The sequence below is a fragment of the Camellia sinensis genome, chromosome 4 (assembly GCF_055761805.1).
Source record: "Camellia sinensis isolate YWXY chromosome 4, ASM5576180v1, whole genome shotgun sequence".
Classification (NCBI taxonomy): Eukaryota; Viridiplantae; Streptophyta; class Magnoliopsida; order Ericales; family Theaceae; genus Camellia; species Camellia sinensis.
Window position 1 is genome coordinate 32345261 of NC_138964.1, and position 72089 is coordinate 32417349.

The 72089-nt window shown below is 36.8% G+C and overlaps 1 protein-coding gene and 1 long non-coding RNA gene across 2 annotated transcripts in view; one reads left to right on the forward strand and one right to left on the reverse strand.

Moving 5' to 3' along the window:
* Positions 1 to 14439: 14439 nt before the first annotated feature.
* Positions 14440 to 32698, forward strand: CER3 (Fatty acid hydroxylase superfamily). Its single transcript, XM_028218088.2, has 11 exons — positions 14440 to 15032; positions 15166 to 15386; positions 15486 to 15721; positions 17372 to 17591; positions 18202 to 18329; positions 19507 to 19763; positions 19877 to 19984; positions 23478 to 23684; positions 24247 to 24357; positions 30739 to 30912; positions 32343 to 32698. Exons 1-11 carry the CDS (start codon positions 14973 to 14975, stop codon positions 32517 to 32519), a joined length of 1899 nt encoding a protein of 632 aa, XP_028073889.2. The 5' UTR covers positions 14440 to 14972; the 3' UTR covers positions 32520 to 32698.
* A 37720-nt stretch (positions 32699 to 70418) lies between these two features.
* LOC114276332 (uncharacterized) overlaps positions 70419 to 72089 on the reverse strand; it is an 8821-nt gene continuing 7150 nt past the window's right edge. The window contains exon 2 of the long non-coding RNA XR_014366302.1: positions 70419 to 70666. This is a non-coding gene — a long non-coding RNA (uncharacterized LOC114276332). The remainder of the gene's footprint in view (positions 70667 to 72089) is intronic.

Here is a 72089-nt window from a genome sequence, read left to right on the forward strand (position 1 = left end):
GCGGAAGCCAATACAGTAAATAAACAATGTCCAATGAGCTATGACAGTCTGTATGCCAAAAAGACTTTTTCATACATATATGCAGTCAGTGACAAAACAGTTTATACATATATACAATCATTCAGTTCAGGAACCTAATCCCTATTAAACAGTACGGTAACAGTCTATACAGTTATACAAAACAGATGCAGAGACAGACAGGGAAATTAAAACACCCCTAAGCCATAACTTGACAGGCTCGAAACCTCGCAGTGAGGCACAGTGGTTGGCTTGACAAAACTGGAGCTTACTCCGACGCTTCTAGCCACGGTCTGGTGCCTGTACACCTACATATATATATGAGCAGTGAGCTAAAGCCCAGTGAATAATGTAATGCGTAAAGAGGTTAAGAATGAATGTCCTTACAGTAATGAAAACAGTTCGTTAATTCAGTATATCAGTCATTCAGTCATATGTGGTACATCCATTAGCATAACAATACAGTGAACAGTAGGTCTTAAAAGACCGAACAGTAAATGATGGCCATCAATCAGTAAACAGTAATGGTTCCAACAAGGGAACCGACAGAGATTTCTGTAACAATAACAGTAAACAATAGTTGCTAAGGATGCCACAGTACAGTTCAGAATATAGGACATACATTCATTCAATTAACAGTATCAGTTCAGAAAGCAATACAGTTCAATTGTTTAGAAGATAATCATTTTGAACATATCTTTACACAGTTGTTACTCACAGAGTTCTGGGCTACAGTAAGCTAGAGCGCATCCCCAGTTGCCAACCCTACACAGTTACAAATTGAACACACACTAAGCTACACAGTTGGAAAAACAATAACTTAATCCCTAATTTGCCTCGGTGTGGTTCTACATCTATATCCTCATTAAGATGCCCTAAACTAGGCCTAATAATGCCTAAGATGAGATGAGGATGCAAAGATGCACTTTAAAGCATTTTCAGAATTTTCAGAAAACAAGGGTCACGCTCGAGCGTAGGTTACTCCGTTCGAGCGGACATGCAGACAAAGGTTTTTGCTCGAGCGTAGACATACCCGCTCGAGCGTTCTGCAAAACAGTCAAAAGTGCTGGATAGGTGAAAATCACGCTCGATTGGGCGCTCGACACCCGCTCGAGCATGAGACACAATGTCCCGCTCGAGCGTCAATTATTCTGCTCGAGCGGAATTCAAAATAGTGCAAAGTACTGGGAGCACAAATTTCATGCTCGAGCGCCAGTTACCCCGCTCGAGCGTGAGTTCAAAATCTGGAATTCCCAGATTTGAACCTTAAGCTCAAATTCAACTTTTAAAACATAAGTTTCGATCCTCTTGGGCCAATTTTCCAGAAAACATCCCAAAACTCATAGTTTAACATGATTCCAAAGCTCAATTGTAAAATCAAAGCCCCAAAGGAAGATCAATTCAACTCAATTTCAAACCAAAACTCAAGAACATAACTTCAATTGAACATGCATGAGTTTAAACCAATTCAAAGCTTCCAATACTTGCTCTAATGAGCCAATTCCTTCAAAACCAAGATGAGTTCATGGTCCAATGCAAAAATATGAACATGCATGTACCAAATTGTATGTATTCAACCTCAAAATGTTAGGATATAAGCATGCATGCATGATTTATGCTACAATTCAACACATTAAGCCAATTCTAGACTCAAATCACTAGAGGCTCAAGGAGCATGCAAGAATCAACTCAAATACACAAATGAGAGGGTGAAACACCAACCTTAAATCTTTAAACTCAAGAATATAAGCTCAATTTTGCAATCCTCTCTTCAATTCTTCCAATTTAAAGCAAGCCACCAATTTGAATTCAATTCTCTCACTCTCTCTCTCTCTCTCTCGGTCGGTTGTGCCTCTCAAAATGGCTGAAGAAGGTGTGTTGTCTAAGTGTGATAAGGCTCCAACCAAGGTTTTGATAGTGGCCCATTATAATGGCAAGGTGACAAATAATGCAACTTGTGGGATTAAGCTTATTTTAATCTAATTAAATCATACCAAATCACATTTTAGATAAATACACCATAAATTCGCATAAATTCTATTGATCATAAAACACTAATCGATTTCAGGTTCGGCCGCCGATAAAGCCTTCAATTTGCAATTTAACCATAAAAACATGAACAGCTAATCGGACAGTCAAACAGATAGATAGTGCATTTAAACGGATACAGTCAATCAATCAGTTTCAGATTTTAGTCAGTCAGTTCAGTATTCCAATCAGTTCAATTACTTTTCATAATCAGCCTTAGTTTAGCAGTAATCGGTCGTTTAACGGTAAACAGTGGTGAGGGTTGTTACAACTACTTTCCTGTCCCGAACACACTGCAGGAAGTACTTGTCATAGAAAATTTCCAAAAATTCCACCCAATCAACATCCTTGTGATTTTCTCGCATTAACATCCACTATCTTCTTGCCTCGTCTTCTAGCACAAAAGTGACTAGAAGCACTTTCTGCGTCTCCAAGCAAGGGAACACTTCAAACAATTTCTCAATACCGAGAACCCATGCCTCGACTTTCAACGGATCTAATCCACCATGGAACTGTGGTGGTTTCATCTTCTTGAATTCTTTGGTGAGAGCTATTATCCGATCATCATTCTGATTATCTGGCACGGGTGGTGCCCGAGGTGGAGGTGGCAGATGTGGTTGCTGCCACTACTGTTGCCACTCCTGTTGCTGCCTCAAAACTTCTATCATTTCCTATATCAGTCTTTCCATTCGGTCTATTCTGGCAGTAGAGGACTCCTCTATCTCATCACCTCTTGTTCTCACCATCTGATTAAACTTGCATTATACTTTATACAAAAGTTCCACAAATATGCATATACTAGAGAGCATATGTAGTCAAATAATTTGCAATGCAAGTAAATCACAACTCATAGCACATAATTGTTCAAATCAAAACACTTAAGCATATTCTTGATGCTTTCAATTTCACACTTATCATATGAATGCATCCTAGATCTTTTCTAGACGCTTGTTGCTCTTTCGGACAAGTGTGTGAGTTATTAACTCGTGCTCTGATACCACTCTGTCATGACCCGAACCTGCCCCCAAGGGTTAAGGACATAACCGGCCAACAATCATGAGATTACCTACGGCCTCAAACCAAACCAGGCATAACTCATCAGAGTAAGGGGGCCGAACGGAAGCAAAATTTAAAACTTTGTCTATAGAGCTGTGCTTACATGGCACATCATAACAAACCATACATATGCATATTAATAACTCACAACCAAAATATGTACTACACAAGGTTCTGTATATACAGGATCACATAAGTCTAAGTCAACCCATGAAAACTATATACAACATATTCAAAGACTTCGCCCACATGACAAAATAAAACAGAATGGCAAAAGGCGAAGACGGGTCTCGTGCGTGAGACGCAAGGGCTGACTCTTCAAAACCTTTGTTGTTCCACACAGACATCACTGGGGCTGGGTCTGGGCCTCTCTTGGCTCACCTACAAACACATGAATGAGCGCGAGCAATAGCCCAGTGAATAATATCAATTAAAGAAGCTATACAGACGATATATTGAACAACATGCTTCAAACGGCCTTAGGCCTAATTCATATTTCTATTTAACATACATACACAATTTAGGTCAAGTGGCTGCAGTTCCAAACAAACTGGCCTTTGGCCCATTTAAACTTTCATTTGTGTCAAAACGGCCTTTGGCCCATTCAGATGATAAAATGGCCTTTGGCCCATTTATTTGTTCATGTCGAAACGGCCTCTGGCCCATTCATTCATGTCAAAACGGCCTCTGGCTCATTCATTCATGTCAAAACGGCCTCCGGCCCATCCATTCATGTCAAAACGGTCTCTGGCCCATCCATTCATGCCAAAACGGCCTCTGGCCCATTCATTCATGTCAAAACGGCCCATAGCCCATCCATTCATGTCAAAACGCCCTCTGGCCCATTCATTCTATTATTCAGATCAGACTGGCCTCTGGCCCACTCATTTGGTATAGCAAACATTGTCCACCAATCGAATCAATGAACTTATAAAACTTACATAGAAGTAAGCAATTGTACAATAACATATTTCAGATATCTCTGTTAAGATATTACTCACAGTGATCGGTTGGGTGCTTTGCCCTGGAGCTCGACCTACACATTCCATGAACACAAAAGGGTCACAAACAATTCGATCCATTCTAAATTCACATTTTCCTCTTTAGGCTTCATTCTTATCTCTTTAACTCAATTACAATGCTCAATGCATGCCTAAGAGTACTTAGAAGTGAAAGAGAACAGAAAATGAAACACAGAATGTCTTTCCAAAATTTCAGAAAACGGGGTCCCCGCTCGAGCGTGGACTTTCCCGCTTGAGTGGACCCGTGAGGCCTGCAAAAATACTGGATATGTCAAATTTACACTCGATCGCGAACTCTAGCGCTCAAGTGGAAGGCCCCTCTACATGGCTTCCCGCTCGAGCGTGAACTTCCCCGCTCGAGTGGACACCATGTCTGCAGAAAATACTGGGAACACGAATTTCACGCTCGAGTGGCGATTTCCCCGCTCGAACGGGAATCAAAATTCTGGAAAATCCAGAACATGTTCTTGAGCTTCAATTCGACATTCAAAGGTTCTAGATGCATGCTTTTGGCTCAAACATCACATATACATGTACTAACATGGTATAAACACCAAATCACAACATTATGAAGCTCAATTTCACAAATTAATCACATGCATGTCCCAATTTACACCAAATTCATTACCAACATAATAATTTCATGCATTCAACACTTACACCCTTGTGAATTGTACATGCATGTGGCAAATTACTCTCATTCTCAACTTAGATGATGAAGAGAAGGTCAAAATAAGAGCGTTAATCAAAATCTCCCATGGATTATATATTTTGTGCTCAAACATGCAATTTCAAAACAATTCTTCACATGCATGTGCATATAGACTACCAAATCAACAAAACCAACTGAAATCATGTTAACTCTTACTCTTGATCACCTAACTAGCTTGAATCCACAAAATCACAAGTTCAAACTTATGAACTAAGGGGTGATTACTCACCTAGGAGCTTAATCCTTACAATTTATGGTAAATTCTTGAGTGTGCCTTCAAGATCACCAAGCTTTGAGGCCAAAACTCCAATTTCCTTCACCCTCTCCTTGTCCTTAGAGTTTATAATCAGCCAAGTCAAGCTAAAGAAGAGAAATTGAGTGTGTAGTGCTCATATAAAAGCCCCTCTTGTTATATTATTTTAATATATAATAATAGAGCACTAATTCACTAATTAAATCAATTTAATCTGATCCGAATCAATTTCCAATTAAATTTCACTGTAGGCTCTAAAAATTACGCTAATCATAATGGCGTAATCAATTTTGGTTTCGGTGGCCGATAGGGCCTTCAATTTAATTCCCAAAGCAAATAATCAAATAGATATTCCTACAGTGAACAGATAGAAATTCAAAACCACATATTTTCACATAATGGCACACAAAATCATGTTAAACACATAACCATACCCATATTAAGGACCAATTAACATATTGCGGAACAGGGATATCACATTTGGGCTACAAAAGCACTGGTTGCTTGCAAATTACGCTCGAGTGATACTTTTGACGCTCGAGCGAGGAGTCTTGTAAAACAGGATGCGCTCAAGCGGGACTCTACACGCTCGAGCGGACAGGTCGAATTCTGGGTTTTTCCAGATTATGTTTGAGCTTCAAACTTGGTTCCAACCAATGTAATCAATATCATAAGACATGTATATAACTTTCAACACGACTATAAGGGCTAATTTTACAAGATTTGAATTTCAAATTTACATAAATCCATCTCATAAACTTGAATCATATCAAACTCACTTCATAACTTCAAAGCCCATGCAAATTAATTTTCAACTTAAATATAGGCTTGATTTTCAACTTAATTAGTACAATTGATTATCAACTTCATGAAATTCAACATTATCATGCTTGCATGTGCCAAATAGCCTTTAATTCGTTATGAAATGCATATTTGTACTCAAATATGCAAACTCTTAAATAATCAAGAAAATATGATCCATTTTAAATCATTTACATCAAAACTTCTTTAATTTATAAATTAAGCTCATTGTTCATAAACTCATAAATTTCCAAAGCTTAATTCTTATTTCATCAAAACATGAAATCCATTATTAGAAATCTATGATGCATGTACAACTAAAATATTAAAACTTGTAGAACTTGTCCATGCATGTAGAAATTAGACTCAATTCATGCATGATATTCCAAAACCAAACCCAAAGTAATTAATTTCTCATTTAACTTCATAAACTTGATCTTAGCTCTAATTTTTCATTTTCTTGTCAATTCTCCTAGCAAACATTGCATATATGTCATTCCAATAAAACTAACTAATTTAATATATTCAATAACATGTTTAAATTAAATAAAACTCTTAAATTACATTACATGCATGGATTAGAGATTAAAATCAACCCAATTTCCTTCCATAATTTTGAATCCAATTCGATTTCTTCATCATTTTAGTAATTCCTCTTAAATCATGAAATTGAAATTATAAACTCTTTTAAAGAAATATTTGCATATATGAAATTAGGATCAAAACTATTGATTTTATATTTTTTCCAAGCAAATCATAATTTAATTCTTGAATTGCTCTAATTTAGATTTTTATTAATTTTCTTCATATCTAACCCAAATTTAAACTCATAATTTTTTATTTTTTTTTACACATGAATTAAATCTAAAACTTTGAAATTCTAATATGCATGTACAGAAGAGCCTCAAACTTATGAAGAATAATAAAATCAAACTCAAACTAATTAATTTTTCCAAATTTATTTCCTTAAATCATAGATGTTCCAAAATATGTTTAATTTGAATCAAACTCTTAAATTACATTACATGCATGGGTTAATAATCAAAGTCAAAACCCATATTTATTCTTTAATTCCTCCAAATTACATGCATGTAGAAATAAGACCCAAATTCATATAAGATATTCAATATCAAACAAAAAATAATCAATTTCCATATTCATTTCCATAACCATGAGCCTAGCTTTAAATTCTTACTCAAAACCCAATTTCTTACAATTTACAAGAAATTGATCTCATAGTCTCCTTAATCTCAAGTATTATGTATAGATTCTACATGATTTGAGTATGAATTCCTTACCTTAAACTTTGATTTCAGAATTTATGGTTGATTTTCTCTTGGATCTTCAAGCTTCTTCACTTTCTTGCAAGGGATCTTGCCCAAGTCTTAGAAGAATGGAGAGTATTAGGGGTCCAAAACCTAGGGTTTTCGGACTAAGGGTGAGAGGAATGATGAGAGGAGATGGAAATGTGAAGAATGGTTTAGAAAAGTGCCTTTAAGCTTGCTGAATTCGGGCGGTCTGCTCGATTGTCTCTTTTCCCGCTCGAGCGTACCTACTTCCAGCACAGATTCCAAAACTTCAAACGGGTATAACTCTCTCATCCGGACTCCGTTCTAGGTCGTTCTTGTGTCCAAATCGAAGCCCCGAAAATAAGCTTTCCAATAGTTCTAACCTCACACCCAAATTCAAAGTGTGGAAAAAGAAAAGGGAAAAATAGTGACGGCTGTTCGTAGGAAAAATTATCCAAATTAAATTCTTGGTTCACTCCTACTTTACCATTATGTTACCACTTCGATCAATGCCCCAAAATAAAACCAAGAGGTTCCAAATATTAAATTAATCTTATTATCATCATCAATTTTTGTTTCGTAAATCACCAAGGCCCTCAATTTCAAATCAAATTCAAAATCCTTGTCAATAAATTTCATATTTAAATTGGATATCTCGTAAATAGATTTAATTCATAATAATCATAATTTCTCAAACCTTTTAACATAATTAAACATACAAATTCATATCGAACACATAATCGCATGCGTAATTAAGTATATTACAGGTTGGGTTATTACACTGATCTAGCCTAAGTTGCTAGTTATATGTTGTATGTCTTTTTTTGCAAGGACTTAGAATTTTCAGGCATTGACGTGCCATAACGTTGTTGATTAGGAGCTTTGTATGTGAGGAGTTTTTTTTTCTTCGTGTCCGAGTGCTTGTATACTTGGTGGTGATTTCGGTGTTGTGGGTGATTCAGGCATAGTTGATATTTTTGAATTCGAGTGGTTGTTGTTGAGGTAATAGTTGTTCTTATCTCATAGACCACAGCGAGTTATGTCGGTCGAAGGGGCAACCGTGAGTTTTTCTTAGTGTTTTGGGTATCGGGTGTCTTTGGGACCTTGAGGTGTTGAACTAGGATCCGGGAACTTATCCCAAGTTTGGGTCGAGCTTTGAGTTGGTGGTTGTGCTTTTGGTTGTAATTGAGTTGCCCAATTTCGACCTTATCTTAAATTTCAAGGACGAAATTCCTTAAAAGGAGGGGTTATAACGATTCTAGTTTAGACACAACCCGTTGATATTTTGGATATAGGTTTCATTGTCTTATATGGTTGTTCAAGTCTAGTTTCTCCTTATACCTCATTAAGTTTGGTTATTGGAGTGTCTTGGTTGCATTTGAAATAGATTGGTAGCTTGTTTTTCAAAACCATTGTTGCTCAGAATTTTGCCTCTTCGCTCGAGCAACACTTCCAGCACTCGAGTAGTCTTTGTGAACTTCCAGTACTTTTGCAGGTGTGCAAAGATATTGGGAGTCGGCGTTCTTCACTTGAGCGGCGCTTTTTGTGCTCGAGCGGTTGTCTTCTATCTGCAAAACTTCTAAGAGTTTGTATTCTACACTCAAGCGGTCACTTCCCGCGCTCTAGCGGTCACATTTTTGTGTTTGGACGCTCGAGCGACACATTTTGGCTCGAGCAGTCTGTGCGTATATCAAATCGCAAAGTCATCTTTTTTAGTCACTTTTTTATTTCTCTCTCTCTAAACATTCTAAAAACCCTAGATCTAGAGCTTCCCTCTCTAAAACTTGCATTCTTTCTACAAATATACCTAAATCCATTGATTTATTACCCCTAGTCACTTTGACAAAAAGGTAGAGCACATCAAGAGCTTTCTTTTGATCGGAGCAAAGCTGGTTTTCGACATCCTTAAGGTTTCTCCATTCTCTCTCTCTCTCTCTCTCTCTCTCTCTCTCTCTCTCTCTCTTGTCTCCTCTTGGCTTCAAGATGTAGGGTCTATTTCCTAAACTCAATATGAGTTGGGTAGCATATTTGTGATGTATCTTGTTATTTATATGTTGTAGTTAATTGGTTAATCTTGAAATGTTATTGTGGGATTGGGGGTTGTTTGGTTATGATTTTGCTATTAAATCTATTTTTGGTAAACAAACTTGCATTTTATTTTCTAAAAGAGAAAAACCCCAATTTGTAGAAAAACTCTAAATGATATTGTTATGGGAGTTGGAGTTGGATTGATTTTGGTAAATGATTTGGTTGGGAACATATGAGAAGGAAATGGTTGTGGAAATTTGAAAATGGGTGTTGTTAAACTTTTGGAAAATATATCTATATTGATATCTTTTAATTATTGCATCAGAAATAACTGTTTTGGTTATTGGTGGAGGCTAGTATTACCGTGTGTTAGAAATTGCATGTGGATTAGGCAAATTAAAATCATTCATATTATGGAGCATGTAATGGATTTTGGAAATTGAAATTGTATATTTTGAAAAGAGGTTTTGAAAATTCTCATATTATGTTTTGGAACATTTGCATTGTTTTGGAAAAACAATATTTGGAGATACATGTATTGTACTATTGAGAAATGGGAAAATAAAATAGTGAATCTAGGAAGTAAGTGTTGTCTTGTTGAAATAAGATGGCCTGAGTGTCCATGGTGAAAGTCCTAAAAACCGCGCGTATACATGAGAGCCGATCCCACGAACGAAATATCCGTAAAATAGCAATAGTACCGTTTGTATAGCCTACATTTACATGGGTATCAGTTTACGGTTTCCTGCGGATGAAATTTTCATAAAATGTTGTATTTGTTTTGGAGATTTACCCATTTTATTTACTATTATGTTGGTTTGGAACATGATGTTTGGAAAAATGGTTTTAACAATGTTTTTGCTGTTGTCTAGCGATGTATTCGCATTTGATTTAGCAATATATTTGCTGGTTGGTATTGAGGTACCCGGATTGGTTTTTGAAAAGAAATTTTATATCAATCTGATGATTTGAACTTGGAAAACGTTTTAATTAAACGTAAGGTTGTAGTAATTGAAAAGAAAGGATTTCGTTAAGAAATTAAATGGTTTGAAAATGCATTTGGGCATATTATATATACGCATTGCATCATGATCATTTATTTTGGTAGAGCATGTTTAGTTTTTAAAATATTCTTTGTTGAGCTTTATGCTCACCCTACGTGGCTGAAATGTTTTTTAGGTGTACATATGTGGATGTGGACTGTGACATGAAGTTGTGTTCGGAACTGTGTAGGGTGATTCAGTTGTTTGTAGGCCATGGGTCATTTATGTGATTTACTGGCCGTGTGTCATTCTTGTAAGGGTTACACCGTTGTGTATGATGTAAGCCTCAAGGCGTTCAATTTAATTTATAACATCTATGTATATTTTTAGTTACAAAACATCCATTTGACTTAGATGTTATATCTAAGAATATATAAAATCGGATAAACACATGTATTAATTATGTGACTATATTATATTCATTTGCATGAGAGTTGTTATATTTTGTTCATCGTTGGGTGGTTTATTCACAAGAGCTGGACCGTGTAAATCCGTGGCATGACAAAGTAAGTTAGAAGGCTTTTCTGACTTCAAAAATCTTTGCTTAGCTGGGCTTTAGCTCGGCGTTGGAGGCTTTTTCTGACTTTGAAAATCTTTGTCAAATAGGTTTTGCTCGACGAAGTAAGTTTGAGTGTTTTTCCAACTTCGAAAATATTTGCCTAGCGTACTTTGCTCGGCGAAGTAAGTTGGACGGAAAATATTTGCCGAGCGGGTTTTGCTCAACGAAGTAAGTTGGATGGTTTTTCCAACTTCAAAAATCTTTATCGAGCTAGGTTTTAGCTTGACGAAGTAAGTTGGAGGGTTTTTCCAATTTCGAAAATCTTTGACGAGCTGGTTTTGCTCGACAAAGTAAGTTGGAGGGTTTTTCCAAATTTGAAAATCTTTGCAGAGTTGGTTTTTGCTCGATGAAATAAGTTGGTGGTTTGTGCAATTTTGGCATTACCTGCAGAACGGGTTTTGCTTGACAAGTAGTAAGTTGGTGATTTTTCCAACTTTAGGATTTCTTGCTGAGCAGATTTTGTTCGCCAAGAAGGTAGTTGATGGTTTGTCCAACTCTAGGATTTCTTATTGAGCGGATTTTGCTATCCAACTTGGGAATTCTCTGCCGAGAGGATTTTGGTCACCATGAAATAAGTTAGTGTTTTTTGGTAGCTCCAGGCTTGGTTAGTCATTTTTGGAATAAGTCCTAGCATGATTAGACATTCTTGGAAGAAAAATGATCCGGACCCCCACAGGGGTTCACCCCCACGACCCCCTTTTGCCTGTGATTGGCCATTTTTTTTTTTTTCTTCTCCTCCTCCTCCTCCTCCAATCACCATCCCCCACGTGTGTGTGGAGGTGGTTGGGTTAGGGGGGGAGGGGGTCTCAATCACTTCCATTCTTGGAATAAGTCCTAACGAGGTTAGGCATTCTTGGAATAGTACTCGACAATATTAGGCATTATTGGAATAAGTCCTAACGCCCTTGTATCGTTCTAGCTAGGCAACATTACAGGGCTATCTTTATCAGAACAATAGAAAACTTCCACTCTTTTACTGTGCTCAAATAAAATGAAAGTTTGGAGGCATTTGAGAGGGAATAAAAATAACTACAAGAATTATGTGTGTTTAGACACTGCCACGTGACATAGTTATGGGTTATCACATATATGGTAGTTGTCAAATCTTCATCAAATACTAGATTAATGTTTTATGTTATGCAAACCTCAATAGGAAATGAAATCTTATTAATATAGGAGTCCTAAATAGCTGGAGATTGTTTGGGATAAGACTTCAGAAACATTCAAACTACTTCCTAGGCAAGTCATCGACTATTATTAATAGACCACACCCCTGTGAGTTAAGGTACGCAATTTCTCTCTATAAGTTAGTCTATACAATATTTTTATAATATTGAAGGACTAACTTGGACATTGAAGGGTCCTCGGACTTGGACATTGAAGGGTCCTCGGTTGTTCAAAGGCTAGAGGAGCTTTATCTTGCAGATGGTGATCACAGGGTGGCTCTAATCATCTTCTTTGCTAGATTCTTTAACAACAAATATGGTTTTTCTATGTCCGTACACATACAAACAAATGCAAAATTATTTACCAAATCAAATTAAATTAAATACCCACAATCATATTAACAAAATCTGAATTCTTTTATAAAAATTGTTACTAATATAATTTGAAATCAATCATTCAACCCAAAAAAAATAAACAGTTGTTAAGAGATGATTTAATTACACACAAAGTCAACAATTTCATTGAATCCCAAGAGCTGAAGAGAATGTTATAGACAATAAATAATTTAATTTATTTAAAATTACAAGAAAAAATGATTCAAAACAAAACCCTAAAAAATATGAATAATAAATTCTTTATAATACCTTGTAAGTTGTAACTTATAATGGAGAGATGCGAATTGACAACGGTATAAATAGACTATGCAGTTTTAGAATTCAATTTATTTAAAATTATAAGAAAAAATGATTCAAACCAAAACCCTAAAAAAATATGAATAATAAACTCTTTATAATACCTTGCAAGTTGTAACTTGTAATGGAGAGATGAGAATTGACAACGGTATAAATACATTATGCAGTTTGTATAATCGTTGAATCTGAATGGATTTTCTAAATAGTCGGCGAAAAGGATGGAACAACACTCTGCATATGCTTTTTGACTTCAAAATCTAAAAGACTAAATTAAAAACAAAATGGTGGGGTACTTTTGCAATTTGTGTACGTTACAAAGAGATTCGGTGAGTTTTTGTTACTAGTTTGAAAGTTAGTTGGGCTCCACTTTGACATATGTTTGTTAAGTGGTGTTACATTTTTTTAATATATCACTATCATTTTTATTTCTACTCAGGTAAAAGAGAGAGAATATATGTGAATCCTCCCCTTCATAAGATTTATTCTGTTATGGATCGGGAGTGTTTAATTAAAATTTTCAAATATTTTTCTATCTGTATTTTCATAAGGATATGCGTATTTAAATTCTTTTTTTAATGAATGGGAGTGGCCCACTTTGACTCTTTTCAGAAAAATGTATGTGTATAATTTTTTTAAGAAAAAAGGGAAGGGAGGAAGGGATGCATGGCCATGGCCAGTCTCTATACACCTCTCTCACTGCCCTCCACAATCCACTCCCTATTGTTGGCAGTGGTGAGAAAGAACGGATTGGCTGTTGGTTGAGGTAGAACCAAAGGCGGAAAAGGACTAGGGTAGGCAAGGGGGTAAAATTGAAATTAATTGGAGTGTTCAAATAAAACTAACAAAATTTAAATTTTGGGATGAAGTGTTGAAAGAAATGAAGTATCCAACAATCTTTTAGGTACATTTATAGACCCAATATGAAATTAGTTTAAGTTGTAACTAGAGGTGTATCTAATTACATAGTATGGAATATGTGAATCACGATAAGTCTTTGTCAGTGAAACCTTTCAAGGGATTGAAACTTGAAAGAAAACATGAAATCGATGAGTTTTTTTTTTTTAGGGGGGGGGGGGGAAACGATAGGATGGTAGTTGGTTAGTAAATTATTTTAAAACAAAATGTTTACAGTCGTACCATCTACTCAAATTCTGAATCTTTGATATTTTTTTAAAAAGCACGGACACTTCTAAGAATGTGATGTATCCGTGTCGTGTCCGTGTCGGACACCGACACTCTTTGGACACTCTTAGGACACGTGTCCGATACTCTTCAAAACGTGTCTTATTTTTTAAATATTTTTAAAGACCCGGACACTCTTTGGACACTTGGAGGACAAGTGTCAATTGTTTAAACACATATGTCTATTGATTATAGATATGTAAAACTAATTATAAGTTTGAACAAAACAACTTAAGATACAATAATAAAACAAAAACCATATAAATTTATAGGAAATAGTGCTATATTGCATTTTTTATTATCTTTGAATGATATATTCATATATATAAAATATAATAAATATATAAAATTATATATTTCATGCGTTTCCTTCACGTGTCGTGTCCTGCATTTTTTTAAAATTAACGTGTCGGGGTGTCCGTGTCGTATTCGTGTCGTGTCACGTGTCTGTGTCCATGCTTCTTAGATATTTTTATTGTTCCAAAAAATAATTACATAGACCATTGGGTCAATTGTCATATTCATTAATAAGGTCTTTCAATACAGTATATTCATACTTTGTATGTTTCCATCAATAAAGATTTATTTTGCCAATCAAAAAAAAAAAAAAATACAGTATATTTGAGGAGAAACCCTACGAATTATCTCATATTCATTGCGATGAAGTTTGCAGGTGAAAAGTTCAGATAATACATAATCATTCTAATGGTTGAAGTTAACCGTCCGATCTATATCATTGACCGGATAATTGACTGGAGACACTAGTTTGTGTCTCAAATTACCCTTTTACTACACCATGAATGAATTTCATGGAGCTTGATTACATAAAGAGTTTGGGGCAGATGAGCGGGCCTAGATATAGAAAGAGGGTCAAGATCTTTATTTGCAATTGAAGGCAAGTGCCACATTGTTTCCCACCTATAAGTAGGTGATTGGAGAAATGAGAATAATAGTTGCCTTGCAAAGATAGAAACTAAGAGAGAGAGAGAGAGAGGGAAGACAAGTGCTTCAATACCCATCTCTCTTCTCTCTTTCTCTGGGATATTACTTTTCTATCTGAATATCGTAACATATTGTATTCTCCTCAACTTGAAATTTTTTGCTTGTAGAAAGAGAGATTGTATGAGTAACATGGTTGCAACCTTGTCAGCTTGGCCTTGGGAGAACTTAGGCCCCTTCAAGGTTTATAATCCATGACCTATCTTTCGCTTCATGCCTGTTATGCACTAACCCAATATTTTTTTCCTTCTCAATGACACGGGGTTGCGCTCTTTTTATTTTTTTATTATTTTATTTTTTATTTTTTTTGATGCAGTATCTGCTATATGGACCTCTTATTGCAAAAGTCTTTTATTCAAGAACTCAAGAGGGAACCATGAAGGAAACATGGTGTCTCCATATTCTAATTTTATGTCTACTTAGATCTATCATGTATCAGCTATGGACTTCTTTCAGTAACATGCTTTTCCTCACTCGAAATCGCCGAATTCTACAACAAGGTGTGGATTTCAAACAGATTGACAAAGAATGGGACTGGTAACCTCTTTTTCTTTTCTTTTCTTTTCTTACCCAAATTTTTTTTTTCAAATGATTCATAAAATGGGGTTTTCTTTTTTTTTTTTTTGAATTTTACAGGGACAATTTCATAATTCTACAAGCTCTCATAGCTTCCATGGTCTACTTAATCCACCCAGTAGTCCTCACAAGTGTTCCATTGTTGGACTCAAGAGGCTTTATTACTGTTATGGTACTCCACATGGGAGTTTCAGAGCCTGTATACTATTGGGTACATAAATGTTTCCATGGAAAATATCTTTTCACCCAATACCATTCACTCCACCATTCATCACCTCTACCCCAGCCTTATACAGGTAAAGCCATTTAATTCAAAACCTTATCTACCAATATTTACTCTATTATAACTCTAGATAGAAAACAAACACAAATAACCAAAAATTTAATGTTCTAATCATTCTGTAGAAAAAAATATATATATATTCAGAATGATTTGATCTTTTTGTGATTCTTTTATTTCAAAATAAAAAAATAAAAATAAAAAAACTCATCGCTGTATTTTATAATTATAGGAAAAAAAAATGTTTAAAAAAGCTCTTAGGAAGGTATACAAAAATGGACTGAGTTCTCTCAAGTCCATGATCGGATTGGAATTTATTGTAAAGTCCGTGGGGGTTTATTACGGGTCCCATTCGACAATCTGAACCGTTAATATATAGAACTCGTCAAGTACTTTATCCTTGTAAGAAATTATGTTGATTATATATCGATAGCTACTTGATCGGATTAGATTTCTATCAACGGTAATTAAAATTTTCAAAATAAATTATTAACAAAAATCTGATCCGATCAAGTAACTATCGATATCCGATCAATGTGATTTCTTAAAGGAATAAAGTAATTGACAAGTTCTATATATTGAAACGGTTCACATTATCGAAACAAGACTCGTGGTGGACTTCACAAGCCCAAGTAAACTAGAGACAAGCTATCCGTATAAAAATATGTAAAGGTGTTTAGAATATGTGAAATATGTGTCGGTATTATAAATATTTTGACATTACGTAACAAACCTTTATAAGAATAGTGGTATGACATAATTCTGAATGAGTTCTATGCATAAACAATAATGATTTAGACCATTAATTTTGGTATTTTAATAAAGCATTAATGACATAGTAATGAATAAAAAAAATAAAATAAAAATATATTAAGACCAAAATATCACATCACTATAGGTGAAATCTACTGACAACTCATTAGAACTATTTTTAGAGCTCAAAAATTAAAGTTCCATCCATAAAAGTTATGTTTGTAAATTACTTTTGAACCAATCTATGGTATGCACCTTTCCTAAGAGTGCACATGATGCTGACCGCTTTCGTTATAATAACAACCACATCTAATCATAATTCTGAGTAACAACTCAATAAGTTATTAAAATTACAATATATTTGGTTTGATTTTTCAAAACATATTTTTGTAATTTTGTTGTTTTTTTTTTTGGATAATTAGTTAATTCTTTTTTCTTTTCTTTTTTTACTCTTTAAGATGCACCTAATTTAAATACATCTAGAAAGTAAAAAAAATTGACTACAAGTTAGGTGCGGAAATTACTAAAGGCAAAAATAAACCAAACAAAATAACAAAAGACTCACATTTCCATGTTTTTGTGTGTTTATTAATTTTTTTTTTCAAATTTTCTTCAGATATATTTTTCTTTTTAATTACATTTAGATTAAAAATATATATAAAAAATTCATTAAAGACAAGAAAAACAAATAAATCTAAAAACAAATTTTGAGAACCTACTCAAACTAAACAATTCCAATGTGGTTGGACCATAACTATAATCACATCCTACCATAACCGAAAACCTTTTACTTTTCGCAGGTCCCAATACTTGAATCCATTCAATTGATTTGTCATATGATTCATCTGTGTATCATTAAATACTCACACCAAGCAACTTCTGTTTTTATTTATGAACCGTTATTGCATTGCAGCTGGACATGCCGCAGTTTTGGAACATCTTATATTAACAGCAGTTATTGGGATACCAGTACTTGGGACTTGTCTTTTTGGACAAGGATCAATTAGCCTCATCTATGGCTATGTATTGATCTTTGATTTTCTCAGATGTTTGGGACATTCCAATGTTGAAATTGTCCCCCATAAGTTGTTTCAGACTTTTCCATTCATGAAATACTTTCTCTATACCCCAACGTAAGTAATTTATCATCAACTGTAATGTTTTAATAATCATATTTATATAATTATTATTATTATTATTTTATTTGGATTCCACCAATTGGAGAAATACTATTAGTCTTGGTGGGGCTTACGTCAGAACCTATTTTGGTGATGCAAGCCGTTCCATATTTAAGGCCCGTTACGTTAGGTATTTGTGTCAAAAATCAGATGATTTGATATTGTTAACCACATGATGATCTGATCTCATTTGTATAAATATGGTACATAAATATACATTTTAATTACTTTTTGGAATATCATTCTTAAGACATGTACTTATATATGTGACAAATGCCAGTGCTCATTCCGTTTATGATGTTCAGGAAATTTAAGGTTTTACTATGAACAATACTTTTTATGGTCTTTTAAAGATTTTTAAATATAAAATACCATTGATTGACTGATAAGCTTCTAAAAAAATTGTTATCTTTGGCCCAACAAGTACAGATTTTACTGTTTATCTTAAATTTTATTAAATTTTAAAACTAACAAGTTGTTGGGTTTATGTTGTATTCCCAGAATATTTTGTTTAAAATTATTCTAGTAATTTTATTTATTTATTTTTGGTGGGATGATTTTTTAGATACCACAGTCTTCACCACACAGAGATGGGGACCAATTATTGCCTTTTTATGCCCCTCTATGATGCATTGGGCAATACCCTCAACAGCAAGTCATGGGAGCAACATAAAAAAATATGCTTAAATTCAGGTATGTCCAAAGATTATATTGAACTGTTGTGCCTTGTGTTGCTGAGTTATGTTTTGCAGCTCAAGCTGTGGCTCAACCTTTGCTCTGTTTTTCTTATTCTTGATCAGTAATTTGTGACTTAAGCTGCCATTTATGCTGCAACACAGCCTTTGGCTTGGATGCTTGATGATATCTTATCATCTATCCGAATTTTTTTTATTAATCATATATCACCATCATACAATTGGGTGGTGTAGATTTCACATGCAACTATTGAGATTGTATTTGAATCATAAATTTAAAAAAGAAAAGAGAAAACATAGATGAAACATAATTGCATTTCAACTATTTTTCACACTTTTTTTTTTTTTCATTTTTTCCTTTTTAAATCCGTACTCAAATTTACGATTTAAACACAAAATAAATGTATGTGTTATTCGAATTGAAGTTCTCAACTATCCTATCCCAATTTATTTATTTTTAAATAATATTAAATGGGACCATATCTTAATTATAAAATTTTGTGCGGTGCATGCTTAGAAGCAAGCTTGTATTTTAAGTGGAATATTGACCCATAAATTTTATTTGGGCTTCAATAGCTATGCCTCACCACCTCCACTTGGAGTAAATATTAGTATGGATAATAACAGGTCCAATTTTTTCAAATTTTGCTTGCGAATTCTTGACTTCAACTTAACTATTTTAATAATACGATTTCATATTTTATCCTAACCTTAATAGTTTTGGCCTACATATCTATATACTTTACCCTACTTAATCAATACTCTCCTCGACATTTTTTTATTAAAATCGGGTTGAGACCAATATAATTGGACCGGGTAATTTTGTCATCCCTAAATATTAGGTATATTAGGATGATATATTTATATTGCAATGATGAGACTACATGGTTGGATTAATAGGAAATAAATATGTTCATCGAATTTCATTTGTTTTATTGATCAGTAACACATAGAATCGTATCATAATTGTATTCAATATTTATTTACGGCCCTAATATCTCGTAGCAAATTTTCTTTCAACTATGCTAGCTACACACGAGAATTTTATAGAACCTAACATAGAAGGCAGGCGAAGAATGTGTCCGGTTCTGTGAATCTATTTAACCAAAAGCAATGAAATAAATAATTATGAAATTCAATTTTTGGAAATGACTGTAAATTGAATGTGAATGCAGGTAAAAATGGTAGGGTCCCTGATTTTGTTTTCTTGGCTCATGTGGTGGATATAACATCCTCCTTGCACAGCCCCTTCGTATTCCGATCATTTGCGTCGACGCCATTTCGAGCAAGGCTCTTTTTGGTGCCACTTTGGCCCTTCACTTTTGTGGTAATGCTAGTGATGTGGGCTAAGTCTAAAACCTTCTTGTTCTCTTTCTACAACCTCAGAGGCTACTTGCAACAGACATGGGTCGTACCTCGCTTTGGTTTTCAGGTTTTTTATTTTTTAACTTTTTTTCAACCCTAGAATGTTTGTTTCAATCAATGTTAAATGTAGTTAGCAGTAATCCAAATATAAAACATTGGACTTTAACCCTTCATGTGTAGTATTTCTTGCCATTTGCTAAAGAAGGCATCAACAACCACATAGAGGAGGCAATTCTTAGGGCTGATAAATTGGGTGTCAAAGTTCTCAGCCTTGCTGCATTGAACAAGGTCTCTCTCTCTCTCTCTCTCTCTCTCTCTCACACACACACACATTTATTGGGAAAAAGCTATCATAACAATCTCTCTCACACATTTATTGGGAAAAAGTTATCATAACAATCCATTTGGATAGAAAGGTTTGGTGAGAAAATAAAAGAAGTTGTGAAAATAGGAAATCCGTTCATTTGTTTGCATAGTTAAATAAGTGAGAAATGATGATAGATTGTAAAAAAATGATTCTTACCAAATCTATATTTTATTTCTCGCCAAAATAGTGAGATTTTATAATAAATGAATTAGGTTTAATGAAAATTTTCTAAAATATCAAAATTAAACTTATGAAAAAATATAGCTTATTAATAAGGTAAATTACTAATACACCTCTTAAAATTTGATTAAAATACGAATCATCTCTTGTGGTTTTGAAAATTACATTCTATCCCATGATGTTTCTAATTTCATAACAAATCGTTCCTTTTATTAATAAATCATCAAGTCAATTAACAGTTTTTAATGGTATTATAAATATGTTTCAATTAATAATTTAGGTAATTTTATTATTGTATAGGAGAATAATTACGAATTTCATTTTTTTTTTAGTTAATTTTGTTAAATAAAAAATTCTAACAATGAGGTATTTGTAATTTTTCAAACCACATGAGGCAATCTGTACTTTAAGTAAACCGGGAAGATATTTGTAATTTACCACTTATTAATATGGAAGGTTATTTTGATAAAATGAAATACAATACTTTCTTTTATTATCTTTTATTTACTCTATCTAAATAAAATAAATGAGAAATCAAATACTCATCTCTTTTATTCATCCAAATATAATTGTGAGAAATTATAATCATTCCTTTTCATTTGTTACTTAAGTGAGAAATTACAATAATTTCTTTTTCTAATCTCACCTCACCTCACGATCGAAATAAAATGTATGGGTCCTCATTTTAATTTGTAGCCCCTACTGTCCCAGCAGCAACGGTTGCGAGTTCACCTACTTCAATTACTTAGAAACTTCCCTTTGGCGTACTCTTAAGAGTAAGCTAGTTATAAATTATCCTATCTGTTCTCATTTGTAGATTTACAGGTAGATTAATGTGGCGATAATTAATGCCGATCAAAAAAAAATGTTATCATAATTAAATTTTAATATTAAATTTATTTATCATAATGTGTGTCAATTTATACGTCATTCATGTATGGATATAATATATTTTTTGTAAGTTTTATTACATCAATACAATGACAATTAAATTTGATAAAATATATATATATATATATTCAAACTCTATTTAGTTTTAAGTTTTCAAATATAAAATTGGAATTATTATTATTATTATTATTCATATTTTGATGTCTAGAGTAAACTTTTTTTTCATATTTTTTTAGATGCACCTAATCTATATATTTTAAAAATAAAATATTTATGGAAAAAAAATTTAAAAATTGAATAAATGTAAAAGATCTGAAAATATACTTTTATTATTATTATTATTATTATTATTATTATTATTATTATCATTATTATTATTTAGTGAATGTTGAAAAGATTTTTTTACAAATATTTTATATTTTTAAGTGTATTTAGATTAAATAAATCTAAAACATGCAAATATATATATATATAATTAAAATATTTATAAAAAAAATTACCAAACACCAATATATGAACATGGGCCATCAATGGCATATCACCATTTAATATGTATTGCAAAATGACAAATGTGGTGTAGTTAGCTTTATGTCATTATCATGACATAAACTTAACCACAGAGACAATGTAATGTAATGACATAATGTAATGTTATTACATCTCCTTCATGAAAAAAAAGAAAAAGCTTTATGTCATTGGAGGATGATACATTTGTGTAGTTAGTTCTATGTCATTTTATTTGAGGCTGGTAATGTTTTGAGTAATACTATAAATTTATCATTATTTATTCTAAATTTATTTAAAATTATTATTTTATGATTCAGATTTATTTTACATATAAATCTTATGTCACATAAATTTTATCATAATTACACTATTTTATTCGAGATAAACTCGAAATACATAACAGTGAGTATCTATAATTATTTTAATATTTTAGGTAGGGATCAAAAGCAAATGCAACACTTAAATAACACAATGGGGTAGTTGTACTTGTAAGCTTCGAGCATTAATTTTTCGTAGGGTATAGGGTGGGCTTACGGGTTTGGTACAGTGTATGGCCAGTTGCATGCCCATCTTAGCAGATCAGATCAACCACAATCCATTAAAAGTCCAATTTAAAGTCAACCACGTACATTAAAGTAATTGTTGGGTTATGGGCCCTTCATCTGTAATGCAATGATGATCAAAAGTTACACGATCACGTGATTTTAAAGGTTGGGGCCGGCTTCCCTCCACGTTAAAAGGGTTGTGTTTTTGATATTTTAAATCGTTTAATATTTAAAATTTATTAGGTATTATATAATTGTAAAATATCATGTTGATTGAATATTAATAGTTACGTAATTAAACTAATTTTATATAAAAAAAAATGAATAGTAAAAAAATAAACAGTTGACAAAAATCTAATTCGATAAAATAGCTATCGAAATCTGATTAATGTAATTTTTTTACAGATATATAGTATTCAACGAGTTTTACACATTAAACAATTAACATTATCAAAACGGAACCCATAATAAGCCTTCTTGACCCTAACAATACCCTCTAATTTGATCATGGACTGGAAAAAAAGCCAACCCTTAAAGGTTTTACATGATTGTGTCATTCTAATTTCAAAAATAGAGTATAAATTTTGACATTGGTTTTAAGGATCAATTGATCAAGCATGGTGATTTTGTATTAGGCTAAGGTCATTATTAAGCAATATGTGATGTCATCGTGGTGCTTTCAGTCAATGAAAGAACTGAAAATTTTTCAAGAGAGGCCACGTGGATCTATTATTGTTAGGAAGTTAAATCAGAAGAATAACTTACAGGGAAAATGATTTGCAAAATAAAATTTCATAATTTTTCTTTTCACAAGAATATGATTATGATATTTTAAAAATTATAAGTTACTTTAATGAATTTTTTGGTTGAAATGAATAGACACGTATGCTACTTTATTTGTATGAATTTTCTATATGTTTATATATATATATATATATATATCAACACTGTGCTTGGTTGCTTTTATGCATTTGGTTACTTTGAAAAACACAAAGAAAAAGGAATTTCCCAATTTACCAAAGTGAAAAAATATTTTACCCCTGACTGACTTTACCACAATCGGCTAGTAAAATATATAAGGAAAGTTATATATAATTTTACTTTTTAGACTTAATGATGTGTCAAAAAGATGATTAGTAGATAATATAATTCCAATGTTCAATTTTCCAATGTACTTCAAAAAATTATTGCTTGAAATACCCACCAACCTTCTCTATCTATACATAATTACACTTGTTTTTCATTAGATATCAATTTAAGTTGTTAATTCTGAAATCTTTTTTGAACTTAGAATGAGGCTCTCAATGGCGGTGGAACGCTCTTTGTGAACAAACATCCGAACCTTAGGGTTCGAGTTGTCCATGGCAATACCTTAACTGCAGCGGTAATCCTTAATGAGATCTCTGAGGATGTTAAGGAGGTGTTTTTAACAGGAGCAACTTCAAAACTTGGGAGAGCAATTGCGCTTTACCTTTGCAGAAGGAGAGTACGAGTCCTCGTAAGTTATGATTAATTTAGCCATATCAGCTTGTTTGGTTTTGGTTTTCAGAAAACACTTTTTAAAAAAAAAATCATATATTTTTTGTTTTCAATGATTTTTTTTAATATTTTAAGTAATTTTTTTTTAAGTTTTAGATACACCTAATATAAATACACTTAAAAAGTATAATATTTGTGAAAAAAAATCTTTAAAAAATTCACTAAATACCAAAAAAAAAATTTAATACATTTTTCATATTTTTGTGTATTTATTAATTTTTTTTAAATATTTTTTCGCAAATATTTTACCATTTAGATACATCTAAGTAAGGTGCATCTAAAAAAAAAATTGCTTAAAATTTTAAAAATATTTACTAAAAATAAAAGGCACAAAAAATAAAAAACTTTAATTTTCAAAAAACTGAATTCAGAAAACTAAAACCAAACATACTATTCACAAGTATTTTTTTTAAATAAAAAATTTGCTAATTACAATCAAACATTTTCTTTTGCAAGTTATGATTATTAAAATTAAGTGTTCTGTTATTTATAAATGTCAATTGTGTTGAGACACATTGCAGATGTTAACTTTGTCAACTGAAAGATTTCAAAACATACAAAAGGAAGCTCCAGCAGAAGTTCAAAAGTACCTTGTCCAAGTGACTAAGTATCAAGCTGCCCAAAAGTGTAAGGTACACAATTTTTCACATGATCTCTACAACAATTTTAGATAGGGTAACGTGAGAATTAAAAAATATATATATAATTTTTTTCATAAAATAAACATAGTTATATTGACATCTCTTCAAATAAGATTAAAGTGACAGAAATTAATACAAATAACTTGTAAATACAAGGACAAACAAGGGTCAAATATACATATCAATGTAAAAGTCATGACAATTTTACTTTTTTATCCCTACGATTAACAAATTACTGATAAAAAAAGATTAAGTGATATGTGAACTAAAATCTTAAGAGAGTCTAATACACCTATTACAATATCTAAGAGAGAGAGAGAGAGAATATTATATTATGTGTATATTCAATATTGTGTCACTTACAATCCAATGAAGATGCCTATATATAGGCCAGGTAAGAGTGTGTAATAAGAAAGCTATGAAAATAACATCTAATAGATATGGTGAATATAATATATATACATATATATCGTATTCACTAGCAGCTCCTCTCAAACTCAAGATGGTTGCAAAGTGACTAACTGGCATTTGTAAATAGAAACTAGATAAATAAAATAAAAATAATAATGCTCGAAGATAGTTTATGGTATTGCCGGACCATTGTAGGAGCAGTTGGGGCTAATGTCGAAAGATAATTTTTGGTGAGATCGTGTCTGATCGTTGAAGAAGAAGCTGAGACCAAAAGTCTCAACCAAAAAGGAACCATGTGTACTAGGAAGCGGTTTGGAAAGGAACTATGTGCGCTAGGGGGCTACTTGGATGATACGCCAAAGGACGACTTATGTGATGGTGACTTAGGTGATGCGCTAAGGGGTCAACTTAGGTAGTGGTCGGCCAAGGGGCGGTTTAAGAAGTGTGCCAAGGAAGGTGGGTTAAGTGGTACACCAAGGGACGGCTGAAGTGATAGTGCGCCAGAGGGCTGATTGGGTGGTGGGCCAATGGGCAACTTAGGTGCTGATTGGGTGGTGGGCCAATGGGCAACTTAGGTGGTTTGCTTGATGTATTACCATACTCACTATGATATATGTATAATATCCCTCTCTTCCCAAACTTAATTAAGTTTGAAGATAGGAATCTATTTGAGGTTAAAAGAGAAGAAAAGATAGAGTGGAGTGGAATGGAAATGAGAGATGATGTTTGCAAAAATAAATAAATAAATTAGAAAATAATTTTTTTTTTTTTTTTTAAATGAAGAGTTACTGAAGATTGGAAACAAACCATGTGAGCAGATTATAAAAAGTAAATAAATAAAATTGTGTTTTTTTTTTTTTTTTTTTTTTTTTTTGGGTGTTTGTGGGTGATGGTGGGATGGAATAAGAATAAGATAAAATAATAGAATATAAAATGGGTGAAGAGAGAGAACGCAAGAGTAGCTTTAGAAAAAGAGAGATAGTTGGGTTTGAAAAATCATAGGGGTTAGGGACCTTGTTGAAGACAACGGAGAAACAGAGAAGTCAGAGAGAAAACAAAGCATCTTCGGCGAGAGGTGAGGCACCGACAAGTTTGTCGGTAATGGCGGCCGAGGATGGAGTTTGGTGGTGTTGAAAAGGTAGGAGCCGCAGAAGAACTTTGGGAAACTTTGGCTGATTAAAGAACATATAGAAACCAACGGATAGATGGGAAGATCACTGCGAAACGATATTGAAAAAAAAATATATGACAACAAAATGGGTTCAGATTCGATGGGCGGCCAAGGAAAGGATGTTACAAGTCGGTGAAGCGAAATTGCTAGATGCATAACATAACTCTGATGCTATATTACAATATCTATAAGAGAGAGATAAATCGAATATTATATTATGTATATATTCAATACTAGCGTAAAGCCTGTACTATGCACCGTTTTAGACAATGATTCAAAATTTAATTTTAAAATTAATTAGAAATAATTTGAAAAAACTATAAATGGATAAGATTAAGTTTCAGCCATTACTCAAGCATTCTATTAGTATTATGCAATATAATCAAATACATGTATCGTAATTCAATTAGTAAAAATAAAAACAAATAAATTTGCATAAATTACAAAAACTACTTTCTGTTAAGCATAATTATATTTTGTCTATAAAATAATTATAAATTGTCATATCAAAGTTTGTTAAATGAAATAACAACACCCTGTTTGGTTTTGAGTTTTCAAAACTAGTTTTTTGAGTTTTTCATTTGTATTTTTAATGATTTTTAAAAAAATATTGTAATCAATTTTTTTAAATTTTTAGATCCACTTAATTTTAATATACATAAAAAGTAAAAAAATTGTACAAAAATCTTTTAAAAAAATCATTGAATACAACAAAATATGCCATTGCATTAAATTTTCATTTTTTTTATATTTTTTATCTGGTGAATTTTTTAAGTTTTTTTCACAAATATTATATCTTTTTAGCGTATTTAGTTTAAATGTATCTTCACACAAAAAAAAAAAAGGCATAAAATATTAAAATAATCACTTAAAAAAAAGTATGAAATTTTTTTAAAAAAAAATAACTTAATTTTCTGGAAACAAAGTTGGTGAATACTATTTTTTTAGTATTTCTAGCTCTCTCTTCCATCTGCCCTCTATTTGTCTTTATTTTTTATATTTTATTAAAAAGACTTTAATTTTTATATGTAGTTTTGATTGTTGTGGTGAATTTTAGTTGTAGAAAGAACTTGTGAGGGTGATAATAGTGAGCTTTCATGGCTGAAGGTATGCTAAAAAAAGAAATAAAGTAAAATTTTATATTTATTTCAATAACTATATTAGAAACATTGCTCGAGTTACTATGAGACATGTTGCGATTTAGAAAAACAATTAATTGATATGGTAGGATAAGTTTAAGTTGATCTTAAAGAGTAAGAGTATTTTTGAGATTTGTAAAATTCACTACAACAAAAAACACTATTGGCGACTAAAATGGGAATTTTCGTCGCTGAAAGTCATGGAATTGGCGACTAAAATGGAATTAGTCGCCAAAATTGGTCACTTTTGCCGACTAAAAGACTTTAGTCGCCGAATGTAATGGTTTTAGCGACTAAAAGGCAGTTTAGTCGCCAAATATAGGGGTTTTAGCGACAAAAATATTTTTAGTAGCCAAAGGTTAGGGTTTTTGGCGACTAAAACCATTTGGTAGCCAAACGTTAAGGTTTTGGCGACTAAAAACCACTTTGGTCGCTGAAGGTCAAGCTTTTTGGCTACTAAAAAAAAATTAGTAGCTAAAAACAGGTTTATGGCGACTAAAATTCACTTTAGTAGCCAAAGGGGAGGTTTTTGGCGACCAAAAACAAGTTTAGTCGCCAAAAGGGTAGGTTTTTAGGCGGAATGGTTTTCTTTAGCGACGGAAAATTAATTAGTAGCCCAAAAATAATACAATTGGCGACTAAATAATTTTTTTAGTCGCCAAAAGTGATCTAAAATTTTTTTAATAAAATAATTTATTTTTTACATAAATTATATTTTGAATATATATAATTACATTTATATATATAGTTGTGTATTAATACTGATGAAAGTAATATATAAATAATATAAGTTGCAATTATAGTCATGAGATGGCTCAGTGGCATAGTGGGGTGGAGTGTATGGTTAAGGTTTGGAACTTGGAGGTCCTAGGTTCGAACCGTGGGAGCTTCTGAGGCACAAAGGAAAATTTTTTTTTTTTTCAAAAATGTTTTTGGCGACTAAAAAAAAATAGTCGCCAAATGTATAAATAATAAAAATAATAATTCACTATTAGCGACTAATAGTTTAGTCGCCAAAGGTATAATTTCCAAAAATGGAATTGACTATTGGCGACTAAAACCTTAGTCGCTGAATACCTGTGTATTGCCGACTAAAAGTTTTTTTTGTCGCCAAAGGTATTGCCGACCGTCTATTTGCGACAAACCCGGCGACTAAAAGATTTTGTCGGGGAAAGTGGAAATTTGACATTTGGCGACTAAAAAGGGACTTTTGGCGACTAAAAATTTAGTCGCCAAAGGTGTATTTTCTTGTAGTGATTCTATAGGATAATTGAACTGTCATGAACCATGTTAGGATTAAGTTAACCAATACAAATTGAAGAGTTACTTGACCAACTTATTTATGTAAATATATTTTAAATTGGGAAATACATACATCAAATAATTTGTCATGATGAAAATAACAAATATGTACATATTTATGCATGTTTGTTAAAAAAAATTAAACTTGGGTAAAATTTTATTTGTTAATATTTAAATTTATTAAATTAAATTTAGATATAATTATGTACGAAAAAAAAAAATCCAAAACCAAACTTGAGTTAGATACACCGTGAGTCATGTTATAATCATATGCCCAGATCTAGCTAAGAAGATTTATCTATCAATGACCAAACATTCGGTAAATGATTAGTTAAAATTATATAATAATTTTGTAGGTTGTAATGAGCATGTGTTAGTTTAGGAATATTACAATTGGATTAGGCACTAAACATAGCCTGAAAAGCAATTTTTGGTTGACTTTTATACCATTATTGTCCTAAATTCAGTTATTGGAGAATTGTTACCAGATGGTCAATCTATGAGTTACTTGTAAGAAATATGTATATAAATTTTTTTTTTTTGCATATTTATTAATATTTTAAAATTTTAACTATGAAATTTATATATTTATTCGTAAAATATAACTAGTGTCTATCCTATTAATATTAAAGTATATTTACGTTTAAAAATATTATCTAATATTAGACCAGGCATATGTTGTGTTTTTGACTGACTTGCTTAAGAAAAGCAAAGTGTTAATTATTAATTTAGACTTTATATTTAAAATTTGAAGTTTTAATTTCATATTTTCTTAATAGGATTAGGACATATATATACTTGAATTTTATAACTTTTATAAATTATTATTAAAATTTCATTTCGATTTTTGTTCTAAATTTTAAATCAGTTGTAGGGTTAAGTGTGATTAAATTTTTGTTTTAAATTTTATTTGCATTTTTGTTTTAAAATCCGGCTCGATACGCCAATAGTTTTATGCCACACATATTTTATGCCACATTTATATTTTATTTTTAATAAAAAATATAAATATGTTCAAATTTTATAAGGATAAAATTCCATTTGAAATACTATTTTAAATTTTTTTTCATTTCAAATTAAATATGACTTAAATTTTGATAAAAGATATGGTTAAAATTCATTTTTTAACTTTCCATGTAAGTAATTTTGAAATTTAAATTATAGAAATAGAATATAGATATAGATAGTAATGACAGTAGATACCATAAATAAATAATTTATAGATTAATAAATTTAAAAGATTTTCCATATTAATCAAGGATTTAATTAAAATATTAAAATAGAAGAACCAATGATAATGTGCCATGTGTATTTTTATAATTTTTTAATTCAATAATTTGAGAAAATTACATTGAGACTTTAAGACTCAAAAACCCAACAATGTTTTTGCTTGTATTATATAATTGTGTCACTTACAATACAATGAAGAGGCCTATATATAGGTAATGTAAGAGTAGGCAATAAGAAAGTTATGGAAATATCATAATATGGTAAGACCTAATTATAATATCTAATATATATATATATATATACACATCACATTTACTAACAATAATTATGTCAATTTTGTGAAATCTGACATATTTTTCTCTAATAAATGACTCATTTTGACAAGTACTCATGAATTTGTACTCATATCCTACTCTCAAAAATAAATAAATAAATAAATAAATAAAAATTAAATAAATAAATTTATAATACATACCCGCTAATTGTAAAAGGATGTAGCCAAGTTACAAATTAATGTTAATGAAGTCACCGGCTACATTGTGTAATAACTATGGAATTAGGGATGCTACTGCGTAACCCGTGCAACAGTAACTGGTATACGGCAAAATGGGCCCAGTTCGAGGCCCATTTTGATAATCCGAACAGTTTATATTTTAGAATACATCAAGTAAAACATGCCTGCAAAAAATCAAGTTAATCGAATATAATTTACCCATTCATCCACTCACATTTGTATCTACAAAAATAAATAATAATTGTGATTTAAAGTATTAAACTGAATACAAATGTGACTGTATGAATGGGTAAACGATATTCGATTAACTTAATTTTTTGCAAACATGTTCTACTTGATGTATTCTAAAATATGAACAGTTCGGATTATTAAAATAGACCCTAAAATAGATCCATTTCGCTGCACAGCAGCTTTTGCTGTGCGGACTACAGCAGCATCCCCAATTCCAGTGGCCTATGGGGTATGAAAAATGGAAAGGAATAAAAGAATATGTAAGGCAAAGAAAAGGGGAGAATTACATGAAAAATGTATTTGAATTCTTGATTATGTTTTAACTTTTAAATGGAAAATAATAATTGCTTTTTGTTGTGTGTTTTGAATGTTAGGCATGGATAGTTGGAAAGTGGATAACACCAAGAGAGCAAAGTTGGGCACCATCAGGCGCACACTTTCACCAATTTGTGGTTCCACCAATTTTGGCCTTCAGAAGAGACTGCACTTATGGTGACCTTGCTGCCATGAAGTTACCTCATGACGTGGAAGGCCTTGGTTCTTGTGAGGTATTATATAAATATATATACTTGCACCAATATTAATTTTTTCATAATAATGCATATAATAAGTAATTAGGGCTAGCTACTGGGAAATTGTCATTCAGTTATAATTTCAAAAAGTTATTATAAATTTATTTAAAAAAAAAAAAGATTATAACTTTAATTATTAATATTTGCAAAATTTATCTTTAATCTGAATTTTTTTATTTTCTTTTAGAACTTATGTTGAATTAAAATTTCTCCCTAACTATATGTCTATGGTCTTGTAGACACCGATGCATATTTTATGCACTTCTTTTTCACTAATTTAAAAATTACCCAACATTATTTTGAGGGTAGTCCTAAGACTATTCTAAATCATAATAAAAATCACAATTTTCAAGCCGAATAAGCATCATTTTGTATTTATAATATCAAGAAAAATGGTAAGAACCTCAAATGTTTTATCTAATGTTTTATCAAATATCTTACATGGGTGTGGGACCCACACCAAGTAAAAAGCCCTTGTTGCCCTCTTCGAATTGGTGTAAAAAGTCCTCCCAATTTCTTAAAGATTTGAGCTAAACCTTAAAGAGAAATTTGGATTTTAATGTGCTTGTAGAAAGAAAGGAGAGAAAAGATGAGTAGAGAAAGAGAGAGAGAGAGAGAGAGAGAGAGAGAGAAGTGAAAATATATACAAAACACGTTTTGGCATTAGTTTTGAGGAAAAGAACACGAAATTTGAGATAGATGCACCAAAATAAGCACGAGCTGTTTGAATTCTGCACGAGCGGATTTTTTTGCCTCCACAGGCAGTTTGCTCTAGAGAGGAACCTAGAAAATTCACCAAAATTCGCTCGAGTAGGACCCAAAATCTACTTGAGTGGTTTTTTGCCTAGAAAACTCTAAAAAACCCTGGAAGGATCCGCTCAAGCGGTTGCCAAATCCGCATGAGCGGTTTTGCTTAGAAACTCAGAATTTGATTTTGCAACCCAAGACAAGTTTCAATGCCCAAAACTCAAAATTTTCAACACAGAAAGTTACAAAAGGTTAAATAAGAATAGAAAAGAAATATCAATGACCCAATACAATAAATAAAATGCTGCAAGTAATGTACACTATCCTACTACACCATACTATTCGAGTCCAAGACCCGAGACATCACATTGATATTGCTTTTAGTTTGTTTTAACAATTTTAATGTGATAGAAATTATTATAGATATTATTGTGGTACGAATTTCAGGATTTAAATTCTATCGAATATGTAATACACATTTCTGAATGGAGAAACTTTATTAAACTTTGACTAATTGTTAAAAAAAGAAAAATAGTAGTTAATTTTAATTTTACTAATTGCAACCCCCAAATAAGTTCTAAGTATTGCAAATTAAACAAGTTATTTAAACTTAATATAATACCTTGTTTGTTTTGTTTTCTATGACATCTTGTGAACAGTACACAATGGAGAGAGGAGTAGTCCATGCATGCCATGCAGGTGGTGTGATTCATCTCCTGGAAGGTTGGACTCACCATGAAGTTGGCGCAATCGATGTGGATCGAATTGATTTAGTGTGGAGAGCTGCACTAAAACATGGTTTAAAGCCAGTGTCCAGTCTCAAAAAAGCATTATGAAAATTGTAAACGATCATCGGCTATTTAAAATGGCAAAATGATTTGGTTGTAACAACCTCTTGTTACTTCATTTCCTCGCTCTCCTTTTTTTTTTTTTTTTCTTTTTTGATTTTTTATATAGATATTTGAACAAAAAACAAAAATTCGGGTTTTATTGCAATTGACCAAATCTTCCTTAATTGCACTTTTTTCAAATATTGGTTCATTAATTGCGATTCACATGCATTTTTACATTAATTGTATTAGATTGATAGCGCTTTCTGTTTTCCTTATTATAGTTCATAGCTGTGTTTAATTTGTATTCATTAAGTTAAGAGTAGTGCTACACAAATATAAAGTTCGTATAAAATTATTATACAGAATTACGTGGTTTATTGGGATTTACTCATTCAACAACATAATTTATTAGCCTTAATATAAAAAATAAAAATAAAAAAACATAATTTACTAGTGTGCAAATTTCGTATGGGACTGGCTTCTCTCCAATCCTAAATAGTGGAGAGGTGATGTCTACCTAATAGGCCCACTTTTGGATCCTATTTCGATAATCTGAACTATTCATATTTTAAGATTCATTGAGTATATTATCCCTGTAAAAAATTAAGTCGATCGAATAATGGCAACCACGTGTTCAGATCAGTTTTGTATAAAAAAAAAAATGGACAGTGAGAAAATAAATGATTCGTACAAAATTAATCTAAACACATGATTTTTTTTATCTGATCGACTTGAGTTTTCACAGGGATGATGAACTTGACAAATTTTAAGATGTAAATACTTCAGATTATTGAAATAGAGACTAAAAGTGGGCTTAATGGGCTAGACTAGACTGTCCAGGCCGATTTTGGACCGGAGACAATCCAGGTACATTTTAAGGAAAATGTTATTTCAGGCCTGTATTTCAGTTTGAAACTGAGTCTAATCTTTCAGGCTATGTAGCACTACTCAAAATTTATATAGTTTATGAAACATTTTTGAATTCTTTATATAATCTCATTCAGTTGAATAAATGATATGTAAAATAAGATTTTGGAGGCAACATAATCTTTTTGTTTCCCATTTAAAAAATCTGATCTTTTTGTTTGATAAAAATATATATATATTTTTTTTTTTATTGTGAAATGGAATTAAGTTGAAATTATATGTTTTTTTATGAAAAAATTTCATTCATAAAGATTGTTTTATTGATATTTTTAGAAATTTGGAACTACTACACAAAATTTAAACATATTGAACTAGTTTTTTTTCGTTTCATTTTATTTATTTATTTATTTATTTATTTTTGAGAATATGAAAGCAGGTATATTAAAATAAACCAACAAGATACAACAAAAGAAAAATAACAAGATCTTAAAAGGCTAAACAAACAACTAGACAATAAACTATAAACAACTAAACAACAAAGAGCAAACAACGAAAAACAAGGAATCCATAAATAAAATAAAAAACCATAGTGTGTTTGGTTTGAGTGCTTTGGATTAAATTTTTTGAAAAGTGAGCTTTTTGATTTTTTGTGTTTTTTTGTTTTTAGTGAATTTTTTTAAAATTTTAAACATTTTTTTTAGCTTTTTAGTTTTACCTTACTTAGATGTATTTAAAAAGTAAAAAAATTGTGAAAAAGTATTTTAAAAAATTATGAAATACATAAAAATATTAAAAAAAATGTACTGAATTCTCGTATTTTTTTGTATTTTTGGTATTTAGTAATTTTTTAAAAGGTTTTTTTCACAATTTTTTTACTTTTTAGGTATATTTATGTTAGGTATAGCTAAAAAGTTTAAAAAAAAATTGCTTAAAATATTTAAAAAATTCAGTAAAAAAAAAATATGAAAAACAAGAAACTAGAATTTTCTGAAAAGTATTTTTGAAAAAATGGAACCAAGCAACAATTTAGGAGAAACCACCGATCTTCTCATAAATATGATTTGAAAAGTTAGAATTGCATCAAATATAAGAGATGCATTAAATATTTATTTATTTGTTATTGTATAGATTTTAGAGTAAATTATCGACAGGTCTTAATTGTTGGACTTTAATTCCCATTAAATCCTATCAATTCGTCGTTGAAAGTTGGTACTAAAATCATCCCTAAAAATTTATAATTAGTGATGTTTCTGTGGCATTTTTCTAAATATGTCCTTAAAACTGATAATTAGTGACGTTTTTCTAAATCTGTCGCCAAAAACAAACAATTAGTGATGGTTTTTTGTGACGAATTTTTTAAGCCATCACTAAAAACTAACAATTAGTGACCTTTTTTTTTATTGTTTATAAAAACACCACTAATTATCATAAAACCTATTGGAGAATAAGTTCACCTATTGAGACCTGTACACAAGTCTTCTTATATTTTATTATATTTCTAATAAATCAACTAACTGGTTGTATTACAACCATGAAAAGGATCCAAATCTTAGGGTAATGATAGGGATATCAAATTTTCTACCAAATAAATAATCAAATGTCTCACATGAGTGTGAGGTCCACATTTAGTCATTTATTTGGTAGAAAATTTTGGATCAATAGCATTTTTCCAAATCTTGGTTTTTTGATTTTTCAATTTGTATTTTTTTAAAAAAATATTTTAGTCTTTTTTTTTTTAACTTTTTAGATATACCAAATCTAAATGTACTTACAAAATAATATATTTGTGAAAAATCATTTAAAAATTCAATGAATACAAAAAAAATTTACAAAATGTACTGAAATTTTTTGTTTTGTTTTGTATATTAAAAGATTTTCTTCACAAATTTTGTACTTTAAGTGTACCTAGATTTAGTAGATCTAAATATATGTATATATATTAAAAATGGACTAAAAAAATCATTAAAATAATATATATATATATATATATATGAATTGAAAATTTCAAAAACTATTTTTAAAACTCAAAATAAAAAAATGTTGCTTTCTAAATTGGCTCCAAATTAATAAACCAAAAAAAAATTCAAGCTATTTCGAATAGAAAACAAAAGGATTATAATTCCTTCAAAATCTTATTTTACCTATTTTTTAATCAACTAAATGAAATTACATGAAATAATTGAAACATATCATAGCATCTCTCAAGTAAAATAACATCAATTTGTGGTTGTAGAAAAGGGAGAATGGAAGGAGGATGGAAGCCAGTGTTGCAAAAGCATGGAAATCAAGGATAGAGGAACAAAGGAATGGACAATGATATTCACACAATTTTTGTGGATAATCCGCCAAAATCTATACATTCAAAAGGGTTGTATAAAGTATTTACCAACATTGGGATTGTAAAGGATGTGTTCATCCCAAACAAAAGAAGGAAGATGACGCGATCAAGATTTGGTTTTGTATGTTATGCCTAGCCAGTGGCAACAAAGATGGCAGTCTAGAAAGCACATGGACTCTGGTGTGACAACAAAGCATTGAAAGTAAAAGCAACAGATTTTGTCAAACATAAGGAAGAAAAACAGAGGCCACTAAAAGCACCAATTGTAAGGAGAGAGATTGGTAACCCTAGTAAAGCTCCAATTATGGTACAAAAGGGGAAGCCATACGAACAAGCTGTAAGTGGAAAATGGATAGTGACCAATACAAGCATTACTGTAAATGCTTTTGAGGAATGCAATGGTTGGCTATACAATAGTGCGATTGTTAGACTCAAGCCATTAAGCTGTGAGGCCAAGTTTAAAGAGGAGCTGCAGATTAGAGGTATGGGAGACATTCAGGCTAGAGATAGAGGAAGTTGAGATATAGTGTTGACTTTTGAATCAATAAAAAGCATGAAAGAGAAATTAAAACTAATGGAGGCATGGATTCATGAGTGAAGTGAGTCAATCAAGGAATGGAAACAGGGGATGGCTATTGAACAGGAAAGGCTTGTTTGGCTTACATGTTACGATGTGCCACTAAATCTCTGGAGTAGTAATACTTTCAGTAATATTGGGAAGTTGTATGGGGTAAGTCATAGGCATGGATGATAATACATTCAGAATGCACTCACTATGTAATAACCATGTCCCTTATTATGCTAATTGGTCCTTAATACAAATGTGATTATGTGTTTTGAAATGATTTTGTGTGCCATTATGTGAAAATATGTGGTTTTGAATTTCTATCTGTTCACCGTAGGAATATCTGTTTGATTATTTGCTTTGGAATTTAAATTGAAGGCCCTATCGGCTACCGAAACCGAAATTGATTACGCTATTGTGATTGGCATAATTTTTAGAACCTACGGTGAAATTTAATTAGAAATTGATTCGGGTCAGATTAAACTGATTTAATTAGCGAATTAGTATCCCGTTATTTGATATTAAAATAATGTGACCAAAGGGGCTTTTAATAAAGGCACTATACACTCAATATCTCCCTTTTATCTTCATTTTGGATGATTATAAACTCTAAGGAAGGGAGAGGGTCGGCTAGAGAAGGAGCAAGGGGGAAAATTATGTGTTTGGCTCAACTTTGAAAAATTGGAAGGTTGAACTCAAGAATTAAGCATACATTGGGGAGATTGAGCTTCTAGGTGAGTAATCAACCCTTAGACTCATGAGTTTGATTTGCAATTTTTGGGGATCGAAGATTAATTAGTGAGTTAGACTATGGATTGAGTTGTGTTTGTTGAATTTAAAGTCCATAGATGCATGCATGTAGGAAATCGCTATGAATTTCCATAATTGAGCACAAAGTGTGTAATCCATGATGAATCTTATTTGAAATCCATGTATTTGATCATTTCTTCATCAATTTAGTTGAGAATAATGAATATCTCTCACATGCAAGTGAAGATCACGGAGGTGAAAGCTTTGCATGTTTGAATTTGATGTGTTGGTGATGAGTTTGGGTTAATTTGGGACATGCATGTGGTTAAATTGTGAAATTGAGCTTCATAATTATGTAATTTAGTGTTTATACCATGCTAGTATATATATATATATATATATATATGTGAAGTTTGAGCCAAAATCATGCATTTGGAACCTTTGAACATCAAGTTGAAGCTCAAGAATGTGTTCTGGAAAACCCAAAATTTTTTATGTCTACTCGAGCAGGGGAATAGACGCTCGAGCAGGAAATTCGTGCTCCCAGTATTTTTGCAGACATGGATGTCCGCTCGAGTGGGGAAGTTCACGCTCGAGCAGGGAGCCATGTAGAGAGGCATTCCGCTCGAGCACTAGAGTGCACGATTGAGCGTAAATTCGACATACCCAGTACTTTTGCGGGCCTCATAGGTCCGCTCGAGCGGGGAAGTCCACGCTCGAGCGGAGACCCTGTTTTCTGAAATTTTGAAAAGGGCATTCTGAGTTCCATTTTCCGTTCTCTTTTACTTCTAAGTACTCGTAGGCATGCATTGAGCATTGTAATTGAGTTAAAGAGATAAAAATGAGGCCTAAAGAGGAAAAATGTGAATTTAGAACGGATTGAATTGTTAGTGACCCTTTTGTGTTCATGGTATGTGTAGGGTCGAGCTCCAGGGCAGATCAATCGGCCGATCACTGTGAGTAATATCTTAACAAGATATTTGAAATATGTTGTTGTCCAATTGTTTACTTCTATGTAAGTTTTGTAAGTTCATTGACATAAATGATTGGGCCGAAGGCTGATTGACATGAACGATGGGGCCGAAGGCTGATTGACATGAATGATTGGGCCGAAGGGCGATTAACATGAACGATTGGGCCGAAGGCCAATTGACATGAACGATTGGACCGAAGGCCGATTGACATGAATGAATGGGTCAGAGGCCAGTTTGACATGAATGAAAGTTGAATAGGCCAAAGGCCAGTTTGACATGAAAATCTGAATGGACCAAAAGCCAGTTTGACAAATGGAAGATAAATGGGCCTAAGGCCAGTATGTTTGGAACCATAGTCACTTGACTTAAATTGTGTATATATATGTTAAATAGAATATGAATTGGGCCCAAGGCCGTTTGAGGCATGTTGTTCTACGTACCGTTTGTATGACTCCTTTATTTGATATTGTTCACTAGGCTATCGCTCATGCTCATTCATGTGTTTGTAGATGAGCCAAGAGAAGTCCAAACCTAGCCCTCGGTGAAGTATGCGTGGAACAACAAAAGTTTTGAAGAGTCAGCCCTTGCGTCTCACGCACGAGACTCGTCTTCGCCTTTTTGTCATTTTGTTTTGTGTTGTCATGTTGGCGAAGTCTTTGAACATGTCTGTATATAGTTTTCATGGGTTGACTTAATTTTGGATGATCTTGTCTGTACAGAACTTTATGGTACTGTACTTCTGTTGTGAGTTATTAATGTATATATGTATGGTTTGTTATGATGTGTCATGTAAGCACAGCTCTATGGACAAAGTTTTAAATTGCTTCCGTTCGGCCCCCGTTAACTCTGTTAAAATACGTTTGGTTTGGTTTGAGGCCATAGGTAATCTCATGATTACTGGCCGGTTATGTCCTTAACCCACGGGGGCGGGTTCGGGTGGTGACAGAGTGGTATCAGAGTACGAGTTAATAACTCACACACTTGTCCAAAAGAGCAATAAGCGTCTAGAGGAGATCTAGGATGCATTCATGTGATAAGTATGAATCGGAAAGCATCAAGAATACGCTTAAATATTTAATGTGAATGATTATATATTATAAGTTTGTGATTCGCTTACATTGCAAATTGTTTGAATACGTATGCTTTTTAGTATATGCATACCTGTATGCAAATTTAATCAAATATTGAGAACGTGTGATAATATGATATGTGAATTGTTGCACTAATGTGTACAACAAGTTTGTTTTGTTATAAGGCACATGTATGAACATATGAATCATGAAAAGTTGCTTACGTGCATTTGATTATGCCAATGAGTGTCTATGTGAAATATGAACGTGATTTGAGTATATAATTACTTAATAAATGTTCAACATGCGATATCTGATAGGTATGCAATCATCTGCTACGTATGTGATTAATTGTGTCTTGTCGATACATAAAATGAGAAAATAACAATGTGCCTATGTGCGAATGTACGCATGTGTATCTGTGTTTATCTTTGTATTGGGCATCCCGATATTTGGCAGGCTTAATAAGAATTTGTGTAGAACACGGATAAAGTAAGGGCATACAAGTTGGCAGACTCTTCCATAGCCCGACTTGATAGACTGGAAAGAATAGTACAAGAAATGGTAGAGATTTTGAGACAACAACGTCAGTTGCCACTACGGTGAGAACCTTTGCCACCATCAGTGTAAGAAACGCTGAGGGGTTTATTATCGGACTTCTGGGCTCGTTATAGGTGTGGTAAAATGGACCATATGGTAAGGAATTTTCCCCGAACTGGACAAAATGTTAATAAATCTTCTGCCTCGGCTAGATTCGTACCAATGGTAGGAATTGCTAATCAGGATAGAGTAATTGCGTTCATCCCAGAAAGCACTCAGAATACTACGACCGTTATCCCAGGTATCTATACTGTTTATAAACGAATGCTTATGTGATGATTGATTCTGAATTAGTACATGTGCACATCTTTGCTTGGGATATTAATTGATTTGGATCGGCATCTTTTTTCGTATCTGCTGCATGTGTATCTAGATTGGTTAGACCCACAAGATCGAGACCGTATTCATTGAATGTATTGGGATATCGATTAACTTTGTACATGCACATGTACATATGGACCTATGCTCAGGGTAATTTAGTATATTACTGTCTTTAAAGGCTGAACCACTGAAGTTATGACTTTGTGATTGTGTGACTGGGTTGAGCACCCCAAATAATGAACTCTATAAGTTGCGAGATCCTGTATTCTGATTGGTAGAAAATTGACTGGACTATGTGACTATATTAAGCTTGACTCGTCAACCTATGCTTTGTGACTGATTTGGAACCTCTGCGTGACAAATCCTATATTATGTGTAATCGAAGAACTTCGTTTAATGTGTTACTGTGTACCATGTGCTTGCATCTAAGACTTATTTGAGAACTGCTATATTGATTATGATGCATACCTCCTGATATGAACAACTGCATGCATATGCAACTACACCTAAACTTATGTGGACAATGCTATATTGTACATGACTTGAAATACTTTGATATGAACGGATGTGATGAATGACTCCGATATGACTTTGAGGACTGATGAACTTAGAACAGTTGTGAAACTATTAACCATGTACCTAAGCAAACAAAGTATGCCTTATAGAACCAAATGTACTCTATTTGAGAAAATTTTTAGCCGATTTGATTCGATAGAACCTTTGTCTGATTTGGCCTGGTAGAACCCTCATTGGATATAATTTGATGAGACCTTTGTTTGACTTAATTTGGCAAGACCTTTTCTTGGATTGATCGATAAGACCCTCTATCTAATCTGATTTTGTAAAAAGGGGATTAAGAATCGTGTATAAATAAATGGCCAGATTATTCTTGGCAGAAAAACTGATGGACCCAAAACTTGAATCCGTTTGGAGTACTTGACTTATTTGAAAGACCTTTTGTGGGCTATCAACAGACCGATCTAACCATGAACACTATGAAGAACCGACCTATAGTTATTGGAGACATACGTGTTACAAATGAACGGGACTGAGCAAATCCAGTGATTGGGAGTTTTATGGAACAATGCTTGTGTATTGTCACATTCTTGTTTGTTTGACACTATGGGAACCGATGGTGGCAGATTGATTTGACTATAAGCAGTACTGAACATTTATCCTTGACTGATCAGAATATGTTTTGTATGGGAGAGTAGTTGCTTCAGTGTTATCGGATTTTGGGAAATCAAGTTATGGTGAGTGGTATTATGTTTGTTTTGATGACATTCTTGGGGCATCCTTTCATGCTAGGGGACGTTAAGCCTACGTAGCACCTTTGTTGAGATATCTCTTTTGCCACCGACGGTTTTGTACGAGTGGGTTTGTTTAATCGATCTCGAGTCAGCCACCGACGGTCGTGAACGGGTGTGCTTTGATTCTGAGACGATTATTTCTTTGTTTTCTCTGGAATGTCATCCTTTGGTATTATGTGGATGTTATTAGCATCAAAGGAGCTTTGAAAAACCCTGGTTATCCGAAAGTGTGTGAATTCAGTACGCTTTGGGTAAATAACTGCTCAGTGCCATTATATTCTGTAATTGGGGCTCTGGGGATGTGTAAATTGTGCTTAATATGTGATTGACTCCTTTGATATTGTCCTTGACATCATGGGGATTTGTATATGCATTGCCTTATGCTTTTGACGATTATCAGATAATATGGAAAAACTCGATAGAACAAGGGATTGAATGTGGACTGAATTGTAAACCGTAAACTGTTGAATGAATTAAGGACACGAGTATTGTGTTAGAAATTGATTGCTTCGATGCTACCTTTGTTGATTCGGGAATCAGTATCTAGATCCACTTCATATTCTTGAAGACTTTTGGTTAACCTTGGAAAGCTGTGATGAGTCACCAAACTAAGTACTGAATTGGGTTATGAATTGCGGAATTATTGAGGAATGAATTGAACTTCTGTGACAAGGAAATGGATCAAACTTCTATGGTAAGGTTAGTTGGCATTTGAAACAAATATGTTGGCGACCTATTGTGAAGAAGGAAATTGTTGAATTTGTGTCTGAATGTTTTTGGTGCCAACGAGTCAAAGTTGAATAACAGATATTGGCGGAACTACTGCAACCTCTCTCTATTTCGGAATGGAAATGGAAATATGTGACTACGAATTTCATTGTGGGACTACCTCGGACACCCAAGGTGTGAGTCCCGTTTGGGTTATTGTATATGGAATTATTAAGTTTGCTCGTTTCCTCCCTGTAAAATTTTCGTATGATGCTTGTAGACTAGCCACTGCTTACATCGATAAGATTGCTTGTTTGCATGAGGTCCCAGTATCTATTGCTTTAGACAGGAATCCTAAAATATGTTTGAATTCTGACGAACCATCAAGAGGCGATGGGAACTAAATTGGGATTCAGCGCTGCTTTTCATCCATAGATTAAAGTATGATTAGAAGGAACTTTTTAGACTCTGGGAGAAATGTTCCAAATGTGTGCTTTAGATTTTCGGGGAATTGGAAAAATCTATCCATCGTTGGCTGGCTTCGCTTACAACAACAGCTCACACTCTAGTTTCGGTATGGCGTTATACAAGCCTTGTATGGCGGGAAAGGTAAGTCTCTGACTGATTGAGAACAGAGAGTTGCTTGATTTTGAAACTAAGCAGATAATTATCAGAAGGATTGGAACCGTTGAATAAGGAAGTATTCCGAATTGTTTTTAGCTATAGGAAAAATAAGTTTTGAGGACCAAACTTCCTAAAGGGGGGGAGATTGTGATAACCATGTCCCTTATTATGCTAATTGGTCCTTAATACAAATGTGATTATGTGTTTTGATATGATTTTGTGTGCCATTATGTGAAAATATGTGGTTTTGAATTTCTATCTGTTCGCCGTAGGAATATCTGTTTGATTATCTACTTTGGAATTTAAATTGAAGGCCCTATCGGCCACCGAAACCGAAATTGATTGTGCCATTGTGATTGGCATAATTTTTAGAACCTACGGTGAAATTTAATTAGAAATTGATTCAGATCAGATTAAATTGATTTAATTAGCGAATTAGTGTCCCATTATTTGATATTAAAATAATGTGACCAAAGGGGCTTTTAATAAAGGCACTATACACTCAATTTCTCCCTTTTATCTTCATTTTGGCTGATTATAAACTCTAAGAAAGGGAGAGGGTCTGCTAGAGAAAGAGCAAGGGGAAAAATTATGTGTTTGGCTCAACTTTGAAAAATTGGAAGGTTGAACTCAAGAATTAAGCATACATTGGGGAGATTGAGCTTCTAGGTGAGTAATCAACCCATTGACTCATGAGTTTGATTTGTAATTTTTGGGGATCGAAGATTAATTAGTGAGTTAGACTATGGATTGAGTTGTGTTTGTTGAATTTAAAGTCCATAGATGCATGCATGTAGGAAATCGCTATGAATTTCCATAATTGAGCACAAAGTGTGTAATCCATGATGAATCTTGTTTGAAATCCATGTATTTGATCATTTCTTCACCAATTTAGTTGAGAATAATGAATATCTCTCACATGCAAGTGAAGATCATGGAGGTGTAAGCTTTGCATGTTTGAATTTGATGTGTTGGTGATGAGTTTGGGTTAATTTGGGACATGCATGTGATTAAATTGTGAAATTGAACTTCATAATGATGTAATTTAGTGTTTATACCATGCTAGTATATATATATATATATATATATATGTGAAGTTTGAGACAAAATCATGCATTTGGAACCTTTGAACATCAAGTTGAAACTCAAGAATGTGTTCTGGAAAACCCAAAATTTTTTATGTCTGCTCGAGCGGGGGAATAGACGCTCGAGCGGGAAATTCGTGCTCCCAGTATTTTTGCAGACATGGATGTCCGCTAGAGCGGGGAAGTTCACACTCGAGCAGGGAGCCATGTAAAGAGGCCTTCCGCTCGAGCGCTAGAGTGCAAGATCGAGCGTAAGTTCGACATACCTAGTACTTTTGCAGGCCTCATGGGTCCGTTCGAGCGGGGAAGTCCACGCCCGAGCGGGGACCCTGTTTTCTGAAATTTTGAAAAAGGCATTCTAAGTTCTGTTTTCCGTTCTCTTTCACTTCTAATTACTCTTAGGCATGCATTGAGCATTGTAATTGAGTTAAAGAGATAAAAATGAGGTCTAAAGAGGAAAAATGTGAATTTAGAACGGATTGAATTGTTAGTGACCCTTTTGTGCTCATGGTATGTGTAGGATCGAGCTCCAGGGCAGATCAATCAGCCGATCACTATGAGTAATATCTTAACAAGATATTTGAAATATGTTGTTGTCCAAGTGTTTACTTCTATATAAGTTTTGTAAGTTAATTGACATAAATGATTGGGCCGAAGGCCGATTGACATGAATGATTGGGCCGAAGGCCGATTGACATGAACGATTGGGCCGAAGGCCCATTGACATGAACGATTGGGCCGAAGGCCGATTGAAATGAACAATTGGGCCGAAGGCCGATTGACATGAATGAATGGGCCAGAGGCCAGTTTGACATGAATGAAAGTTGAATGGGCCAAAGGCCGGTTTGACATGAAAATCTGAATAGGCCAAAGGCCAGTTTGACAAATGGAAGATAAATGGGCCTAAGGCCAGTATGTTTGGAACCACAGTCACTTGACTTAAATTGTGTATATATATGTTAAATAGAATATGAATTGGGCCCAAGGCCGTTTGAGGCATGTTGTTCTACGTACCGTTTGTATAACTCCTTTATTTGATATTGTTCACTAGGCTATCGCTCACGCTCATTCATGTGTTTGTAGGTGAGCTAAGAGAAGTCCAAACCCAGCCCCAGTGAAGTATGCGTGAAACAACAAAGGTTTTGAAGAGTCAGCCCTTACGTCTCACGCACAAGACTCGTCTTTGCCTTTTTGTCATTTTGTTTTGTGTTGTCATGGTGGCGAAGTCTTTGAACATGTCTGTATATAGTTTTCATGGGTTAACTTAATTTTAGATGATCATATCTGTACAGAACTTTATGGTACTATACTTCTGTTGTGAGTTATTAATGTACATATGTATGGTTTGTTATGATGTGCCATGTAAGCACAACTCTATGGACAAAGTTTTAAATTGCTTCCGTTTGGCCCCCGTTAACTCTGTTAAAATACGTTTGGTTTGGTTTGAGGCCGTAGGTAATCTCATGATTACTGGCCGGTTATGTCCTTAACCCACGGGGGCGAGTTCGGGTCGTGACACACTACATAATGGGAAGGTGAGGATAGCCACAATATGTATGAAGTCCATTAATAAAACAATTAACTTGAGCTGCAAGGAGATAATTTACCTAGTAAAAGTATATAAAGAATAGGTGGTTATATCGGAGGTGACATACAAACAGTACAAGTATTACAATCTGCAGAATATGGGGGACAATCAATGCTCCTATGGTGATGGAAAAGATCAGAGGTTAGAAGTGAAAAGCAAGAGGGTTGATGATAAAAGCTGATGTAGAAGGCCAGGTAGGAGGTAAGTTGGACAAATGCTTTGACATGGAGGCAGCAGGGTATGTGACAAGACGTGAAGGTTATAATCACACAGATGGACAACGTAGGTGGATAAGCATGTGTATTGTTGAAGAGACTGACATCAACATGGAGATGACAAACAGTGGGGCGCATGCAAGGGAAGGCCAGCTGTATCAGTACTAAACTCTATGCAAATTCAAAATGTAGGCAAACGAATCATTGAAGATAATGAAGTTGTTACTCCAAGCTTCATTAGGAGCCTATGTGGATCTGAGAGAAATAGGTCTGGGGCTTAATATAGAGGCATTATTAGGTAAGGCCCAAGATAATGGTGGAAACATAATAGGCCAGAGACTGTCTGAGGTAAGTGTCTGAGAGACTCAACCCGCAAAGGAGAATTTTGCTCATAACAAAGGAGATGAGGAAGCCCAATTAAGAATTGAAAAGGAGAAAAATAGTGTGGTCAAGAACAAGTCTGTAATGACAACTCAAAAAAGATAGTGAGAAAGAAGGAAAAAGTAAAAGGGGCTATGAGATTTCAAGGGAAGTAAAAAGGAATTCTCCAAATTGGGGGTGGATCATCTTTGAACTTGAGGAAATGAGCTGTGTTTAGGTCAGCTGTTGCAGCAATTTGTTTATCAATGGCAAGCAAGGCTGGTAGTGGACAGTTACTACTCAATAAGGCAGAAACATCACTCCAATTAGGACATGTTCTTGGGCTGAAATGTAAAGGAAATGAGGAATAAGTGATAGGCAAGCTGATGGAGTTGGACTAATGATAAGGAAAAAATGGTGAAAATGGGTGGTGATGCAGACTGATTTGGATTACCTAATGGCTTGGAGAAAAACTTGTCTTCAATGAAGTTATTATCCTGGAATATAAGAGGGCTTGGTAAGCCTATTAAAAGAAAAAAGTCAAAAAACTATTCTTTATGAGAAAGATAGAAATGGTGCTACTTCAAGAAACAAATAGGACATCAATAGATGAAGAGTTTGTCAAATCATGTTGGCTAGGAGAGAAAATGGAGTTCATGGCAGTAGATTCAGATGGAGCAGTTGGCGAATTACTTTGCATTTGGAATCCAGATGTTTTTCAACTTGTGAACTGCTACTGCAACAGGAATTTCATCATTGTGCCAGGTACTCTTTATTGTAGTTTTGAATGTTTGATTGTTAATGTATATGGTCCAAATGATGGTACCAACAGAAGAATGGTATGAGGTATATTGAATAGAGTGAAGACACTAGATGAAAAACCTTGGTGTATGGGGGGTGATTTCAATGAAGTTAGGAATATATTTGAGAGGAATGGTTGCTCTAAAAGAGACAGAGGTATGAGTGATTTCAATGAACTAATTGAAAATCTGGAAGTGTGTGATATTCCAATGTTGGGGAGGAAATTTACTTGGTGTAACTCTCAAGAAGGAGAAAAATGGAGTAGGATTGACAGGTTTTTGCTTAGTCCAAAATTGTTGCAGAAGTACAATTTCAAATCATAGGGATTACCAAAAAGGCTTTCAGATCACTGCCCTATCCTGCTCATGGAAGATGACAGGGATTAGGGTCCAAAGCCATTCAGATTCCTAAATGCCTGGACCCTTCATTCTAATTTCAAAACTTTTGTGGAGAAAATTTGGAATGAAACTAATGTAAAAGGCTGGACTGGCTTTAAGTGTCTAAGGAAACTTAAATCACTTAGACTAGCACTGAAACAATGGAATAATGAAGTTTTTGGAAATGTGGATTATAAACTCAAGCTTCTGGGGGAGGAATTACATGTGCTTGATTTGGCAGTTGAAGAAAGATCACTGTCTAAGGCAGAGTTAAATAGAAGAAGGGAGGCAAAAGAGGAAGCATGGAAATTGAGTAAAATGGCGGAATGGGTATGGTTGCAGAAGTGTAAAGTTAATTGGGTATCGAAAGGGGATAGAAATACAAAATTCTTCCATGTGATTGCTACATCAAGAAATAATAAGAACGCATTGTGTTCAATTACTGTTAATGGGATTATAAAGGAAGATCCTAATGAAATAAGGGACGAAGTTCTAATGAAATAAGGGATGAAGTTCTGCAACATTTCAGGAAGCATTTTTCTAAATCATGGTTCAGCAGGCCAAGCTTATCTGGTCCTTTTAAATCCATTGGAGGAGATGAGGTTAGAGATACATTAGAAACTGAGTTTTCAGAATCAGAAGTAGCAGCAACAGTTAAAAACTGTGACTGGAATAAGGCTCCGGGTCCTGATGGTTTCAACTTGATGATGCTTTAGAAGTGATGGCAATCAATAAAAGGGGATGTGATGCAGTTCATGAGGGCGTTTCATCAAAACTCTAAATTGGTGCATGGAATTAATAACTCCTTTGTTGCTTTGATTCCTAAAAGTGATCATTCTTTTTGCCTCAGTGAGTACAGACCTATTAGTCTCGTAGGTTCCCTTTACAAAGTTCTTGTAAAAGTATTATCAAATAGGATCAAACAAATATTGCCAAGGATTATTAGTGAATCTTAATCAACTTTCATAGGGGGAAGAAGTATCTTGGATGGAGTGTTGATTGCCAATGAAATTGTTGATGGTTGGAAGAAGAATTAGAAGAAAGGTATTGTTTTAAAACTTGATTTTGAGAAAGCATATGACTCAATTAATTAGGAGTTTCTCTTCCCCATGCTTTCAAATTTTGGGTTTGGTTCTAAATGGATTAATTGGATACAAGAGTGTGTGTCTCATCAGCCAAAATCTCCATATTGGTTAATGGATCACCAACATCTGAATTCAGTCCTCAAAGGGAGCTTAGACAACGTGATCCATTATCACCTTTACGATTTAATATTGTGGCTAAGGGCTTAAACATTTTGCTGACTAGAGATAAGCCGATGGGTTTGATTAAAGGAGTAGTTGTTGGTTCAAATGATCTAAACATTACTCACTTACAGTTTGCCGATGACATAATATTATTTTGTGAAGTAGAAAGGGATGAAGTATTTACTGTTAAAAGGATTTTGAGGTGTTTTGAAATATTGTATGGGTTGAAGATTATCATAAGAGTGTGGTTTGTGGGATTGGGATTAATGATGAGCTCACTAAAGATTTTGTAGCCTTTTTGAACTGTTTACATCAAAGTTTGCCATTGAAATATTTGGGTATGCCCTTGGGAGATAATCCAAGGAGAAGAAGGACTTGGCAACCAATAATTGATAAATTCAAATAGAAGTTGGCTTCTTGGAAAAGGAGGTTATTATCTTTTGCTGGTAAGATGACAATGATAAAGTCTATGTTATCATCCTTACCAATTTATTACCTATCTTTGTTCAAGATGCATGAAGGGATTGAAAAGGAGATTGATAAAATCCAGTCTAGATTCTTATGGGGAGGTGATGAACTAAGAAGAAAAATTCATTTAGTTAAATGGGGGAAATCACACAAAGCAAAAGTAATGGGGGATTATGAATAAGAAAAGTGAGACTCATGAATGATTGCCATTCTTTTGAAGTGGTAGTGGAGATTTGGGATTGAAAATGATGCTCTCTGGAAGCAAGTGATTTACAGCAAATATAGAGAGGTTGGAGGGGGTTGGTGGCCACTACCTGTTAAATGTACAAGGTTATCTGTGGTCTAGAGAGATATATTGGGAATTGTTGGATCTTGCCCTCAGTTGGTGGAATTTTTCAAAAATAACATATCTCTTATTGTTTGTGACAGGAGGAAAACAAAGTTTTGGCTTCACAATTGGGTTGGCAATGTATGTCTAAAAGATGAATTTCCAAGATTATACTATATGTCCCTTGATAAAACTGAATCAGTGAAAGTGGTAAGCAGTAAGAGAAATGGAAATAAAGAGTGGGAACTGGTTTTCAGGAGATCATTGTTTCAGTGGGAATTACAAGAATTGAGGAGACTAAGAGTAATGTTACTTAATGCACCTGCTCTTAGGGAATGAATGATGGACAGATTAAAATGGAATGTAGATAATTCTGATTTTTTTATTGTTGTTTCTGCCTATAAGTGAAGTGAATCATCTTTTGAATCTGTTAGCAACTTAGCAGGGTACATATGGAAGAATGTGGCTCCACCAAAGGTGTAATTTTTTGGGTGGTTAGCATGGAAAGAGAGGATCAAGACAGTCAGCTATCATCAAAGAATTGGTGTTCTTAGCGATGCTTCAGATGTATACTGTATTTTTTGCAAGATTGAAGTGGAAGATGTAAATCATGTGCTTCTGTTTTGCCCCTTTATTTGGAGGATTTGGTCCAATATTATCAGTTGGTGGGGTGTATCTTGGGCAGTGCCTGGATCAATGTTTGGTCTGTTACAATGGTGGGCTAGTGCTAAACTAAAAAAAAAAGGAGTTGGCCATTAAAGTCATACCATTAGTGGTGCTCTAGTCTATTTAGAAGCAGAGGAATGAAAGCATTTTTGAAGGGCTCACTGGAAGATTTTGAAGGGTTGCGTGATTTTATCAAGATCAGGATTGCATTTTGGGTCAGAAAGGGTTGAATTTTTTGTTGATTAAGGCTGCTACTGGGGTTGTTATTTGTGTTGTGATCTGCCTGGCAAACTGGGGCTAATTTTCTTGGGGGTTTTCTCTTCGTGCTTGGCCTGGTTTCTCACCAACCCTTTGTGGTTGCGCTTGCAGATGATTGAGCTCTCTACTTGGTTCAACCTAGTTGGGATTGAGTTAGTTAGCTATGATGCTCTCATCCACTCATTTATTGATGTAAATCTCATATGTAATTATATGCTTTTGTTATCAATAAAGTTCTATTTATGCTGATAAAAAAAGAATAAAAAAGTAAAAGAACATCGAAAAAAGAAAACATTTTTATTTATTTTTTATTTGCAACCAATAAGGAAATCAATAATGTTTTGAATTAAAGAGAGTATTTCAAAAAAAAAATATGGTACAATATGTGTTATCACAGCAGTTAGCACAACAACCACCCGGTATCCCCAATTATAGCAGACTGCTAGTGGCATGCATTAAGTGATAAGTTGTTTAGGTGTCTATGATCAGCCATGTGTGTCACTTGGTGTCTCAACAATATCAATTAATTTTTTTTGTACTAGACAACAAGTATTTTTTTTTTTTTATTATTCTTATTTTTATGTCTTGTACGATAGTTTATCTAGTAAACCTTTATGTCTAGATGCAATAGATGCAACAGTTTTAGCGGTTAGCAGGTACAGATTTTAATGCTTTGTGTCAATTTCAAATAAAAATTTTCAATTAGATACATATAAAACTGGTTGAGATCATTAATAGGCTGTTTGTTTGTCAAGCAAATTTTCATAGAGATCTTGTCTATATTTATAAATTGGTTGCTTGGCCACATATGTGTATATATATATATATATATATTGATAACAACATATGTTTGCCTTTTCTATCATGTTTATTTCTATTTTGCTTTCGTGTATTAAAACCTTGCAACAAAGGTTAGATCAAATTAGGTATTAAACTGACATTGTGTCAGTGAAAAGTATTTATAAAAAAATAATTATATTATAAATATTAATAATTAAAATTATAAATTTATTTATATTTTTATAAATTATTTTTCTGTTTCCACTAATTTGTTATTCTCCCATTAAATTATTGACAACTTTGAGGCGAGCAACATCAACCTTATAAACAGGAAAAAGATTAGAGACATCAATTTTTTATCATATATTTTACACGTCACTCATAGATGGTGTTATTTTGAGATATTGAGGGGTGGAATTAGACTATTAGTCCATTCAGACCAATAGTTCGTTATTGGGTTCAAAATTTTTTCACCGGATTATTAATTCAAAATCCATTGGACTATTGTGTCTTATGGGGGGTCGGGACACAAATGAAGAAATAAGAGGGATATGGGATTAGGTGGTGAAATTACCATTTTGATCCTCTACTATTGAGTTATGTATTATATTTAGTAAAATTTAATAAAATTAAAATGTCTCAATTTAAAAATAAAATTATTTAATTTAATTTTTATTGGCATTTTATTTATTTAATTTTTTAAAATAATTTTTTATAGATATTTTATTAATGTTTTATTTTAAAATTTTGTTTATATTTTATGTAATTTCATTATTTAAATTTTAATAGATGTTTTATTTAATTTCATTTTTTAATTATTATTATTATTTTTTGAAATAAATTTATTTAAAATTTTAATTAAAAAAATGACATATATTTTTATTGATATTTTATTTAATTAATTTTAAAAAAATAAATTTATTTAATTGTGTAAAAAAATAAAATAAAATAAATTTTTATTTAATCTAGCTCAAAATAATTAAAATATTAAAGATATATATATAGGGTAAATTACACTAACACCCCTTGAGGTTTACGTTTATTACAGTTCCCCCTCACATTTTGGAAATTACATCTTCCTTCATGAGGTTTAAAGTTTGATTACAGATTCTCCTCTCAGCAATTTAATTTTTTTAAATACTAATTTTTCCCTCACTGGGTAAATTACATTGACACCCCTCACATTTTAGAAATTGCAATCCCCTTCCTAAAATTTAAAGTAACATTACCAATTACCCTCTCGGTTGGTATTAGTTCGAAAAAAAATTCATTGAAAAAATAAATTAATTGGAAAAAAAATTATTTGAAAAAATTAATTAAAAAAAAATTTGTTAGTAAAATTTTTAAATTTCTGTTTAAAAATCAACGTAAACTCATTTTTTAAATTAATTTTTTTTTTCAAATTTACAAAATGAGACAACAATTCATAAACTAAAAAAATTATCAAACAAGTTTTTGTGATAGTTTTTTAAATTTTTGTAAATATAAATTGAAAACTGAAAACTAAAAACGAAATGGTTACTGAGAGGGTAATTTATGATCTGGAGTTGGGCCGAGGTGACGGCCGAGCAGGTTGAGGGCCCAACGGTGTATGGGGCCGAGCTGATCAACTATCCGCCTGGAAATGGGCTGCCAGAACTTGGGCCGGGCAGAGTTTGGACTGAGTGTGTGCCACCCCGGACCGTACAGAAACTGCTCGGCCAGGAAGTGACCGGTCAGACCAGGATGCTCGGTCCGAGGATGGTCGAAACCAGACAGACCGAGAGACCGGCGCCCGGAAAGGCGCGGTCAGCCGAGGTAGTTGATTGACCGGCAAGAAGGCCAACCAAAGGAGGTGCCCGGGCTAGGCTTTGCCGAGATGCCGCCTAGCCCGGTCCTTCATGTGTTTGTCCGGCTAGGCGCATGGGTTTGAAGCATGACATGGCCGAGGTAGAACAGCTCGACTGCCGAGCTCCAGCTGTGAAGTCAGGCAGTTGAGGTTAGGTGGTGAATGACATGGTTTATGCTGACAGATGGGATAGCAGAGCCACGTGTCAGGAGATGACTGGGAGTGGATATAGGGCTCAGAAGGTATAAAAGCATGTCTGCGCCCCCCATACGCAAGAGGAACATATCTGTAAGAAACTCTCACACCCAAACACTCTCTTCCTTCTCTCTATCCATCCTAAGGTGTGTGCTAACTTGATCGTCGGAGGGTTTTTCCGGCCACACACCGCCGGGTAGCTCACCGTTACTTGCTCGCAGGTGATCGGACATCGACGGAGCTCGGAAGAAAGGAGTACGGGCTTGCCGGAATATTTGCTCCCCGTACAATTGGCGCCGTCTGTGGGAAGCTTTCAGACAAAACCTTGTCTTCCAGGTTCGTCTGATCGCCGTCCATGGCGAACAACGACGAGTTCCCGTTGTCCGCCATCGACGGAGCCACCCCGGAGTATACCCGAAGGAGAGAGGGACCACCTGCCGTCCATCCAATGGCTGACTTGGGGACGCCCACTGGAGGACAGTCAGGAGACGCGCGGGATAAGCGCGGAAGGAGTCATGGGCGTTCACGGAGTCCAGACGGTCACCGGCGGAGAGACTCACACGCCAGGCGACTGGAAAGCAAGTTAAAGGACCAAGACGCTGTCATCAGGCAGATGGCGGCGGAGATGGAGGATCTTAAGCGGCATGTCAAAGGGAAAGGTGTAGCTGGAGTGGGAGACCACAGTGAGCGCACCCCGTCCCGCCGGTCAGGCGATCAGAGTCAGCGACGTACTCAGTCCATTTCCATCACCAGGAGTTACCAGGTTGGTGATTCCGACGTGCATGCAGAAAAGTCTAGCGCGCAAGACAGTACCTACAAACCCTCACGTCCGGCGACGACGTCGAGGTACTCTTATTCTGCTCAGTCAGAGGACCTACGGGCAGTGTTAAGGGAGCGGGCTCGCCGGCGCAAAGCTCAGAGAATACGCACTTTCCAGCGGCTCTCCTACGGGGCTCACGCCAGCGAGGAGGTCGGAATGCCTCCACCCCGCCAAGCAGTGCCAATATTTGAAGATACAGACCTGGCCAGGCTGAGTGCCACCCCATTTTCCCTGGAAATAGAAACAACACCGCTTCTGGCAGGCTTCCACCAGCCTAAGTTCACGCTCTACGACGGCAAAACCGATCCTTATATGCATGTGAGCCACTTCCGACAGGTCATGGCCGGACATAGGCGAAATGACGGACTTATGTGCCTAATCTTCCCGTCCAGTTTAGGTGAGCTGGGCTTAAAGTGGTTTGAGAGGTTGCCGGAAGAGAGCATACAACGGTGGCATCAGTTGGCCGAAGTGTTTGTTACGCGCTTCAAAACCAACACAAAAACACCAAAGGAAGTCGATCACTTGCTGAGTGTCAAGATGGAACCGTGCGACACACTGAAGGCATACAATTCAAGGTATTGGGAGACCTTCAACGAGATCCTGGATTGCCCGGTCAACCTTGCAATCACGCAATATAAGCGTGGTCTCCCGATCGGACATAGACTGCGGGACTCGCTTACCATGCACCAGCCGACCTCCATGGGCCAGCTTATGCAGCGCATCAATGAGCACATTCGAGTAGAGGATGATGCGTCAACTTCCACCGTGAAGGCCACTCCGGTCGGAACAGACAAGAAGACAGCAGGCAAAGTGCACGCAGTTGGGCAAGAGTCCAGCCGCTCAAATGACCGAGCAGAGGAATCAGACCAAGGTTCAAATCGTAAAAACCGGGGTAGAGGACGTCGGAATGACCGGGATGATTACCCCCGAGATGACGTTGAGGACGCAAACAGGAGAATGAAGGCGAGGACTGGCATAACCACGGTCTTCAAGATTCCAATCTATCGCATACTTAGTGAAATCCGAGACGAGGAGTATGTCCGGTTTCCTGCTAAGTTGGGCGATGGACAAAAGGGCTACAATCCGCGGTATCGTTGTACGTTTCACCGGGAAAGGGGCCACCGGACTGAGGATTGTTTGCCTTTGCGACAACACTTGGAAGAACTGGTTGCGGCCGGGCATCTGGACCTTTACATCGATGGCGGCGTGAAACCGAATCAGGCTCCGGTCGATCCCAGGGGACAGGATGACCGAGATGCACCACCACAAGGAGTTATTAATGTCATCCACGGCATCGTGGAACTGGAGCGTGTTTGCGAACTCCGGGGCATGATCAAGAAGGCAGAGCATATGAGGGAAGTTTTGTCAGTACAGCCTGCCATCAAAAGGGGGAAGACAAAAGAGAAAGACGTGATTAGTTTCACCTCAAGGGATTTAGAGCGTATCCAGACGCCACACAACGATGCTCTTGTAGTAACACTACGCGTCAAAGAATTTGATGTTAGACGGATCTTGATTGATTAGGGAAGCTCGGTCGAGATCATGTATTATGATGCGTTCAAACAGCTCAAACTCCGTGAGACAGACTTGGCTCCGGCCACTTCGCCACTGGTTGGATTTAACTCGCAGCCGGAGTGGCCATTGGGAAAGATTATCCTGCCGGTCAAAGCGGGATCCGTAGTCAAGCAAGTGGAGTTTTGGGTGCTACAAGTGCCTTCAACGTACAACCTTATCCTTGGAAGAGGATGGCTTCACGCCATGCAAGCCGTAGCATCGACCTACCACCAGGTGATGAGATTCCCCTCGGCTATGGGGGCAATCGAGGAGATTTGGGGTGATCAGGTCATGTCCAAGCAATGCTTCGTGGCGGTCAACGGGAGCCGGGCTGCCAAAGGATTCGTTCAAATGATCGAGGGACCGGAGGACCGGAGTGTCTTGGATGATGTTGGCACCAAAGCTGAAGACAAGGCTGTTGAAGAATTGGTTGAGGTCCGGATTGATGCCGAGCAGCCGGACAGATTCTTCTTGCTCGGTTCAAGTCTCTCGGCCATGGAGAGAACCGAGATGATTGAGTTTTTGATGGCGAATATCGAAGTCTTTGCATGGTCGCCCTACGACATGCCTGGCCTTGACCCAAGCTTTATCTGCCATCACCTCAATGTCTTCCCTGGAGCAAAGCCAGTCATCCAGCGAACAAGGAGATCGGCGCTGCATCACGCCGAGGTAGTAGCAGAGGAGGTAAAGAACTTGCTTGAGGCACGAGCAATACAGGAAGTGCACTACCCTCGGTGGATTTCCAACACGGTAGTGGTGCCTAAGAAGAATGGAAAGTGGCGAGTTTGTGTCGACTACAAGACAGTCAACCGAGCTTGTCCAAAAGACAGCTTCCCTTTGCCGCGCATTGACCAGCTAGTGGATTTGACGGCTGGACACAATCGGCTCAGTTTCTTGGATGCGTACCGCGGCTATCACCAGATTGCCATGCATGGGCCTGACCAAGAGATCACCTCTTTCACGACTCCAAGGGGACTCTTCTGCTATCGAGTTATGCCCTTTGGTTTGAAAAACGCCGGAGCAACCTTTCAGAGGATGGTGACCAAAATGTTTGCTCCTTTGCTCGGCCGGACAATGGAGGCTTACATCGATGATATGGTGGTAAAGAGCCGACATGAGGCAAACCATTTGTCCGACTTAGCCGAGATGTTCGCAATTCTGAAGAAGCACAAGCTGCGCTTGAACGCCTCGAAGTGTGCCTTCGGCGTGGGATCCGGGAAATTTTTGGGATTCTTAGTCACGAACCGAGGCATCGAAGCAGACCCTACTCAGATCAGAGCCGTACAAGAGCTGAAGCAGCCCAGCTCGGCTAAGGACGTGCAGCATCTGGCCGGGATGGCCGCCGCGCTTAATCGGTTTATAAGCCGGTCATCAGATCGCTGCCGCCCTTTCTTTCAAGCATTGAAGTCAAAGTTCTCATGGGATGACGAGTGTGACCGAGCTTTGGCCGAACTCAAGGATTATTTGTCTTCTCCGCCGCTGTTGGTTACACCAGAGCCAGGTGAGGAACTCTACCTTTACCTTGCCGTCTCCCGGCACGCAGTAAGTGCGGTGTTAGTCCGAGCTGAAGGAATCAAGCACCTCCCGATTTTTTACGTAAGTAAGACCTTGCTGCCGACTGAGACGAGGTACTTGCTGCTGGAAAAGCTTGCGTTGGCACTGATGATGGCTTCGAGGAAATTGGCACATTATTTCCACGCCCATACTATCGTCGTACTGACCGAGTTTCCCCTCAAGGCCTTGTTTGAACGCGCAGACTTTTCAGGCCGAATTTTAAAATGGGCGGTCGAGTTGGGACAGTTCGATGTGAAGTTCCAGCCGCGCACCGCAATCAAAGCCCAAACCTTGGCCGATTTTGTTGCCGAGTTCTCCCCTGGCACTCATCCGGTATGCCCAGTCGACATTGCTGAGGCAGATGATGAGACGCAAGCATTGCCAACCGAGGAACAACCAGTTGAAGAAGGAAGCGCCCCGGAGTTAGTGCGCACCATCGAAGTTCCCTCAGTTTGCACGGTCATACCACCCGGCGATGCGATGACGGAGTTGTGTATCCCCAACTCATCCACTCTGTCCGGTACCGCATCACCAAGGGGGGAAGGAATGGTTCCACACAGCTCTGAACTTGATGATTCACCTACGGACTTGGGCATTCTGAACCAACTTGCTGAGTCCGGTGCCGAATCATCAAGGGGGGAAGAAATGGTTCCAGACAGCTCAGAACCTGCGGCCGGCTTCATACCGCAACCTGATGATTCGCCTACGGACTTGAGCATTACAGACCAACTTGCTGAGTCCGGTGTCGAATCACCAAGGGGCACTGAATTTGAACCGGTCAACACCAAACTTGACACCGCACAGCCGAGCAGTTGTGATCCCACTGCCCTTCGCAACTCTCAGGACCCATCTGACTGCTGGAAGCTTTTTGTGGGGGACATGTGGAAGCTTTTTGTTAATGGAGCGTCCAACCGCCATGGTGCCGGCCTAGGTATTGTTCTTATATCCCCGGACGGCCTAACCATTGAGCATTCTATCACACTTGGCTTCCCGGCGTCTAACAACGAGGCTGAGTACGAGGCGCTTCTCGCCGGGCTCAAGAGCGCAATTCAAATGAAGGCTGCCGAGCTCCTGGTATACAGTGATTCCCAGCTTGTGGTTAACCAAGTTTAGGGGATTTATGAAGTGAAGGACGATAGGATGGCGAAGTACCAAGCTCTGGTCAGGGACCATATCAAGCAGTTTGAGGCAATCAGAGTCCAACGGATTGGCCGGGAAGAAAACAGCCGAGCTGATGAACTCGCCGGCCTCGCCTCCATGGTAGATAGTACGTCTCCAAACCCTCTATTGATTGACTTTCTTCCGCGGCCGAGCATTGAAGACGCCGGGCAAACGGATGTACTCTGCGCCGGGCTTGGTCCTTCCTAGATGGACCCCTTGATCTTGTTCCTCAGAGACCGGACTCTTCCAACAGACAAGAAAGAAGCACACAAAATCCGGGTGAAGTCAGAGCGGTTTTGGCTCTCTCCATCTGGCGCGTTGTATAACAAGTCCTTCACCGGTCCTTATCTCAAGTGCGTGCACCCGAATAGTGTGGAGGCCTTCTTGTTTGAAATTCATGAAGGCATTTGTGGCAGCCACATAGGGGGCAGGTCCCTGGCCTACCGAGCTATTTCGCAGGGATACTGGTGGCCGTGTATGCAGGCCGACGCGCAAAAATATGTCCGCAAATGCGAAAAATGCCAGAAATTCGCCCATCAGATCCACCAGCCTGCCAGGGAACTTCTTTCCCTCACCAGTCCTTGGCCTTTCGCCATGTGGGGGCTAGATATAGTGGGACCACTACCAACAGCACCGGGCAACCGAAAATTCTTCATCGCGGCCACAGATTACTTCACAAAGTGGGTTGAAGCTGAGCCCTTGGCAACCATCAAAGAGAAAGACGTGAAGCGATTTGTCTGGCAGAACGTGGTCACGCGGTTTGGCGTCCCCAAGATTTTGATCTCTGACAACGGCACCCAGTTTGACGGTCGCCTATTCAGAGGATTTTGTGAAGATTTGAAGATAGAATTCTACAACTCCACCCCGGCCTACCCGCAGTCCAATGGACAAGCCGAAGCATCGAACAAGACTATACTGGATGGGTTGAAGAAACGGCTGGAAAAGGCTAAGGGCAAATGGGCTGAAGAATTACCTAGCGTCCTTTGGGCATACCGAACAACCCCGCGACGTTCGACCGGGAAAACTCCATTTGCTTTGGCTTATGGCATGGAGGCGGTCATACCTTTGGAAGTTGGAATACCCACCCTTAGAAGCGAAAGTTTCGAGCCCGAGCTAAATGCCGAGACTATTGCCTTGGAGCTCGACCTAGCGGAAGAGCGCCGGGAGAAAGCCCTCATCCATGTGGCCGCCTACCAACAAGAGCTCTCCAAGAAGTATAACAAGACAGTGCACCCCAGACCGTTCAAAGTTGGAGATTGGGTTTTGAGGAAGATTATGGGCAACACCCTGGTGCCAGGAGAAGGCAAACTAGGGGCAAATTGGGAAGGACCCTACAAGATCACTGGTCTGGCTGGCAAAGGGGCTTACCACTTGGAGGATCTAGAGGGCAGAGCCATACCCCGGCCATGGAATGCGGCCAACTTGAAATTGTATTATTTTTAAGCTTTTACTTTCCTCTTTTTGTAAAGAAATTTTTTGGCTTGCAAAGCAGAATGTAATTCTTTTTGTCAAATTATAGAAGTAATTTTGCTTTAGCACTTGGATTATTGTTTTAATGTTACGGACCGAGATGATGTACTCCGGTTGGAAGAGTTGGCGTCTTGCCCAACTTAGGATTCCCAACCGAGATGATGTACTCCGGTTGGACGAGTTGGTGGCTTGCCCAACTTAGGATTCCCAACCGAGATGATGTACTCCGGTTGGACGAGTTGGTGTCTTGCCCAACTTAGGATTCCCAACCGAGATGATGTACTCCGGTTGGAAGAGTTGGTGTCTTGCCCAACTTAGGATTCCCAACCGAGATGATGTACTCCGGTTGGAAGAGCTGGTGTTTTGTCCAACTTCGGATTCCCAACCGAGATGATGTACTCCGGTTGGAAGAGTTGGTGTTGTTTCCAACTTAGGATTCCCAACCGAGATGATGTACTCCGGTTGGCAGAGCTGGTGTTTTGTCCAACTTCGGATTCCCAACCGAGATGATGTACTCCAGTTGGAAGAGTTGGTGTTGTTTCCAACTTAGGATTCCCAACCGAGATGATGTACTCCGGTTGAAGAGTTGGTGTTTTGTCCAACTTCGGATTCCCAACCGAGATGATGTACTCCGGTTGGAAGAGTTGGTGTTTTGTCCAACTTCGGATTCCCAACCGAGATGATGTACTCCGGTTGGAAGAGTTGGTGTTTTTTCCAACTTCGGATTCCCAACCGAGATGATCTAATCCGGTTGGCATTGTTGAAGATTTGCTCACCGATTATTTCCAACCGAGATGATTATTCCGGTTCATGAGTTTGTTGTTTCGTTCTGCCTAAGTACTTATGGATTCCGGTTGATTTTTACCGAGATATTTTGCTGAAGAGGGAATACCGTGCAAACACTTGGCAAAAATTTGAAATTTTCATTGATAAGAAATTCATTACAAAAGGTGGGGACCAAGCCCGGTTACATCAGCAGTGTTGAAAGCAAAAATACAAAAGAGAAGAAAATTAAACTAGAGGGGATAGATGTGTGAATTCGTCCTCGCCGGCTTCAAGGTCAACGGTTGGACCGGTATCTTGGGCACCGGGCTCCTCATTGCCGGGCTGCTCTTGCACCTCGGCCTCTTCTTCCTCAGAATCTGTCTCCCCGTCCCCATCTTCAAGTCCCTCCTCGGCCTCAGCCTGTAAAGCGCTGAAAACATCGTTGGCATATGGCACGAGGTAGACCGGTAGTGAAGCTTTGGGAGGGTTGGCAAAAACGTCGGTGTCAGAGCCCTGGCCGAGCTGTTCGCAAGCGGATTTCCAGCCAGCCTTGAAGTATATGTCTTGTATTGCAAAGACTTGCTTCTTGTAATTCTTCTCGGCCTCGTTGAAACCCGCGTTGTTGGCAGCCCGGCAAGCTTTCTTCTCCGACTTCTTCAAGGTATCCACCTCGGTCTGGAGCTCGCTTTGTTTTTTCTCGGCTGCATTCAGTTGACCGAGCAGCCTGTTATTATCAGTGTTGGCCATCTCAAGTGAAGCCTTAGCCCGGCCGAGCTCGGCTTGAAGGCTCTCGACCTGGCTGGCCGTGTCGTTGGCTTTCTGCCTGAGCCGGTGGATGCGCTCCAAAACCAGATGTTGTTTTTGAATGGCCTGCAAAAAGAAAAGTTGATTAGAAACGGAACCGGGCAAACACTTGTGAAATTTTCAGAAAAACGTCGACTTACCCTAGCCATAGACTTCACTGACGATTTGACTAACCGAGTGTCAGGAACGTGGTCGCTACCGACCACGTCGCTCGGTAGTAGCAGGGCTTTGGACAGATCAAAGGCGAGCAGATGCTCTTTGTCAACCTTGATCGAAGCCGTTGCCGGGATATCTTGACCCCGGTGCTTCAAATGTGGGCGCCAGGCCGGCACTGGGGCGGGCGCGTCTGTTGGGTGCTCGGTGGTAAGCTCGGTGACTAGCTCGGCGGACGGGTCTGCCCGAGCTCTCTTCCCGGCGCGCCTTGCAGAGGGTTCTCGACTGGATTGCCCGGCGGATGGAGTGGCAAGGGCGACCACAGCGCTACTGGATTGGCCGGCGGCTGGCGACCGGGTTACAACGCTCGGCAGCTCGGCGGAGGTGGCAGTGAGAAGATTCTTGATTCTGCTGCGCTTGGCCATCTCTTGCTCCTCAGTCAGGCGGATGAGAGGAACGTTCGGAAGGGTAGGGTCTGGAGGTGGCGAAGGAGCTCTGAGGAAGTCAGTTACTCTACTCTGGCGTGGAGCAGAATATCTGTAAGTCGGGGTGTAGCCGAGTAAGTCGTTGCAATCTCGGTGGGGATACCGAAGCACGGTCCAAATTGCCTCGACGTTTGGAAATTGGTAGTTGGCTTGTAAGGCTTGGATTGTTGCAAAGGAAACAGGAAAACCGGTTAGTTGCAGAGTAAAGAGTTAGACCAACCGAGCAAGGTGAGCGGCTTACATGAAGAACCGAAGCTTTTGTTTATAAACCAGCCCGGTACCTCGGTTGTTTCGTAGTTGCCGGACACCCAGAAAAAATCGTCGTCGTGCATGTCTTTATCCGGGGTGCCGGTTATGATTTTTTCCTTGCCCGGTCTTATTTTCAAATAGTAAGCTAGGCCATCACCGGTATGGCCCATCGTGTATTGCCTCAGTATCTCGGCTAGACCTAAGTTGATGCCTAGCCGATTGTTCAATTCGTGAACGCCGTTGATTATTCTATAAGTGTTGGTGGACACCTGTGTGGGTGCCAGCCCGGTGAGGCGGAGGAACTCGGTTATAAGAGGGTTGAGCGGGAAACGAAGACCCCCTTCAACGATGGATAGCACGGTGAAGGGGCACTCCTCCCTACCCCAAGGTGTGGTCTCCTCTTCTGCGAGCTGCAGGTGGACATCGGCCGGGACGCCGTACTCCTCCCTGAACGTAGCCAGCGCAGCCGGAGTATCCACTAGGAAGCGGAATTTCCCCATTTTTGGTCGGCTTAGTGTATCCCGGCTGAGGGGTTTGGCTCTGGGTATTGGATGTTGCCCGGTCCTGAGAGCCTCAGGAATGACAGTGGTCCCCTTGGACTCTGCAGGAAAAGGATGGCAAGTGTTAAGTGTTAGCGCGGTCGCGCGAAAGGTGCTGGATTTTAGCTCGGTCATTAAGGGTGCCAAACCACCTCGGTTGTCTATTCTATCTAAGGAGCTCGGTCGCCCAAGCGGACCAGATGTTAGCCCAGTTGAACGGCCAAGTCCTTTTGTTATCTCGGTTTTCGCTGGGGTTGAAACAAACATGTTGTTTGCCCGGTTTGGTTGGTTTTTTGGATCAAAAGAAGGCCCAGAGCCCGGTTCACCCCAGTTCTTCAGCGTTCTTCAGGAAGACGAAGAACACCAAGAACAGTGGGGGGTTTGGGACAGATTCTATGGCCTTTGCCCTAAATGCTACGTTTTTGTACCCTAATGTGTGTAAAATAAAAGAAAATGGCAACAGAATTAAGGTGGGATGACTTACCAGAAAAGGGCAGGGCCTAATCCCACAATCACGAAGAATGGCAGTCGATCTTGAGCTTCAGAATCGTCAGAAATGGAGGCAACAGTAGGTAGAAATGGAATGGTGGGGGGCGAGTATACATAGGCGAAAGAGACCGCCCAAATTCAAAATCTGACAAGAACGGCGGGTTGGCTTCTCGATGACCAATGGGAGCTCGCCACGTGTCCCCATTTATGGCTACGTCAGGATTGAAGCAACGGGTTGAAGAGACGAAGAGCCAGCCGAGCTACTTTCGACGAAAAGGCTGAAAGCCGAGGAACATGACCGGGGAAGGATTGCAAATTAGCTCGGTGAAGCTTTGGCATCTTGGGAACCGGGGAAACGTCATCTCGGTCGAAGTGAGTAATCCCAGTCACGCTTTCGCGGACGGAATTAAGGGGCAATTGAGAGGGTAATTTATGATCTGGAGTTGGGCCGAGGTGACGGCCGAGCAGGTTGAGGGCCCAACGGTGTATGGGGCCGAGCTGATCAACTATCCGCCCAGAAATGGGCTGCCAGAACTTGGGCCGGGCAGAGTTTGGACTGAGTGTGTGCCACCCCGGACCGTACAGAAACTGCTCGGCCAGGAAGTGACCGGTCAGACCAGGATGCTCGGTCCGAGGATGGTCGAAACCAGACAGACCGAGAGACCGGCGCCCGGAAAGGCGCGGTCAGCCGAGGTAGTTGATTGACCGGCAAGAAGGCCAACCAAAGGAGGTGCCCGGGCTAGGCTTTGCCGAGATGCCGCCTAGCCCGGTCCTTCATGTGTTTGTCCGGCTAGGCGCGTGGGTTTGAAGCATGACATGGCCGAGGTAGAACAGCTCGGCTGCCGAGCTCCAGCTGTGAAGTCAGGCAATTGAGGTTAGGTGGTGAATGACATGGTTTATGCTGACAGATGGGATAGTAGAGCCACGTGTCAGGAGATGACTGGGAGTGGATATGGGGCTCAGAAGGTATAAAAGCATGTCTGCGCCCCCCATACGCAAGAGGAACATATCTGTAAGAAATTCTCACACCCAAACACTCCCTCCCTTCTCTCTATCCATCCTAAGGTGTGTGCTAACTTGATCGTCGGAGGGTTTTTCCGGCCACACACCGCCAGGTAGCTCACCGTTACTTGCTCGCAGGTGATCGGACATCGACGGAGCTCGGAAGAAAGGAGTACGGGCTTGCCGGAATATTTGCTCCCCGTACAGTTACCAAACAGGCCTCAGATGGTAAAAATGTAGTAAAATTAACAAATAATTAAATAAGTTACCAACGTAAGAAATGACTTATCAAAAGATTCTTAGGCTATGTATGGTTTGATTTTTAGAATTTTTTGTTTTTAAAATTAAAATTAATTTGGTTAAAAAATAAAAAATAAAAAACAATTATCATTTTTATATAATTTTTATCTTTCGAGTGGCTAAAAATGATTTTTTATAAATTAAATTAAAATAGCCATACGTATATATATAACCTGTCCAAAAATTAAAATGATAATTATTTTTTACCCTTAAATAATAATTATTTTTTATTTTTTATTTTTTAACCAAATTAATTTTTATTTTTTAAAAAAAAATTCTAAAAATCAAACCATACATAACCTAAAAATCTTTTGATAAGTCATTTCTTACGTTGGTAACTTATTTAATTAGTTGTTAATTTTACGACATTTTTACCATCTGTGACCTGTTTGGTAACTATTTTGTTTTCAGTTTTCAATTTATATTTACAAGAATTTAAAAAACTGTTATAAAATCTTGTTTGATAATTTTTTTGTTTTATAAATTGTTGTCGCAGCTTGTAAATTTGAAAAAAAAAAACGTAAATTCAAAAAATGAGTTTACGTTGGTTTTTAAATAGAAATTTAAAATTTTGACTAACAAAAGAAATTTTCAAATAATTTTTTTTTCAAATAATTTTTTTTCAATGAATTGTTTTTCCAACTAATACTAACCGAAAGGGCAATTAGTAATGCTACTTTAAACCTTAGAGAGGGGATTGTAATTTCTAAAATGTGAGGGGTGTCAATATAATTTACTTAGTGAGAGAAAAATTGGTATTTAAAAATATTAAATTGCTGAGGGGGAATCTATAATGAAACTTTAAATCTCAGGGAGGTCGATATAATTTCCAAAAAGTGAGGAGAGGAACTGTGATAAACATAAATCTCAGGGGGTGTCAGTGTAATTTACCCATATATTTAATATTGCTATTTCTAAGTAAATAATTACAAAGGGTAAAATAGTCATTTAAATATTTATCATTATCCATAATATCCCAAACAAATATAGGATTCATATCTTATCCAACTAAATAGTCCTTTTCTGATATCTAATCTCATGATTAAACAGATATGGAATACAAATCTAATCTAACCAAATAAACTGAGGACAATATATCTCAAGATTAACAGTCTAATAAATTTCAATCTCCCTTATTTAATCCGTGCAAACAAACACACTCATAATGGTTATAAGGTCCGCACCATAATGATATGCAGGCCTATGAGTAGAGTGTAGAATATGCCATGGAAATAGTGTTTATAACTTGATTCTATAAACTAACCAAATATTAAGTAAATAAGTTCCATCATTCAATCGATTGAAAACAACAGACAAAAAGGAGTAAATAAAAAATAGGGTTTATTATAATAAATGACAAACTTATTATAATTAAATCTACTAAATTAAAATGACAAAGACCAAATTAATCCAAGAGATATATTAGAGAGACCATTAATATAATTTTTTCAAGAAAATTTTATATATAGATTATTTTGATTCTCTCTCTCTCTGAATATTCAAAATATTGAAGAGTAAAGAGGGGTATTAGTGCGTGATAACCCTTCTTTGGACTTGAATAGCAAGATAAGAGGGGCTTAGACAAACTCAAAAACGGAAGAAGTCTTATCCCTCCAAATAGGTTAAATCGGTCTAGTCCAAACCCCATGATAATAAAATAATAAAGAGTCAATGGCCCTGGGAATGGACCGAAGGGCTAGCAGGGGTGATGCCACCCTGAAATTTTGCAAAAACTATTTAAATATAGTGGTATTAGTTATCAATATTAAAAAAATTATATAAGCTCTTCCCTTCAACAATTTTTTTTTTTTTTTTAATTTATTCCTCCCAAGATTTCTAAAACTCAATTTGCACTTTGAAGTTTCAATTTTTACTCTTTAACTGTATATATATATATATATATATATATATATATATATATGTGTGTGTGTGTGTGTAGGGAAGTATTTGGTAAGTACCAGCACGTGGCTAAAGTGAAGCCAAAGTGTCAGTCGAGGTGTCACGTGGCCTGGTTGTGCTTCCGAGATGATCTTGGCTAGGTCCGAATTATCTACGAAGATATCGGAATCTGAGATAAGCAGATAAGGAACAAGAGTCCTATAATATGGGAAGATCTTAGTCTGGATAAAGATAAGGCTCAAGAAGAGTTTATCTCTATCTAGATGAGGGACTAGGATGAGCATTGACCCTGAGTCCATTGAAGTGAGGCTTCTAAAGAGATCAGGTCACCGCTAGTTATAAAAATAAAGCACCCTCTGAGGTAAGTTCTTTCTTGTAAATTTAAGCACAATTTGTTATCTTTAAGAGATATTGATTACTGACTTGATTGTCGGAGTGCCCCCGGGTAGATAAACCATCGTTGGATTCTCATCTTCTTGTGTAGAGTGTTAGGCTTAATCTATTTTGCCGGTGCTCTCCAACTGGGTTCCCCCAATTTCGTTGTGTGGTTGGAAATCAACACCCACAATTTGGCGCCGTTAGTGAGAACTTAAGGAGAATAGATGGCCAACAACGGACAGAAAGAAAAGATTGGGAATGACATTAACAGCGAGAGTTGTGAACATGCAAATCCTAACGTCGGGAAAGAAAGCCGCAATGAAGGAGCGCAGGGTCTGAATCCTGGGGAGAAGGACGTTGGCAAAGAGGGGAACGCCCCGAAGAAAGCAGGCTGAGATGAGTATTACAACAAAAATGACCTCCAGGTATGGAAAGATAGATTCCTGAGGAGGGACGGCGAGATGAAAAGATTGGCAAACAAGTAGGCAAACCTATAATTGGTTGTCAACTTCATGATGCAAAACAATGTTATGCAACCATCATTCTCGTTGCAAGACACACCGGTACCAGTGGCCATGACTGACGCCTAGAAAGGAGGGGCACAAAACCATTCCAGCAGTCTTGCAACATGCCAAGGAAAATGAGCGTTCACATCGGCCCTCACGGGATGTCAGGCAAGCAGAGTCAATGAGAGGTAAGTCACAGAGGATGCCTCATACCAAGGGAACCTATGTCAAAGAACATCGACATGTCCAGGGGAAGGGACTTTGCTTTGATATAGTGAATGAAGAAAAGTCCAAGAGAACACACCACGACCCCGGAAGCTGCGCACCAAAAAGGCTGAAATCTGTTGATAGCCGAGCTCCCGGTCGAACGAAGGAGGATCTGAGAGACTATCTCCAGAGGAAACGACTTAACGCCGAGGTCACATCCCCCGTCAAGCTAAGAACGCTGTTCTTAGTGGAGTTGGATAGATTTGAGGCCCCGAAGAGGTTTCATATGCCAAGGTTCTATGTTTATGACGGTAAGTCTGGTCCGAACTTTCATGTCGGCTTATATTTAAATTCAATGGCTTTGTATAATGGGAACGAGCCGCTGTTGTGTAAGATGTTCCCTTGATTCTTTGGGAAAATTGCATCGGATTGGTTTCATAAGTTGCCAAAAAGAACTGTAAAGAGTTGGAAAAGCCTGGCCGAGATGTTTGTGGCCAGGTTTATAACAAATAAGTTGTAGCCACTAAGGGTAGACTCCCTATTGGCTTTGAACATTAGCGAAGCTGAAAGCCTCAGGGCTTATGCCAAACGGCATTATGAAGTATTCAACCGAATATCGGCATAGAACTAGGAGTTGGTGGTCGTGTCTTTCAAAAACGGCCTGGAGGATGAATGGCCATTTTGAAAGTCACTTGCAAAAACTCTACTAAAGAGTATGGAGGAGCTCATGGCATGAATTGAAAAATATGCTAAAGCAGAAGAAGATACGCACAGAGCAAAAGCACTAAAGCAAGAAAAAAAAAAAAACGCCTCGCCGAAGCGAGGCTAAGGTAACATTGGTTTTAATAAGCAAGAGACATGCTTAAGAGCTGCACAAATAGTCACCATTGTGTTTCGGATCCTAGTTTACAAAGTTCTAGAAAGAATCGAGAACCAACCATATTATAGAATGCCGAAGAAGATCCCTAGCAAGTTTATGTAAAGGATCCTTAGGAAATACTGTGCCTACCATAATGAGGATGGGCACTTGACTCAAGGGTACAGGGCTCTAAAGACGTACTTGGAGGATCTGGTCAGACAAGGTCATCTGAGAGACCTAGTAAATGACACCAGAACAAGGGAAGAGCAGGCAAGGCTACCCCAGGTATCAGCAGCACCACCTTCACCACTGTTACCACAGTAAGTAGATGGACCTCGGGTGATCAATGTGATTCACTTGAAGGTCAATGAGAATGAGGCGCATGGGGAGACTCAGAGAGTGAGGCACCTGCAGCATGTGTATCAAGTCCAACAAAAGAACCCTATGACCAATGAGTATTAGGAACCAATGGTCTCTTTTATCGAGGCAAACTTGGATATTGTGCAACATCCACGCAATGATGCCTTGGTGATAACGCTGAAGATTGAGGAGTGCCAGGTAAGACGCATACTGGTTGATCAAGGCAGTTCTTATGACGTCATGTATGTTAGATGTTACAAGGAGCTTGGGCTTCACCTAGATGATCTGGAACAGTCCAACAGCCCGATGGTTGGGTTCAATAGAATGCCGACGTGGCCTCTAGGAGCCACGAATTTGGAGGTGTAGGCAAGCACGAAAAAGGTAGGCACGGAGTTCACAGTAATTGACACCACTTTCCCTTATAATGTTATCTTGGGCAGATCGTGGTTGCACGCAATAAGGGCTATTCCCTCAACATTGCACCAGCTATTGCGCTTTCCAACTGAACATGAGATTGAGGAGGTCAGAAGGGATCAGGTGCAGGTAAAAAATTGCTCCACGCGTAAGAAGCAGAGACAGTAAAAATTGAAGATGAGGACATGGAGGTCCTAAATGATGTCGGCAAAGAACTAGTCGATAAGAGTGATGAGGCTTTGAAGAAAATTATGGTTCAAGAAGGTGACGATGAGCGCTTCTTTCTTCTCGGCTTAGGTTTAGCCGAAGAGGAATAAAAGGACTTGGAAGCTTTCTTGCGAGCAAACATAGAAGTGTTTGCCTGGACGCCCTATGAGATGCCTAGCATTGACCCTGAGGTCACCTACCACAGGCTCAATGTAGACAGGTTGGAAAAACCAGTCATTCAATGGGCAAGGAGGCCGACATTAATTCATGTGGAGGCAGTAGAGGACGAAGTAGATAAATTTTTGGAATCCAAGGCCGTTCAGGAGGTGAACTACCCAATCTGGTTGTCTAACACAGTAGTTGTGAAAAAGAAGAATGGGAAGTGGAGGGTTTGCGTGAACTTCACCAGCCTAAATAAGGCTTATCCCAAAGACAGCTTCACTCTGTCTAAAATTGATCAACTGGTGGATGCTACTTCGGGGCATGGAAGGATGACCTTCATGGATGCTTACAGGGGATACCACTAAATAGTAACGTATCCCTTTGATGAGGAGAAGACTGCATTTATCATCCCAAAAGGGTTGTACTGCTACAGAGTGATGCCTTTCGGGTTGAAAAATGCAAGAGCAACCTACCAGGGGTTAGTGGCCAAGATGTTTAAGCATCTGATTGGGAAGACAGTAGAGGTCTACATTGATGATATGGTCGTGAAGACCAAAGAACTTGGGAATCATCTGGCCGACTTGAAAACAGTTTTTGATATCCTAAGAACATATCGGCTCCGACTCAATGCTTCAAAATGTGCATTTAGAGTCGGGTCTGGTAAGATCCTAGGAAACTTGGTCACCAGAAGGGGCATTGAGCAAGCCCAAATCAAATCAAGGCCATCCTTAACTTGAAGAGCCCGACGTCAGCCAAGCAGGTCTAAATTTTGACCGGCAAGGCAGTAGTCCTAAATAGATTTATCAGCCAAAGTTCTGATAAGTGTAAACCATTTTTTAGTATGTTAAAGAAAGCCACAGATTTTTTGTGGACAGAAGAATGCGAAGTCACCTTGGCCAACTTGAAAAGGTACCTAACAACAGCTCCAATTCTGTCAAATCCAATGCTTAGGAAAGAGTTGCTCCTATACTTGGCAGTTCAGAGCATACAATGTGTGTAGTGGTAATCTGAGAAAATGAGAGAGAGCAAAAGACAGTATAATATGTAAGTAAGACCCTAGCAACTGCAGAAACCAGGTATCTGCCTGTCACGACCCAAACTCGCCCCTACAGGTTTAGCATCATAACCGGTCAGTAATCCTTAGATTACCAAAGGCCTCTGAAGATAATAATATATAGTTAGGGGCTGCGGCAGTAAATATACAAAATATATGTAACCCATTGAGTTGTGAAGACATACATGGGACAGATAATTTAAAAATTTTATAAACCAGTGAGTGGCGTCAAAAGATACAGTATTTACACATCACTCTATGAACATATTATCAAAAATCTTGCCCGTAATTCAAAAGAAGCAAAGTCTAGTACATTCACACAAACAGCCACTAAACTTGACTTAATCCGGGAGGCACAAAGGTTGGCTGACAAAAACTGAGACGCCAAGTCCTCAACTCTGAGCCTGGTCACATGTTTGGTCACATGCCTGATTACCTACATACATAATATAAATAGTGAGCAGAAGCCCAGTGAATAATAACACAGTAAGGGATTTTAATGAATGATGTTCATACCAGATTCAGAAATCATAATTCAGATTCATAAACAGATTCATATTCTTGTTCAAATCATATACAAAAATCAGAGTTCATGCTTAATCATACATGATACATCCATTAGCGCTAACAGAGTAGATACAGAATAGATGCAGAACTTATGGTAGTTATGAGTAACCAGTTCTACAAAGGAACCACCGGATCCGGGTAACAAATAATAGATATGCTGAGCTCTATGATGGAGCCTCTAGTACGGGTAATAGAGTGCAGACATAATAAGTTCCATAATGGAACCTCCGATACCGGGTAACAGGTAACAGATATCACATGATGCTAAGGATGTTACGAATACATTGTCAAAAATTGGACAACCATTCATTGTACAAAACATAGCATTACAGAAAATATATCTTATTTTATTATATAAAAAATAAATAAAGTTGAACATAGCTTTACTAAGTTATTACTCACAGATGGTTTCGGGTGCAGACAAACAGAGCAGACTAATCAAACGGTTTACGACACGTGACCTACATCAACACATAACAAATACACATTTGAAACACACGTTGGAATATATTTAACTCATTTCGTTCCGTTCTTAGTGTGTTTTTACATTTTACCCTCATTTCTATGTCTTAATCTTGGTTTAGGAATGCCTAGGATGCAATGAGGATACTAAAATGCATTGGAAAACACTTGGTCAAATTTTTGAAAACAGGGTCCTCGTTCAAGCGTAGCTTTCTCCGCTCGAGCGGACATGCAATGTGTAAGGAAATGCTTGAGCGCAACTTCCCACGCTTGAGCGTTCTAAAATTTTTGAAAAGTACTAGTTATGTGATTTTCACGCTCGATGGTCGCTTGAGCGTAAGACTCATGTCCCCGCTCGAACGCAACTCTTGACGCTCGAATGGTCTGCAAAAACATGAAACTTCTGGGAGCATATATTTCACGCTCGAGCAAGCTTCTGGTAGCTCAAGCAGAGATGCAAAAACAAAGGTGGCCGCTCAAGCACAGAATCTTACGCTCGAGCAGAAGTGCAGAATCTGGAATTTCTAGATTGTACTCCCAAGCTCCAAACTCGAATTCCACACCTTGAAACTCATTTTCTTGAACCAAAATTCTGGAAAATATCTAAGAACTTGTAAAACATCATGGTTTGAAGTTCATTTCATGATATCGAGGCCCAAAAGTAAGTCAATTGTGCAAAAATTTAACTTGAAATGTAAGAACATGCTATAAATATGACATGCATGTATTCATTTGAACTCATAGTTTCCAAAACATGATCAACTAAGGTAATTTGATGGAAAACATGATGAAATTACAAGACTATGGTAGACTTAGTACATGTATGTGAA

Bases quoted from the DNA above. Each gene is read 5' to 3' on its own strand.
- CER3 (XM_028218088.2), top strand. From the start codon at position 14,973: ATGAGTAACATGGTTGCAACCTTGTCAGCTTGGCCTTGGGAGAACTTA. The intron at 17,592-18,201 runs GTAAGTAATTTA...ATGATTTTTTAG, and splicing joins TACTTTCTCTATACCCCAAC to ATACCACAGTCTTCACCACA. The intron at 30,913-32,342 runs GTATTATATAAA...TCTTGTGAACAG, and splicing joins AAGGCCTTGGTTCTTGTGAG to TACACAATGGAGAGAGGAGT.